General features: G+C 41.9%; 1 protein-coding gene and 2 long non-coding RNA genes across 3 annotated transcripts; 2 read left to right on the top strand and 1 right to left on the bottom strand.

Moving 5' to 3' along the window:
• The first annotated feature begins 24681 nt into the window (after positions 1–24681).
• Positions 24682–25306, top strand: LOC133490548 (uncharacterized). Its single transcript, XR_009792239.1, has 3 exons — positions 24682–24795; positions 25121–25174; positions 25252–25306. It is a non-coding gene; the product is annotated as an uncharacterized LOC133490548 (long non-coding RNA).
• Positions 25307–36279: 10973 nt separating this feature from the next.
• LOC133491122 (collagen alpha-1(II) chain-like) lies at positions 36280–65877 on the top strand. Its single transcript, XM_061802022.1, has 22 exons — positions 36280–36444; positions 37063–37116; positions 37862–37969; positions 49034–49087; positions 49186–49293; positions 53661–53714; positions 53833–53886; positions 57944–57997; positions 58082–58135; positions 58303–58410; positions 58561–58614; positions 58729–58782; positions 58871–58924; positions 60066–60119; positions 60390–60443; positions 60532–60585; positions 60761–60814; positions 63150–63203; positions 63280–63333; positions 65078–65131; positions 65592–65645; positions 65788–65877. The coding sequence occupies exons 1-22, from the start codon at positions 36280–36282 to the stop codon at positions 65875–65877; spliced, it is 1497 nt and encodes a 498-aa protein (XP_061658006.1).
• A 3124-nt stretch (positions 65878–69001) lies between these two features.
• LOC133490441 (uncharacterized) lies at positions 69002–70598 on the bottom strand. The gene is made up of 2 exons (XR_009792212.1): positions 69973–70598; positions 69002–69655 (listed from the first exon to the last, which is right to left on the bottom strand). It is a non-coding gene; the product is annotated as an uncharacterized LOC133490441 (long non-coding RNA).
• Positions 70599–72089: the final 1491 nt, after the last annotated feature.

Raw genomic sequence — 72089 nt, 5'->3', positions numbered from 1 at the left:
TAAGTGTTCACTACAGCCATCTCCATCCTTTTTGCAAAGTCCACCACTATCTGTCCCTCAAAGTTCCTTTCCTGGATGCCGTACTTACCCATCACTTCTTCATCGCCCCTGTTTCCTTTACCAATATGCCCGTTACAATATGCACCAATCACAACTCTCTCGCTGTCTGTGATGCTCAGAGCTACTTCTTCTAGTTCCTTCCAGAATTTCCCTTTCAACTCTAGGTCACATCCTACCCTCAATTTCAAATTTTAGTCTCATCACTCGATCTGATACTCTTTTCTCCTCTAAGACATTCTTAGTCAGCTCTTCCTTTAAAATAACCCCTACTCCATTTCTCTTCCCATCTACTCCGTGGTAGACTAATTTAAACCCTGCTCCTAAACTTCTAGCCTTACTCCCCTTCCACCTGCTTTCTTGGATGCACAGTACATAAACCTTTCTCCTAATCACCATGTCAACCAACTCCTGGGCTTTTCCTGTCATAGTCCCAACATTCAAAGTGCCTACACTCAGTTGTAGGATCTGTGCATTCCTCTTTTTCTTCTGACGACGGATCCCGTTTCCTCCTGAATTTCCACCGACGCCCTGCAGGTTATATTTGTTTGGCACAATTTTTACGCTAGATGCCCTTCCTGACGCAACCCTCTGCATTTATCTGGGCTTGGGACCGGCCTACAGATTGCACTGGTTTGTGCCCCCATCGGGCTGCATTACTGTTTTGTGTGACCAATATCATTAAATGATTAGAAGTCTGCAAAAAATAATTAGTGCCTCCGGATCTGTTGGCCCTGCTTTAAAATTATTGAGCTTGGCTTCTTTTTCTCTTCAAGATGCCAGAATAGCAGTGGTTTATACCAGATGAGACGGGTGACTGGGTTTAAGGCCAAACCGTAATGTAATGAAGATAGTTATGATTGGGAGTATTTATTAAGACTTTTGATATATTTGCCATCAATTTCTGAGGAGGTTATACTGCTGAAGTTTAATTCCAGCTTTCTCAGGGGAAGATCAGATAACCTTTGGCTGTTCCAACGAGTTGTGGAACAGATGTGATTTAATCTGTTTGATCAATGTAAAACAAATGAGTATTGTTTTTCTCTCCAAACTGATGTATGATTTTGAAATTGCAGCACAGTAAAGCAACTGTTTAGAGTGTAGCCTCACAGTTCTGAATAACGGAATTCGAATTGCTGCCCGGCCCATGTGGAGTTTGCATGTTTTCCCCGTGCCTGTGTGGGTTTTCTGCAGGCACTCCGGTTTCCTCCCACTTCCCAAAAACATGTATTAATCAGATAGGCTCCAGCACTCTCACAACCCTTGTGAGGATAAGCAGCTAAGAAAATGGATGGATGGATGGATGGATGGATAATCTTTACACTGCTTGTTTCCAGGGTGAATATGGATGGGACGGCCCTCTGGGTCTTCCAGGTCTGACGGTAAACTGAAAATAGTCTTAAATAATTAAAATAAAGATTACCATATCAAATACTTGTGTTTATTTGTGTTTTTGTGTGCTTGTCATTGACAGGGTGCACCAGGCATGACAGGACAAGTTGGTGCTCAAGGAGTTAATGGCTCAAGGGTAAAATGGAACCACTGATGATATAGTCGTGACAACTTTTATTTAGTTGTGCAATTTAAACTTCTTCTTTTCCTTTCGGCTTGTCCCGTTAGGGGTCGCCACAGCGTGTCATCTTTTGCCATCTTAGCCTATCTTCTGCATCTTGCTCTCTAACCCCAACTGCCCTCATGTCTTCCTTCACCACATCCATAAACCTTCTCTTTGGTCTTCCTCTCGCTCTTTTGCCTGGCAGCTCCATCCTCAGCATCCTTCTGCCAATATACTCACTCTCTCGCCTCTGAACATGTCCAAACCATCGAAGTCTGCTCTCCCAAATCTTGTCTCCAAAACATCCAACTTTGGCTGTCCGTCTAATGAGCTCATTTCTAATCCTATCCAACCTGCTCACTCCGAGCGAGAACCTCAACATCTTCATTTCTGCCACATCCAGTTCTGCTTCCTGTTGTTTCTTCAGTGCCACGGTCTCTAATCCGTACATCATGGCCGCCCTCACCACTGTTTTGTAAACTTTGCCCTTCATCCTAGCAGAGACTCTTCTGTCACATAACACACCAGACACCTTTCGCCAGCTGTTCCAACCTGCATGGACCCATTTCTTCACTTCCTTACCACACTCACCATTGCTCTGGATTGTTGACCCTAAATATTTGAAGTCGTCCACCCTCGCTATCTCTTCTCCCTGTAGCCTCACTCTTCCCCCTCCACTTTTCTCATTCACGCACATATATTCTGTTTTACTTCGGCTAATCTTCATTCCTCTCCTTTCCAGTGCATGTCTCCATCTTTCTAATTGTTCCTCTGCATGCTCCCTGCTTTCACTGGATATCACAATATCATCTGCAAACATCATGGTCCAAGGGGATTCCAGTCTAACTTCATCTGTCAGCCTATCCATTACCACTGCAAACAGGAAGGGGCTCAGAGCTGATCCCTGATGCAGTCCCACCTCCACCTTAAATTCCTCTGTCACACCTAAGGCACACCTCACCATTGTTCTGCTGCCATCATACATGTCCTGTACTATTTTAACATACTTCTCTGCCACACCAGACTTACGTATGCAGTACCACAGTTCCTCTCTTGGTACTCTGTCATAGGCCTTCTCTAGATCCACAAAGACACAATGTAGCTCCTTCTGACCTTCTCTGTACTTTTCCACTAGCATCCTCAAGGCAAATAATGCATCTGTGGTACTCTTTCTAGGCATGAAACCATACTGTTGCTTGCAGATACTTACTTCTGTCTGCAATTTAAACTAATTTGTAAAGTTGTGCAAACTCTGATATTGAACCTCTATCAACTATGATATCATGCGACATGTTATGTTGTTATACCTCAGGTTTAAAATGACCAACTGTATGAACAACACAGGTTATGCATAACATTTCTTAGAAATGACACCTCCATTTACGTACTATTTTTGAATTGTGATCAGTAAGAGTATTCTAATACATTACAGTTTCTAGATAAGTAGTAAGATTACAGTTCTGTTTTCAAGACAATTTGCAATACTGTTGCGGTGATGATGGGTTGCAGAATGTAAACGGAGGCTCTGTTTGTTTGCCTAAAAAGCTTTAATGGACAACTGCCACTTGCACAGTTAGCAAACTGCCTTAAATTACAGGGAACATGAACAAGAAGATATTGTTTATCATACAAACCACAGTCACAATTTCATTAAATGAAAAAATCCTGGGTATTGCATGGCCTCATGGTCACAACACTACAGTTTTTTTACATACACTATGTAAAAACATTTCATTTTTTGGTCTCATTGTCAGAAGTCAAATCTGACTAAACCTTTGCTGTTTCAGGTCAGTCAGATAACCAAAATCATTTAATTTATTTAATACCACAACAATGTGAGAATTTCCTATTGAATTTTAATTTATCTTCTTCAAGGTCAAAAGTTTACGTACATGTCCTTGGTATCAAGTAGCATTTTCTTTGAACTCCATGATTTGGGTCAAACGTTTTGGGTAACCCTCCACAAGCTTCTGACAGTACTCCGCTAGAATCCTGGCCCATCACTCCTGAGAGAACTTGTGTAACTGAGTCAGGTTTGTCGGTTGCCTTGCTTACACACACCATTTCAGATCGATGACATTTAGATAAGGTCTTTGTCATGGCCTCTCAAAGACATTGTTTTTATCCTCAAGCCAGAGTTTAACCAATTTGTCAGTATGCTTAAGATCGTTGTCCATTTGGAAGACCCATTTGCACCCAAGTTTTAGCTGGATGTATGGTCCCCCACGCACCGATACACACAGCTGTGTAGTGATCATTTCATTTCAGGTAGGAATTATTCTTCCATCCATCCCTCCATCCATTAATTTTCTGCACCACTTAGCCTGACGAGTGTCGTGGGAGTGCTGGAACCTCTCCCAGCTGTCAACGGGCAGGACGCAGGGTACACCCTGAACTGGTTGCGAACCAATCACAGAGCACATGGAGACAGACAACAATCACACTCACAAGCACACCTAGGGGCAATTTAGAGTATCTAATTAATGTTGCATGTTTTTGGGATGTGGGAGGAAACCAGAGTGCCCGGAGAAAACCCACGCAGAGAACATACAAATTCAACACAGGGTTAGGGTTAGGGATTGAAGAATTATTCTTCTCAATCTCAAATTGTCAAGAAGTATTTATAACACCTAGTTCACTCATTTGAGAACAATGCGTAGTTAAAAAAAAAAAAAAACGTCTGTCACACAGAGGCTTACGGAGGTTAATATGTGGCAGCAATATGCTTCCATGTAGTTAATGAATGCATGTTTGTGTAAAACCAGGGATCATTTATTTAAATATTGGTATTTGCATTGAAAAATCTTAGTGGGTCCATCTTTCAACTTTCAAACTCTTCTGTGTAAATCTCGACGACTTACTCACCAGATACATGTGTATATCCAGTTGTCCAAGACAAGCGGAAGCGAATTAACAGTTCAGTTTCTTATCAGTGAAAACATTGACTTCAGCATTGAATATGGATCCTCTATGCTGAGTGTCTCTAATTTTTCCACGTACCTTCATTTATTATCACTTTCTAAATGTTTAACGGTATCGGATAAAACTCTGGGTGTTGTGCTATAAGAAATTTTTTGTTTCGTCTCAACGGAATTAACTTTCAACAATGCTTTGTTTGACAGCCATTATGGTGACGTAAACAAAAATCACGTGATTTTATGACATAGGTGCAGGAAAAATGGCAGCATGTTGCAGTTGAATTGTATGTTAGCTGTTCAACAATTTAATTTCAAGAGGGAAGAAAGTGTTGGAATGCCTGTTGGTTTCCATTATTTGGAAGCGCCCACCTAAGGGAGGGGAGCTGGAAGAGCTGGTGGCCAGGATGTGTAGGGGCCTATTGGATCTTCCTTGCTTGTCCTAGTTCAGGTGACATGTAAGTCCTCAAGGGTGGTTAGGATGGTGCCAACAATCTGTTCAGCAATTTTGATTGTCCTTTGCAATCGGAGTTTGTCCCTTTTTGTGGCAGCCCCAAACCAGACTGTGATTCTCAGGGCACTCCAGTTTCCTCCCACAGCCCAAAAACATGCATTAATTGGAAACTCTAAATTGCCCCTAGCTGTGAGTGTAAGTGTGACTGTTGTCTGTCTCTATGTGCCCTGTGATTGGCTGGCAACAAGTTCAGGGTGTACCCCGCCTCCTGCCTGAAGATAGCTCGGATAGGCCCCAGTACTTCTGTAACCCTTGTGAAGATAAGTGGCTCAGAAAATGGATGGATGGATCAATGGGTGGATGGATGGCTATTTTCCATCCATACGTGTCCACCTTCTGCAGTGTCCTTTAAGGGCATCAAAAACTCGCACCTTCGTCCTCTACACACACTAGAGGTAACTTTGTTTTCTTCTACGTGCAATTTAGTTAGATTCTTCTTCTACACACAATTTAGACTGATGAATGAACAAATGTCATTTGTTGTAATCACACGAAATTGTATCTAACCATTGACTGTAGTCGTAATGGAGCGACCCCAAACATTCCCTGTGTGCTTTTTACATACTTGGCAAATAAAAACGCTTCTGATTTCAAATAATAATCTTTCTGTGCTGGCTAATTATCTATCCCATCCATTAGCTATTATCTGAGCTGCTTATCCTCCCAGGGGTCACGGGAGTGCTTGAGCCTATCCCAGCTATCTTTGGTACAGCCTAAACTGGTTGCCAGCCAATCGCACGGCACATGGAAACAAACAACAGTCGCACTCACAATCACGCCCAGGGGCAATTTAGATCTGCAATTTAATTCATCTTTCTGGGATGTGGGAGGAAACCGGAGTACTAGAAAACCCACACAAGCACAGGGCAAACATGCAAACTCCACTCCAATTGAACCCCAGTCCTCATAACTGTGAGGCAGACGCTCGAACCACTCTCTCACCGTGCCGCCCGCTGATTAATTACTTTTGTATAATTATTGTATAATTAATTTTTTTCCCTTTCAGGGGGACATTGGCCCTGCAGGGAATGTTGGCCGCAATGGTCCACAGGTATCAATTTTGCATGATTATATTTAGGCTTCAATGTTTGAGCTTCCATACACGGTTTATCAACAGTGTTTTGTATTTATTTCATGTCCCTAATTTTCTTTCGACCAGGGGTCCCCAGGTTCAGAGGGACAGATGGGGTCTCCTGGTCCCAGAGGGCCCCAAGTAAGTCGAGCTAAAGAAACACTGTGTCCTCATTATACGTGTTACAGGAACACCCGCTCAAAATGCCCTAATCTAATGCAAAAAATTAAATTAACATTGATGACAATGGATATATTTGAATAAGTATGTTTAATGTATTTAGAAACAAGGATAAGCTACAGGAAAATGTGGACTGTGTAGCATCAATAGAACTGCACAGACGTTTTTCTGCTGTGACTTTATGTCATACTGTAACTATTGTATAATATGGTGTGTTTACATTTGTTTGCAGGGAATCCCAGGAATCAGTGGTGGACCAGGGCCTAAAGGAGATCCTGTAAGTACAGTATGTTGTGCGTTTTGTATTTTGCTTTTTTTCTCATGTCTGTTTCCCCAAATATGTCATTTTAAAAAGAAAAAAAAAGATCGCAGCAGTAAATCTGCAAGGACTTGAGCCTTGCGGGTTTCATCCAAGCTGCGGACACAAGAAATTGTAATTAGATGTTGGAAATTAATCCTAGTCTGCATCAATGACAGCTCTAAGGGTGTCCTTGAGAAGTGCATTGAACACCCCACACTCGACTCAGGAGTCGTGTTTTCACACCTTGTTGTTCTATATTATGCTTACATGTGTGTGGCCTGGTTTCCATTCTGTAACTAAAATATACAAGCGTGTAAATTAGATTTCCACTTGAGAGATTGAAATTCATAACCATCCATCCATTTTCCAGATCACTTATCTTCACTAGAGTCACATGGGTTCAGATACCTATCTTAACTCATGTCAGAGGCGAGGTACAGCCTGAATTCGTCTTTAGGGCACATTTAGACAAATAATCTTTCGCACTCACATTCACTGAAAATGTAAAAAATGCATCCAAGCATAGGGGAGAATATTCAAAGTCCATACAGACAAAGCTAAATTTGAACCCCGGTCATCAGACCTGTGAGGTGGATATGCTAACCAGTTGTCTACCATGCTGATTTAAATTCATATAATAAATAAAAGGAATAGTTTAAATCTCTATCTATCCTCATTCTGCAAGGAAGTGATTTGTCCTTTTAGTTTCTACTAGTTTTTTTTCTCCATTCTGCTTTTTTTTTGCCCTTAAAAGTTGATTTACAATTCCGCTTCCAAATACATTTATAGACTATGGTTGTATGGACTGAAAAAGGAAGCACAAGCCTGACCGTATTCTGACAAATTATTGTACACAACACCATACGCAGTATTATGTTTTTCCTATTGTATTATTGTATTGTGCATTGTTTTGTATTTGTTTTTACCCTAGGGGCCTGTAGGCACCATTGGTATGCGGGGTGAACCCGGCTTTGAAGGACCAGTGGTAAGTTGGAGTCAGAGACATTCCTTTGGGTATTGCATTTGTACATTTTGAATATGTACAGAAGTGTAACCACAGGATGTGTGTGTATTTCTGCATCTTTAAACCTGTTAAAAAAATTGCAAAGGTATTTTTAAGTTCATCCCTCTTTGAACCGGTGCTTTATTGTGGTAGAGGGTTTGGGTCACATAAGAAGAATAGTCCCAGAGTGAGGGAACAGACAAAAGTTTAAATGACTTCTTATTGCCTTGTACAACATTGGACCAACAGAACATTTCCCTTGTCAACACTGAACACTGACATTTTTAATTGTCCGTTGAGAAATGTTGTTCCTAAACTGTTGGACTATTTTCTCACGCAGTTGTTCACAAAGTAGTGAACTCTCCCCTACCCTTGCTTGTGAACAACTCAGTATTTTGGGGATGTTAATTTTTTACCCAGCTGTGGTACTCATCTGTCTCCAAATAACTGATTAACCTGTGAAATGCTCCAAACACGTGTTTTTTTTTCTTACATTCTCAACTTCCCCACTTTGTAGCGCCCCTGTGCCAGCTTTTGTGGCAGATGTTACAGGCATCAAATTCAAGCTGAGAAAATATTTTCAAAACAGCATTAACATTCATCACTTTGAAAATAAAATGTCTTGTCTTTGTAATATTTTTAGTTTAATGTAGGTTGAGGATTTTCAAATCATTATATTCTATTTTCTATATTTTACAGAAGATCCCAAATCCATTCAGATTTGTATGATCGACTTTTGTTATATAAAATGTAAAACATTATTGAACATGGAGGTTTGTATTTCTTTTTGGGTTCAACATTTTACGCAGAGACCTCGGGACAATTTCAGTTAATCGAAAAATTCGATATTCATTTTTTAAGTAAATATGCTGTATTTGAGTTCTTAAAAAGGTACATACAGTATGAACATAATTTCTACTTTGGACAGTTCATACTCCGTGGCATTATAATTGATTCTGTGTAAGAGTTATCTTTTGTATTATATATTCCTATTTTGTTATCAGATTCCCTCTTTCTTTCAGCTTTTACTTTATTTCATTATTTCATATTCATTGCATAAAGGATTACCTTTCTGACATTTGTTAAGGGTCCACCTGGAGAGGCTGGTCCACCAGGTTTCCCTGGCACTATGGTAAGCGCTGATAAGAAAATAATTATTGTAATGTCGTAATTTTCACTTTATTCAGCTAAATATACCATCATTTCTGATGTACAAAACACACTCGAGTATAATGCACATCAACAATATTCACTCCCCAAATCAGGAAAACCCTTCTTCCTTTGTATAATGCGCACACATGACTTTTATTCAGTAATATATTTTTATTATATTTACTGTATATTTCTATGCAATAAATGTTAGTGGTGAGCCTCTCTTAATTTTTCATAATCAACTCTGATCACTTATATTAATAATATGGAGATTTACATATTCTTTAATAATGCATTTAATATTGTGATGCACTCGTGTTTAGTTTTGACAGTGATTTTAAAACACATTTTTGTCTGTTCTCAAACAAATATCGACTGATATACCTCATTTTACTATAAAATAATTGTAGAACTTTTACTATACCTATTTAGAATTTATAATTTTGAAGATATTGGTGCAGGAGTGAAATGGAGATTATACAAGAAAAATAATACTGCCTATAATGAATAATACTGAAAACTGCTTTTTAATGTACAGGGCATTCGGGGACCTGATGGGGACAAGGGGATTCCAGGTCCTAAAGGAGATAAAGTAAGAAATTGCTTGACATCTACCTAAATATATTGCAATGAAAGGTGGTTCTGTATGGCGCAGCAAGCCTTCCCTTAATGTCAGACTACCAAATAATCACCAGGAAGAGGGTTTTAAACACACAAAAAAACACTATTACAATAACATCCATGGTCTGAAATTAACTCTCATCAGTTGCAAAATGTCGGGGTGCTAAGGCGGGACTGGCACTCTGCCCTGGGTCCCTCAGCGTGGGTAGTGTCCCATCCACCGGCCTGCTCTTGGGTGGACCCCTCAGTCAGATCCTGCCCCTCAATTGACCCCTCCATACAGGGCACTTAACCACGCCTCCTGAAGTTACGTCACCCCACGTGTGCTAACCTCAGACAAACAATTAGCAAAAATGGCGGCGCAGGAAGAAAAGACTACAGTGAAACTGTCCGATTTACCAGCTGATTTCTCACTCGCATTCTTAGCTAACAGTGAAATATCGTTGAAAAGCATACAGCAAGGCTTCAAGTATTTCAGCGAGGGGTATTTCAATGGTATTTACATCCATATCGACGGAGAAACCATTGATATTAGCGCAAGATCTTTCCGGAGTCAGAGGAAGACCGAGAAGCCACATAATATAATATATTATAACCGAAAGATGAATTCGTCATTGACAGTTTCCTATTTTCATGTTACCTATCACACTTCTGTGCAGAATCTGTATGTGTATCTATATAGCCGTTTGTGAACCGCCATATGAAGGAAAAGAAGGCGAGGCTTGATTTACGAGTTGTTTCTCTCGTTTTCTTTGTGTAACGTCACGCGCTCCCCTCAATAATTATTCTTGAATTAGTGCCGAACCTACGTAAGTCCCGACCGAGTACGAAAATCACTACTTTATTGTCCTCAAACATCCTTCCTTCAGTCTTGGTGTCTCGGTGCACGTCGAAGGCTTTTAGGACTGCTAGTCCGGTTTAGCTTAGCTCACCGCCAACAAAGAGACACGTTTGTGCAGTCAGATCATCGCAAAGTATCGCTCAACACAGATCAAGTGTGTCAATCATTCACACGTAGCTATGTTATGCAAGCGAAGAACTGCTAATTCATTTATATGAGACATGTATTGAAAATCAAATATAGGCCATACCTTCGTGCAAATATAGTCCGGTTTACCGTAGCTCTGTAGCCGCCGAACAGAGACACGTCTGTGCAGTCAGATCATCGCAAAATATTGCTCAACACAGATCAAGTGTGTCAATCATTCACACGTAGCTATATTATGCAAGCGAAGAACTGCTAATTCATTTATATGAGACATATATTGAAAAGCAAATATAGGGCTTACCTTCGTGCAAACATATCTGTTCCGGTTGATGGATTCAGTTGATCATGCGGTCTTCCACAAAGTTTGATCCATCGAAGACATTTTTCATACTCGGTCTTCTGTTCCGGTTGATATTAGATGGATTCAGTTGATGATGCGGTCTTCCACAAAGTTTAATCCATCAAAGACATTTCTCGTACTGGGTCTTCAGTTTTGGAAAGGGTACGAATTGAACTCCACCAACTAGCCTTTCAGGATACCTGTCGTCACTATTATAAAGTCCGTGACTACACCTATTAACCATATCTATTGTTAAAGAACCCAAATACGCGATAAAACGTTAACAAAAGCTATACTAGACCATGCAACGTTGTCTGAGGGAACTGCGGGTGCAAAAAGGGGCGTGGTTTATGCAGATCTCTGGCCTCTGATTGGTCAGCGACGCAGATGATGCAATGTCTACGGAGGGGTCAATTGTTTGTTTGGTGTCCTCAGCCTTTGCGGTGCAGTTTCAGTAATTGCATGGCACTTCTGTCAGTCTTTGTGCATGCTAAACAGTATAAATTCACTTGCATGTGCCCCCAGACACACACCCATTCCCTTGGTGCGGGGCCCCACACTTACTGCGACAAATGACTTGGGAATAAGTGAAGTACTTGTGTATCCCATCACTCACACTCCGGTCCTACAGTCACGCAACTGTAGATCATTGGCCTCACAGTTCTGAGGACAAGGGTTCAAAACCTGGTCCCGCCTGTGTGGAGTTTGCATATTCTCCCCGTACCTGTGTGTGTTTTCTCCAGGTACTCCAGTTTCTTCCCGGATCCTGAAAAACAAGCATTAATTGGGGGGGTTGATGCTGTCATTGTCAACAACGTTGACAAGCTGCATAAGTTTTTTGCTTCATAGGTCCTTGGCGTCTTGCTGGGGATGTCACATTATACCCTATTAATGCTGCTTGCCGCTACAGAAGTGTACTAATTTATTGTGGCGTTTTTTTTTTTTTCCCTTCATTGGTCCATTTCGTCGCGCCGGGGATGGCGCATTAATACGTAGTGATCGTTTTATTTTTTTTTTTTTTGGAGGGGGGGGTTGGTGGGGGGGGGGCAGAAATCTGTGATGCACTGAATCCGCGATAGGTGCTCCGCGAAGTAGAGAGGGATTGCCATCGGCACAATTAGCAGCCAGTCACCACTCACTCATTGAATCACATTGTAAAATGGCACAAACTGAATACTGGTATGTTGAACTTTCAATTCAGGTTGGATTTCAATATTTTTGTTTGCAATGCAGAATGTCTGTTCATGGACACCACATCAGCAATGCGGAAAGAACTGTTTTTGTTGTTTTTACACATTTTAATGCTACTGCAGAGAAAAAATTAGGCATGGGGTGGGGGGCAGGCATGGAAAAAGTTAATGTCCCATAAGGGAGCACACCCAGAAAAGCTTGAACACCATTGCACTAAAGATACATATGAAACATATAAATTTGTATCACTTAAGTAACGCCCAAGGTCTAGCTAGCAATGAAAGCGCAACCTGCTAGGTTTGTCGAAAAACGTAATAACCTGGCTCAGAAAAAGCTCTTGTATTGTGTTGATTTAATTGTTTTGGATGTTTGTCTTAGGGTTTTCAAGGGGCAACTGGTATTAGAGGTTCTCAGGGGGAGAGGGGCCCTGCTGGATTTCCAGGTTACCTTGGAGTCACAGGTCAACCTGGCCCCACAGGCATTGAGGTACAACACTTTTGCTGAGTTTCAGCCTCATTCATTGTCAGTGTTCTTCTGTGGAATATAAAGGTAATGAAATACTAGAGCTCAAAAACTTTACAATTATATTATGAATACTGAATGTTCCTTAGAAATTCAAGGTTTGCAGAAATATAAAGTCAATTGAAAAATGATTTGAATCTGAATTAGTGAATTAAAATGGGGTATAAAATGCTTGCTGTTATTGAACAAACAGAGTGAGAGAGAGGGAGAGAGTGAGGGAGAGAGAGAGAGAGAGAGAGAGAAAGAGTAAGAGGACACATTCATTCATTCATTCATTCATCTTCGACTGCTTATCCAAGGTTGGGTCGTGGGGGCAGTAGCTTTAACAGCTCTTCCAGGGGGATTCCAAGGCATTCCAAGGCCAGCCAAGGGACTAGTCTCTCCAGCCTGTATTGGGTCGTCCCTGGTGTCTCCTTCCACTGGGATGTACCTGGAATACCTCACCAGGGAGATGTCCGGGAGGTATCTGAGACAGATGCCCCAGCCACCTCATCTGGCTCCTCTCAATGTGGAGGAGCAGCGGCTCAACCCTGAGCCCTGCCTGGATGACCAAGGTTGTCACCCTATTGCTAAGGGAGAACCCAGACACCCTGCAGAGGAAACTCAATCCAGCGGCTAGCATCTTATTCTTTTGGTCATGACCCACAGATCGTGACTATTGGTGACGGTAGGAAAGTACTTCAACCGGTAAATTGAGAGCTTTCTTTTTCGTCTTAGCTCCTTTTTTTACCACAATAGACTGAAACAAAGTCATCACTTCAGCGGCTGCACCGATCTGCCTGTGAATATCCTGCTCCATTTTTCCCTCACTCATGGACAAGACCCACAGATACTTGAACTCCTCCACTTGGGGCAGGATATCATCCTTGACCTTTTCTGACTGAGGAGTATCGTCTCAGATTTGGAGGTGGTGATTCTCATCCCAGTTGCTTCATACTCAGCTGCGAAACGTTAAACGTTATGAAATAAATCAGTGAGAAAGGTCAGCCTTCACGAAGTCCCACTGTCACTGGAAACGATTCCAACTTACTGTCAGCATTGCAGACCAAACTCTGATGCCAGTTGTACAGGGGTCAAATAGCCTGTATTAGGGCTTCTGGACCCTATACTCCTGGGGGACACAGCCGTATGCCTCGGCCAAGGCCACAAAACACATGTAGACTGGTTGGGTGAACTCCCATGCACCAGTGAGGACAGTTCCGAGGCTGTAGAGCTGGTCCACTGTTCCACAGCCAGGCTGAAAACCACATTGCTCCCCCTGAATCTGATTCCTGAACCCTGATTCAACTTCCCGATGGACCCTGCACCCCAACTCCCCTGAATATACATCCCAGAAACCTGAAGAGTGTTCCCTGTTGTTGGAACACACCCTCCTGTCCCCCTTCTTAAAAAGGGGAATCACTACCCTAGTCTGCCAGTCCAGAGGCACTGTCCTTGATGTCCACATGATGTTGCAGAGGTGTTTCAACCAGGACAGCCCCACAACATCACGAGCCTTTGGGAACTCAGGGCAAATCTCATCCATCAATGGCCATCTGTTTTTAACCAGCTATGTGACCTCAACTGCAGAAGTTGGAGAGCCTGCCTCAGAAAACCGAGACTCTGCGTCCTCATGGGAAGGCGTGTCAGTGGAATTGAGGAGGTCTTTGAAGTATTTTCCCCACCAACTCACAACATCCCAAGTCAAGGTCAGCAGCGCTCCATCTTCACTATACATAGTGTTTATGGTGCCCTGCTTCCCCCTCCTGAGACACCGGATGGTGGACCAGAATTTCCTCGAAGACATCTAGAAGTCCATTTCCATTGCAGAAGTTGGTCATTTTGGACTCGATGCCCCCCCACCCCCCACCCTGCCTCAGAACATGAGCAAAGTTCTTTCAGAGGTGGCAGTTTAAACTCCTTCTGACTCTGATTCAATCTTCGAACTTTGACCTAGGCTTGCCTGATGCCAAATGGCCATGTGGACACCCTTATGATTGATAGTGTTATGGACAATCTGTGCTGGGCACACAAGTCCAATAGCAGAATACCGCTTGGGTTCTGATCAGGGGAGCCATTCACCCCAATCACGCCCTTCCAGGTCTCACTGTCATTGCCCATCTGAGCATTGAAGTCCCGCAACTTAACAATGGAGTCCCCAGAGAGACCACTCACAATATTTCTCTCCGGACTCCAAAAAGGGTGGGTACTCTGAACTGTTGTCCGGTGCAAACAACAGTCAGGACCGTCCCCGGACTCGAAGGAAGAGGGAGGCTACCCTCTTGTCCACCAAGGTGAACCCCAACATACAGGTGCTGAGCCAAGGGGCAATAGATATACCCACACCTGCTTGGGGCCTCTCTACGTGGACAACTCCAGAGTTGAAGAGAGTCCAACCCCTCTCAAGAGGATTGGTACCAGAGCCCTATATGCCCTCCCACACGTGGTGATCCCATGGGTAGGGGGACACACTTTACCCTTTCTCGTTCTGCTTGACCTAGCCCCATGGGTGCAGCCACCCATGGGACCTTCGAGCCCCACCTCCAGGGCTGTGTCCAGAGAGAGGCCCAGGTGACCCACATCTGGGCGAGGGAAACCTCAATCCATTAGAAGTACTCATCTCAGGGGTTTATGGAGCTGTATTTTGTCTGGTTCCTCACCGAGAACGTTTTTACCATGGGTGACCCTACCAGTGGTGTTTATCCCCAGACAAGAGCTCCGAGGATCATCGGGACACACAAACCCCTCCACCAAAATAAAAATGTGAGGCAATGCACCAATGGAATGAAATAAAAAAATCTAATACAGGGATGTGATGAAATTGTAATGTTGGCCATTGACATAAAATCCTAAAATTAAGTCATTACCAGGAGGAAGATACATCCATCCATCTATTTTCTTAGCCACTTATCCACACATTGATCACGGGGGTGCTGGAGCTTATCTGAGCTATCAATGGGAAGAAGGCAGGGTATACCCTGAACTGGTTGCCAGCCAATCACATGGCACATTGAGACATATAATCACTCGTACCCACAATCACACCAAGGGGCAATTTAGAGTCTCCAATTAATGTTGCATGTTTTTGGGAGGTGGGAGGAAACCGGAGTGTCCGGAGAAAACCCACACAGACACAGTGACAGCATTCAGACTCCACAAAGGTGGGCACAGGATTTGAACCCCGGTCCTCAGAACTGTGAGGCAGATCCTCTAACCAGTCATCAAATGTGCCGCCTAAAACGAATATCAAACCTTAATTTATAATTATATCAAGCCGTTTAGAGGATCTAGGGCAATTTACTACCTGATTGAAATATTTTGTTCATATTTTATTTATATTTGATTTCCTTTATTTGTTGGATTTTGGAAAGAAAACGTTCTTATTCAAAGATATACGAACCTGCTTTTGTTCTGACAAGGTAATTTGCACAAATTTAAACTCACCATTGACCTTTTAAAGCACAATGATAAATGATTGTTTCTGTTGTCTTGACTGGTTTATCTTTCCTCCTTTAGGGCGGTAATGGAGAAATGGGTCGTCAAGGAAAACAGGGCAGTAATGGATTAAAGGTCAGTGGGCACTTGTTTGCCTGATCATCACAATGACTTTCTATGTTCATATTTATCTTAACATTATGTCACAACTGTTAACGTTCTCTACTTGTTGCTAAAGCAGCCACCCTGTTACAACAGAATGTCAAGTAGCCGGTACCTGTGATTTCTTGTAATGATGAATTAATATGATTTTACACAAATTTGAAAGCCACAGGCTCTGCCGGGCACAGCCCAAAACTGTAATGTGGTTCCTCTTTCCCATGGGCTCACCACTTGTGGGAGGATCCATTGGGGATGATTGCAGTGTGAGCTGGGTGGAGGCAGAAGGAAAAGACCTTGCCGTTCCGATCCCAGGATAAAGAAGCTGGGTTTAGGAATGTGGAATGTCACCAGGGTAGCCTCCTTCCACCTTCTTGGCTCATGTTACGGGGTTGTGGGTGACATTGAGTCAGAGTGGACCGTGTTCCGTGCCTCCATTGCTGAGGTAGTAGACCAGAGCGGTGGCTGTCAGGTGCTTGGTGCCTGTCGCATCTCAGGATGGAGAAGCAGTGCACCGTCAACACTGCGTATGGTGAGGATGAGGCGCTGCTGACCTTGACCTGGGCAGTTGTGAGTCGGCGGGAAGAATATTTTCACCTGGAAATCCACCTGGAGTTCCTAAAGGCTTTGGATGCTTTGGGTTGACACGCCTTGCTACATCGCAAGGACATCTGGGAGATTGCTTCTGTTTTGGCAGACTGGGATGGTGGTCACCCTTTTGAAGAAGGGGGACAGAAGGGTGTGTTCCAACTACAGGGGGATCAGACTCCTCAGCCTCCCTGCTAAGGTTTATACAGAGGAGCTGGAGAGGAGGGTCAGTCAGGAAGTTGAATCTCAGATTCAGGAGGAGCAATGTGGTTTTCATCCTGACCATGGAACAGTGGTTCAGATCTAAACCCTTGGCAAGGTCCTTGAGGGTGCATGGGAGTTCACCCAATCAGACTACATGTGTTTTGTGAACTTGGAGAAGGCATTTGACCGTGTCCCTCCAGGAGTCCTTGGAGATGTGATTTGGGAGTATACTGGAACCCCAGTTACGGGCTGTTTGGTTCCTAAATGACTGGGGTCAGAGTATGGTCAGCAGTTTTGTCCTAAAAGTAAGTCCGCCTCGTTTCTGGTGAGAGTTGGACTGCGCCAAGTATGTGCTTTGTCACTGATTCTGTTCATAATCTTTATGAACAGAATTTCTGGTGTAGATGTAGATGGGGTCCGGTTTTATGGCCTCAGGATTGCATCTCTGTTTTTTGCAGAAGACGCTGTTCTGTTGGCTTCATCAAGTCATGATCTCCAACTCTCATTCGAGTGGATTGGAGCCAAGCATGAAGTGCCTTGGATGAGAATCACCACCTGCAGATATGAGACCATTCTCCTCAGTCAGAAAAGGCTACCCTCTCCAGGTTAGGGATAAGATCCTGTCCCAGGTAGAGGAGTTCAAGTACAGTGCCTTGTGAAAATATTCGGCCCCCTTGAACTTTTCAACCTTTCGCCACATTTCAGGCTTCAAACATACAGATATATATATATATATATTGGTCAAGAATCAAAAACAAGTGGGACACAATCGTGAATTGGAACGAAATTTATTGGATATTTTATACTTTTTTTAAGTGGGGCATGCAATATTATTCGGCCCCTTTACTTTCAGTACAGCAAACCCACTCCGGAGGTTCAGTGAGGATCTCTGAATGATCCAATGTTGACTGATGCTGATAAATAGAATCCACCTGTGTGTAATCAACTCTCCGTATAAATGCACCTGCTTTGTGATTGTCTCAGGGTTCTGTTTAAAGTACAGAGAGCATCATGAAGACCAAGGAACACACCAGGCATGTCTGAGATACTGTTGTGGAGAAGTTTAAATCTGGATTTGGAAACGAAAAGATTTCCCAAGCTTTAAACATCTCAAGGAGCACTGTTCAAGCAATCATATAGAAATGGAAGGAGTATCAGGCCACTGCAAATCTACCAAGACCTGGCCGTCCCTCTAACCTTTCACCTCGAACAAGATAGATCAGAGATGCAGCCAAGAGGCCCATGATCACTCAGGATGAAATGCAGAGAGGTGGAGAGTCTTCCCATAGGACAAGAATCAATCGTACACTGCACAAATCTGGCCTTCATGGAAGAGTGGCAAGAAGAAATCCATTTCTCAAAGATAACCATAAAAGTCTTGTTTAAAGTTTGCCACAAGCCACCTGGGAGACACACCAAACATGTGGAAGAAGGTGCTGCGGTCAGATGAAACCAAAATCGAACTTTTTGGCCACAATGCAAAATGATGTTTGGCATAAAAGCAACACAGCTCATCACCCTGAACGCACCATCGCCACTGTCAAACATGGTGGTGGCACCCTCATCGTTTTGGCCTGCTTTTCTTTAGCAGGGACAGGGAAAATGGTTCAAATTGATGGGAAGGTGAATGGACCCAAATACAGAACCATTGTTGAAGAAAACCTTTTGGAGTCTGCAAAAGGCGTGATAGTAGGATGGAGATTTTTCTTCTAACAGGACAATGCTTCAAAACATAAAGCCAAATCTACAATGGAATGGTTCACAAATAAACGTATCCAGGTGTTAGAATGGCCAAGTCAAAGTCCAGACCTGAATCCAATCGAGAATCTGTGGGTAGAGCTGAAGACTGCTGTTCACAAACGCTCTCCATCCAACCTCATCGAGAACAAACTAATAGAGACATACCCCAAGCGACTTGCAGCTGTAATTCCAGTAAAAGGTGGTGCTACAAAGTATTAATGTAAGGTGGCCGAATAATAAAAAAACACCCGAGTTTTCAGGTTTTTATTTGTTAATTTGTTAAAAAAAGAAGTTTAAAATAGCCAGTAGATTTCATTCCACTTCGAGATTGTGTCCCACTTGCTGTTGAGTCTTGACAAAAAAAAAATATTTTATATCTTTATGTTTGAATGTGGCAAAAGGTTGAAAAGTTCAAGGGGGCCGAATATATTCACAAGACACTGTATCTTTAGGTCTTGTTCACACATGGATCGGTGCAACCCCTGCTGTGATGTGGACTTACTTTACCAGTTCCTACCCTCACAAGCTGTGGGTCATGACCGAAAGAACAAGATCCCAGATACAAATGGGCGGAGTGGGTTTCCTCCACAGGGTGTCCGGGCTGTCCCTTAGAGATAGGGTGAGAAGCTCAGTCACCTGGGAAGGGCTCAGAGTCCAGCTGCTCCTCCTCCGTATAAAGAGAAGCCAGATGAGGAGGCTGGGGCATCTGATTCGGATGGATCCCAGATCCCTTTTGTGACGTGTTCCAGGCACATCTCATCGGAACGAGTCCCGGGATGACCCAGAACACGCTGGAGAGATTACGTCTCTTGGCTGTCCTGGGAATGCCTCAGGATCCTCCCGGTGGAACTGGATGAAGTGACTGGGGGAGAGTGAAGTCTGGGCATCTCTGCTAATGCATCTTCCTCTGCGACCTGACCTCGGATAAGTGGTGGATGGAAGGATGGATGGATGGATGGATGGATGGATGGATGAAAGCCCCAAATCACCTCGTCACCATCAATGAAGCCTTTATTGTATTGTACTGACACATCTGTATTTGACTAAATATTGCACATTTGGTAATACCTCTAGACAACTGCTATATTTGAACAGATTTTCAAATTGCTTGTGCTATCACAAAAATAATGTCTTCATATCGAACAAGAGCAGCCAAATATTCATCCATCCATCTATCCATCCATCCATCCTTCCATCCACCACTTTTCCTCACAAAGGACGATAAGTGGAAGTGGAAGTGCTGTAGTTCATGCCAGCTATCATCAGGCGGGAGGTAGAGTACACCCTGGACTGGTTGCCAGCCAGTCGCAGGGCGCATAGAGACAGATAACAGTTGCACTCACAACCATACCTAGGGGTCAATTCAGAGTCTCCAATTAATGCATGTTTTGGGGATGTGGGAGTGAACTGGAGTGCCCAGAGAAAACCCACGCAGGCACGGGGAGAACATGCAAACTCCACATTGGCGGGGCCAGGATTTGAGCCCCGGTCCTCAGAATTGTGAGGCCAATACTTTTACCAGTTTCACCACTGCAGGTAGACAACAACCATTTATTTACTGTATATGGTTAATGTTATACAAATTAATTGCTTTATTTGAAAATATAACACCCCCATGCTCTTCCGAAACACATACACACAAACACCCCCACACACATCCTTAACATGACATGTAAATGAACACTATAACAATTAAAGAACCATAGTTACATTGATTAATAGGCTATCTTCCTTGAAGGGTAACAGAGGACCAGATGGACGAAATGGAAAAATAGGACCCAGAGGAAACAGGGTACATCTTTTTTTTCTTGAATTCATCATGTAGCCATTACATGAAATGAATATTTTACTAAAAATACCACCTCATGACACATTTGCACAGTCCTTTGCTCGTCACCCTCTCTTATTTATTTACTCATTACTTTATTTATTTATTTCCCCCAGGGTCAATCAGGACAAAGGGGAGCCAGCGGCCAGCCTGGTCTATCGGTAATGTCTGTCAGAAATATGTCTACAATCAGACTGTTATTTGCTTAAAAGGTCAGGCTATGTATAAATGTAAGAGATCACATGGAGAGGTCATTGTCATGTTTTCCTATTTTCATCCTTTATATCATGCTTGATAACGTGATTAGAATTACTATGGATTTTGATGGTCATCAATTTCAATATGTTCTCTTCCAAATAGCACGCCCACTTTGAACACAAATCGTTCAATTGTGTAAACATTTACCAATATCTGTTTGTGTATTTCATTGACACATTTTAGGGTTTGGCGGGTCACCCTGGACCAGAGGGACCAGAAGGAAAGCCTGGTACACAGGTTCCCATTCTCTGTCATATTTTAATCTCCTGGAAATTGTTTGTACATGCCCATGCGTACTGACATAGGTGTGTTTGTGCGCGTGTGTATGTTTTTGCGTGTTTTTGTGGGTGTACATGTGTTGGATAGTTCTATCCCCTCTGCTTTTCTGTCTTTTTTTAAATATAAGGTACATGCAGCAATTGATTTTATAATATATTTTATAGATTAATTGTAATGTCGTCTGAGCCAATGATTTTGAATAATATCATAACACATGGTATTTCAGGGTTCAATTTTTTGGATGATCTTCAATTGTTAATTCATTATTATTATTTTACTAAAGTACAAAATATTATTTGAACAGTTTGATACTATCAATGATCCTCGATTTGTCAGATGAAGGGAATTCATTGTGATGGAGTGCAGGCAAAAACCAGGTGGACCAAAGGGGACGTAAGTGAGACAAAGTACCTGTCCAGGAGCAATCTAAAAAAATGTATTATTTAAAAACAACCCAAAAAGCAGGATAAAAATGACTGCAAAAGGTTGAGGAGTGGTTTGGTCAGCAGGGTGATGGCCATGAATCATCTTCTATTCATCTATTTACTGGTAAATTGCGTTTAAAGTGGATATTTTGTGTCAATTATTTCTCAAGTCATTGTTTTATTATTTGCTAGTTGTGCTATGCTGTGGTGTGATAATTTGAGTTTCAATATGACACTGTGAGTGTGAACTACATGTTGAGTAATGACTTGTCTACATTAGGGGAATGTAAACTTCTTCTGCTTACGTATGTAAAAAAATTGCAATTGTTCTTCACTGTCTCATGAGGCCCACCATGTGGTAGCATACATACATCCTTGCTAACGTGTTAATTTGTAGGCTATTTATGTAATCATCATGTTTGGTTGTACTTTATTGAAGTCGTCACCCAAAAGGCATTTACAGTTTTTGGAACTCGGTACACACATAAGGTGTGCTGTACATTAAGGAGAAAATGTAAGACTTTCATGTGCTTGTGGTCATGAAAATACGGTACATATTATCATGAGCGTTTTAATAATGCCATGTGAATTATTCGCGGAACATAACACCCCGCAAATAATGTCACCGTAAACTGAGTCTCTTTAACTGGTCATCAAGACCTTGGACTTTCAATTAGCTATGGTCAAATATACGATTAATTATTATTTAATATCTAACATTTAGTATCTCAAAAACACTTATCTTTTGGTGGCACGTTGGATAAGCTGGTAAAGCATCGGCCTCACAGTTTTGAGGACCTGGGTTCGATCCCGACCCTGCCTGTGTGAAATTTGCATGTTCTCCCCGTGCCTGCGTGGGTTTTCTCCGGGCACTCCACTTTCCTCCCACATCCCAAAAACATGCAACATTAATTGGACACTCTAAATTGCCCCTAGGTGTGATTGCGAGTGCGGCTGTTTGTCTCGATGTGCCCTGCGACTGCCAACCAATTCAGGGTGTACCCCGCCTCCTTTCTGTTGAGACCTGGGATAGGCTCCAGCACTCCTCTCGACCCTCATGAGAAAAAACGGCAAAGAAAATGGATGGATGGACATTTACGTTATGTTAAGATTATACTTTTTTTTTTTTTACTATGCTGTAAAGTTTGTCTTTTGGGGAGTTTGGGGCTTATAAGATTGTGATGAACAGAAAAAAATGATGAAGATATGAAACGTCTTCTGTTGACATAATGTCACACTTAAATTCATATAGCAGAATTGGTTGTTTAATCTTATTAAAACTGGTAAAAATAAAGAAAGAACAAATGTAAGGAAGAAACAGAGACTGCAACAAGATGCATGTTTTAGTGCAATGGGGGCGGGGGTTGCTCACTCAGCTAATAAAGTTACCAAAAAAAATGTATAAATCTCAAACTTTTGGGATTTGATGATCCGTGTGTTTTCGACTGCTTGTTGGATATAAACAGTCCTGAAATACATTAATTCTTTGCACTTTGTTCATCCTATTCTGCTGGTAAAAACGTGTTTTTTTTTCTTCTTTTTATCAGGGTGCCATGGGGGCAATTGGCCCTGAGGGTGGTCAAGGGCTTATGGTAAGAGGGTCGTTTCTTCACTCATCTGTGTTTACTTGATGACATTGCAGTTACCTGGCTCTTGAGCAGATCTTTTGTCTAATTGAATTGTGTATGATGGCTGAGTGCTTGGCACATCTGCGTCACAGTTCTGAGAGCCAGGCTTCAATTCCCAGCCTTACCTGTGTTTGCATTTTCTCCCCATGCCTGCATGAGTTTTCTCCGGGCAGTCCAGTTAGCTCCCACATCCCAAAAACATGCAACATTAATTGGGTACTCTAAATTGCCCCTACGTGTGAATGTGAATGTGACTGTTGTCTGTCTCTATGTGCCCTGCGATTGGCTGGCAACCAATTCAGGGTGTATCGCGCCTCCTGCCCATTGACAGCTGGGATAGGCTCCACCACTCCTGCGACCCTTGGATGGATGAATATTCTCTTTTTGTCTCACATCCAAAAAACATGGTAGGTTGATTGAAGACTCTAAATTGCCTGTAGATGTGAATGTAAGTGTGAATCGTTTATATTGTACGTGCCTTGTGATTGGCTGGAAACCGTTTTAAACAAGCTGGAAGTACCGTCATCAAACTCTAGCATACTTGAGGCAAGCAAGTTTTGCCAAGAACCGATTTAAACTAAGTAAGTGTAAACTGGGACTTTACATGGAGGGAAAAAAGTCACATAGAGTGCACTAATGATGTTGTTTGACAGATATGTGAGTATGAATTTGTCATTAATTTTGTTTTGTAATTTTCATCAAATTGAATAAAAATATATCTTTATATAGGGCAGCATGGTTTGAGTGTTGCCCTCACAGTTCAGAGAACCGGGGATAAAATTTTGGCCCCGCCTGTATGGAGTTTGCATGTTCACCTCGTGCCTGCGTGGTTTATTGGTTGGAGACTAAATTGCCCGTAGGTGTGAATGTGAGTGCGACTGTTGTCTATCTCTCTGTGCAATGCAATTGGCTGGCAACCAGTTCAGGTTGCCTCTTGCCCGAAGCACTGCCAGGACCCTTGTGAGGAGAAGCGGCTCAGATAATGGATGAATAAATGAAAAAAATGAATGGACGGATGGATTGATTGACATCTTTATATAATTGGCAAGCGGGATGTTTTGCAACACTAATCCATTACCTGTTATTACATTTCCAATGAAAATCCTTATAAAACTCCACACATTACTTATAGTGATTTGAGAGCTGCATGGATAGTGTAAATAGAATGACTATTGTTTTCTTTTTCTTTACATTTTGCATAACCTTGAGTTACTTTCTCATTTTTCTTTGTGTTTAAGCCTGTGTAATGCACTGTAATGTAATAGTAGATTTTCATATTTCTGTCTGGGGCATGGCCAAGCCACTGCCCTGGGCGGAGCTGCCTCTGGCAGCAGACCCACACCTGCGCCGCATGGAAGCTCATTAGACGAGGCATTTAAGCCTTGAGTTTGTCTCTTGCAGTGGCTAATTCATTATGTTTGTGTGTGCGTGAGTACGCAAGCATATTGTAGTATTTCCCCTCATCACATCATTCCTGTGCCACTATAGTCATGTCACGTTTTTCTTCATGTTTTCAAGTTTTGCCTCGTAGTCATCGGACATGTTTTTGGACCTAGCCTGTAGCCTCGCATTTTTGTGCCTCTGCCTTCCAAGCTTTACCTCGTACTTTGGACCTTATTTCAGCATTATTGGACTTTGACTTTTTGCCATGCGTTTTGTAGTTCCACCATTTCGGAAGCTTAGCTGTGTATGACCTCTCCCTGAAATAATACCACCCTCAACATCATGTCCTTGCCTCTGAGTCCTGCTTTTGGGTCCCGTCCCTTGCCGCGTGCTCATGACAGTTTCCTCTGGAAATTCTTTTTAGGGTCTTCAAGGAATTTCTGGAGAAAGAGGACCTGATGGACCACTGGGTTCCATGGTATGCCTCACTGTACTATATACGTACTGGTGTAATAAAGAAATTTATGAAAATTAATAGTGGGGATTTATTTCACAAACCAATTGTTTGAAATTCACTTGGATAGTCAGAGACTAATTGGCTGAAAGTGTATGGATGGGTTTCCAATTACGCCATCCTGTGTGTCATAGAGGTCAGAGAACACAGGTGATAGGTGAAGTGTGAAGTTTTTTTCCATTGTTAATTTATCCAATTGGTCTAAGGGAATCCTGGGACTATGGTGACATCATTGGAAACCTATCCATTGATCTAATTAGGGTGATGTATGGTGCTTTTGTTTTTAAAGGGCCCTCCAGGGTCTCCAGGACCTCAGGGGATCACTGGTGCCCCAGGCGAAAAGGTGTGTTCACAGTAAAAAAAAATCATGATTCAATGTGTATGTTCATACAGCATATGATGGAATGTTTTTTGTCTCAGGGTTTTACAGGGAAATCTGGTACGGAGGGACCGCAGGGCCCAGTTGGCATGTATGTAAGTGATTCTCAAAACAGCATATTAATTGAAACTCAATATTAGTGTGAATTCCAATCACAAAGCTTTTATAAAATTTGTGAATACTCAACAGTATTTCAACCTTGGATAAGAATGTAATTCCAAGAAATAAAGTGAATGCTCTGAGTTTAAACGCAAGCTATTATGGGATGTTGGTTGAGCTCCAATTTATCAAGTCATTTTCCCGTAAGACGCAAAAAAAATGAAACAAAAACAATTTCATGGTCAAACCGTCATTACCGTAAATCATTTTTAACTGTGCAGACATGTTTTAAGTATTTTTTATCATTCTGAATTGTTATAAAAGTGTAAAAAAATCTTTGATGATTGTATAATACAAATGTTTGCTTGCACTTGTGATGTGCTGATGATGCATTAGGGATGTAAATCTGTTATGGAATTGTAGGAAAGTGAGGGTTGCTGAGGGATGTTGACTTCAGAATTTTACACTTTCACATTATTTAGTATCAGACAAGTGTAATAAGAATATAACCACTATTTATCAAACTATCAAGCAGGCCTCGAAAAATCTAATTTAATCGAATCTTGTATATTTGAAATTTTGCAGCAATACCCTTGTAAGTGTAATTGTGGTCGTGTTAAAAAAAAACTTTAAGCAGTATTAATTGCCATGTATGCAATTACAAAGAATTAAAGTTAAACAAGTATAGGATACCAGATACCGATAGTGGTTTTCTGACATCCAGTCCCACAATAAAGCAAAACTTCACATTTCAGAGTGCCCTTTTATTGTGGCCAGCTTGGGATGCACGTGTACAATAATCATAATAAGCATCTTGATATGCCACTCCCGTGAGGTTGGATGGATTGTCTCGACCAAGGAGAAATGCTCACTCACAGATTTTCACAGATTTGAGGGAAATGGCAATTTGTGTGTGTAATAAAGGTTGAGCTGTTGAGTCCAGCTCACGAGAAATGGGAACAAAAACAAAAGTGTTCTGTTTATATTTTTTTGTCCAGTACACATATTATTCAGTATATGTATGTAAAATCAATTATCTTGACATTCTTCTGTACATTTTTAATTTGACCATCAGGGTATTCACGGCACTATGGGCATGCGTGGGCATCCAGGAGGAACTGGAGAGAGGGTAACTTAATGTATTCCTCCATCTTCTTTAGAAATGTCTTACATCATTGTACAGTCAAAAAATATTGGGTATTGACATGGACATGTTTGTTATAATAGGAATGTCAACTTACAATTTGGCATGATGAATAGACTTAACCCAGTTAAACAAGTATGGTAGATTATTAATATCGAAAGAAAATATTACTAAACAAAAATCTTTGTCTTTTGCATCAGGGTGAGACAGGTTTGCGAGGTTTTCCCGGGCCTGCTGGAAAGCCAGGACGCCCAGTAAGTATATACCAGTAGTTACTGTACTTATGTCAGTGACTGCTTTTCTTATGTACATCCTCTACAACTTTATTAGTTGAGATACATACTGTAGAGTGCCTTGTGAATGTATTCGGCCCCTTTGAACTTTTCAACCTTTCGCCACATTTCAGGCTTCAAACATACAGATATATATTTGTAGCACCACCTTTTACTGGAATTAGAGCTGCAAGTCACTTGGGGTATGTCTCTATCAGTTTGCACATTGAGAGACTAAAATTCTTGCCCATTCTTCCTTGCAAAACAGTTTGAGCTCGGTGAGGTTGGATGGAGAGAGCGTTTGTGTATACGTCTTCAGCTGTGCCCACAGATTCTCGATTGGATTCAGGTCTGGACTTTTACTTCACCATTCTAACACCTGGATACATTTATTTGTGACCCATTCCATTGTAGATTTGGCTTTATGTTTTGAAGCATTTTCCTGTGGGAAGAAAAATCTCCATCCCAGTCTCAGGCCTTTTGCAGACTCCAAAAGGTTTTCTTCAAGAATGGTTCTGTATTTGGCTTCATTCATCTTCCCATCAATTTGAACCTTTTTCCCTGTCCCTGCTAAAGAAAAGCAGGCCAAAGCCACGAGGCTACCACCACCATGTTTGACAGTGGGGATGGTGCATTCAGGGTGATGAGCTGTGTTGCTTTTATGCCAAATATATCGTTTTGCATTGTGGCCAAAAAGTTCAATTTTGGTTTCATCTGACCGAAGCACCTTCTTCCACACGTTTGGTGTGTCTCCCAGGTGGCTTGTGGCAAACTTTAAATGAGACTTTTTATGGATATCTTTGAGAAATTGATTTCTTCTTTCCACTCTTCCATAAAGGCCAGATTTGTGCAGTGTACGACAGATTGTTGTCCTATGGACTGACTCTCCCACCTCAGCTGTAGATCTCTGTATTTCATCCTGAGTGATCATGGGCCTCTTGGACGCATCTCTGATCAGTCTTCTCCTTGTTCGAAGTGAACGTTTAGAGGAACGGCTGGGTCTTGGGTGATTTGCAGTGGTCTGATACTCCTTCCATTTCAATATGATTGCTTGAACAGTGCTCCAAGAGATGTGTAAAGCTTGGAAAATATTTTTGTATCCAAATCTAGCTTTAAACTTCTCCACAACAGTATCTCAGACCTGCCTGGTGTGTTCCTTGGTCTTCATGATGCTCTCTGCACTTTAAATAGAACCCTGAGATTATCACAGAGCAGGTGCATTTATACAGTGACTTGAATACACACAGGCGAATTCTATTTCTCATCATCAGTCAACATTGGATCATTCAGAGATCCTTACTGAACGTCTGGAGTGAGCTTGCTGTACTGAAAGTAAAGGGGCCGAATAACATTGCACACCCCAATTTTCAGTTTTTTATTTGTTAAAAAAGTATAAAATATCCAATAAATTTGTTTCCACTTCACAAATGTGTCCCACTTGTTTTTGATTCTTGACACAAAAAAATGTGTCTTTATGTTTGAAGCCTTAAATGTGGCAAAAGGTTGAAAAGTTTAAGGGGGCCAAATACTTTCACAAGACACTGTATCTAAAAGCACTGTAAAAATAGGCATAAAACAAGTCACTTAAAAACTACTTCAAGATATGACATTGAGACATACCTTAAAAGTCTCAGGAATGTTTTTTGGCAATGTTAATTTTGTTTGATGTGCTACTGTCTACATGACAGAGGAGTTTTATCTGTGATTTATGGACTCCCAGCTGGTTTTCCCTTATCAAATTCCTTCTCTGGTCCGCCACTCTCCTCACTAATTGTTCTGCAGTACTGGTCCGCCACTCTCCTCACTAATTGTTCTGCAGTAATAATAAAAAATGTTTGCGGCAGCTTGTGTAAATTGAAGATGGAATAAACATGTTTCACATTGACTGTTTTACTTTTGTTTTTAGGGTCTGTCAGGTTCCCCTGGGGAGAAGGGTCCCCAGGGACCCCAGGTGCGGATTTTTTGCTATTCCCAAAAACATATTAGTACATATATTACAAATGTAATTAGTGGCTGTGACCTACGAGTAGGCCTTGACCTAGAGGTTAAAGAAAATCTAGATGGAGCTAGATGAAGTAGGTCTGAGCATCCAAAACAGAGAAAATAATGATTGATGCAGATTGTAATGGAAATGTTTCTGAAGGAACCGGGGATGATGAAAAATTTATGGGTAAGTTCGGCAGAACATATGGAGACCTACCTTCCAAAGATAGAAGCGTGCAGATGGATTACATCCTGTGGAGAGGATGTAATGTGAAGGAGGTTACTGACTGTAAAGAAGTGGTGTTTAAGATGCTTCCGGTGGTGGGTAGGAAAATTGGCAAGACAAGGCAGAGCAGAGAACCAGAAAAAGAAATTGTTGTCCGGCTTTTTGAGAAGAGGTGACACAGGCTCTCAGTGAACAGGATGAGTTTCCAAAAGACTGAACCACTACAGCCAAAATGATTAGATAGACAGGCAGGAGAGTACTTCCTGTGTCTTGTAGGGAAAGGGAGAAGCAGACTTGGTGGTGGAATCCTAAAGTACAGGAAAACATACAAGAAAAGAGGTGACCTCGGGCAAAGATCTAACAAGAAGCATATTATGAAATGTATGCCAAGTTTGACCCTAAATAAGAAGAATATACACGTTGGACAGACCGAGGAATTGTGACGCGAATGATGTGCAGCAGGTTAAGGATGATTAAGGATCAAGATGGAAATGTGTTGACAGGTGCTAGCAGTGTCCTGGATAGATGGAAAAAATACTTTGAGGAGTTCATGAAGGAATAAAATAAGAGCGAAGGAAGAGTAAAAGACAAGTGTAGTGGGGCAGGAAGTTTCAAAGATGAGTCAGGGGGAAGTTAGAAAGGGATTAATGAGGATGAAAAAATGGAAGAAAAATGGAAAGGCAGTTGGTTCTAATGATATACCTTTGGAGGTATGCAATCATCTCAAATTGGCTGTGGAGTTCTTTTTTTACAAGGTTTTTAACAGATTTTTCATGGCTGAGAAGATGCCTGAGGAATGGAGGAAAAGTGTACTAGTACCCATTTTTTAAGAACAACGATGATTTGAAGATCTGTGGGAACTATGGGGGAACAAGGCTGATGTGGCACACAATGAATTTAGGGGAAAGAGTAGTAGAGGCTCAGGACAGAAGTTAGTATGTCTGGCTAACAGTATAGTTTCATGCCTAGAAAGAGTCACAGTGATACATTTGCCTTGAGGATGTTGATGGAGAAGTAGAGAGAATGTCAGAAGGAGCTACATTGTATCTTTGTAGATCTAGAAAAAGGCTATACCCAGAGAGGAAGTGAGGTTCTGCATGTGAAATTCTGGAGTGATACATAAGTATGGTACAGGACATGTATGAATGCAGCACAACAGTGGTGAGATGTGCTGTAGGTGTGACAGGGGTAAGGTAGAGGTTGCACTCCAGGGAGCAGCCCTGAACCCCTTCCTGTTTGCAGTGGTGATAGATAGGCTGACAGAAGAGGTTAGACTGAAATCCCCATGCACCATGACGTCCGCAGATGACATTGTGATCTGCACTGCAAGCAGGGAGCTGGTGGAACAAAAATTAGAAAGGTAGAGGAATGAAGATGGATTTAGCTCCCAGGCAAGAGAACTAGGGGAACACCAAAGAGAATAATAATAGATGTAGTGAGGGAAGACAAGAGGGCAATTTGTGTTAGAGAGGATTCAGGAGATGGGCTTTCATAGAAAAGTCGTGGCGACTGCTACCAAAAGGAAAAGAAAAGACTACATGAACTTTGAACATTCAATTTTTTCTCCTGTAGGGTCGCCCTGGAGATGACGGACCCAAAGGGATTCAAGGTCCACCAGTAAGTAAAGGCTCTCAAATGGAGGCTGATCAAGGATCTGAATTTATAGTTCCAGATTGGATAACAATTCATACTGTTATTGGCCTTTTAAAATGTTACATGACCTGTTTTTTTTGTGGGGATAGTCATACAAAATCTCAGCTTGGTTCACAACTTTCAATAACTTCTGGATTTTCTCCAAACCAAGCAATATACAATGGATTTCCATGTTTTTAGAAGGATTATCACTTGTTTCAGGAGTCTGTTTTTGTTTGATTTCAGCAGAAGCCTAAAGGTTTTGCGCTTACACTGGCTAATTGGAACTGCTCATAATTCCCTTTATTTTGATTTAGGCTCCAGCTCAAGATGAAGAAGAGAAATCACCTCAAAACCTTTTGTGGCATGCCGTGGCAAAATTACAAATATAACCTTAAGAAATGTAATCTTGTTCTTCTTTCCTTTCATCTTGTCCCCCTCGGGGTTGTGACAGCATGACATGTTTTTCCATGCTAGCCTATCCCCTGCATCTTCTTCTCGAACACCAACCGCCCTCATGTCTTCCCTCACAACATCAATCAAACCTGTCTTTCGGCTTTCTCTCGCTCTTTTTCCCGGCACCTCCATCCTCAGCATCATTTTACCACTATGTTCACTCTCTCGCCTCTGTACGTCCAAACCATCGAAGTCTGGTCTCTCGAACCTTGTCTCCAAAACATATATCATATTTCCGCAACCACAAGATGCACCATATTAAAAAGTGCAGTCTCTTCTCTTCTCTTCTCTTCTCTTCTCTTCTCTTCTCTTCTCTTATCTTATCTTATGGCTGCTATTCCTGTATTACTGTACATACAGCATTGTTCAAAATAATCGCAGTTCAATGTGACCAACCAGATTAATCCACATTTTGAGTATGTTTTATTGGTACAAGTCACACAAGTTACTAGTAGGTGCAGGTGATTCTCATAAAACCAACAAGACCCAGGATTCACGATTTACATACTCTTAAGGCTATAGGCAATCTGCCATTGACTTAACAAACTCAGAACTACTTTGTGTAAACATTTTTCTTTCTAAGATTTACCAATCCTTTGAATCACTAAACTAATATTTAGTTGTATGACCACATTTTTTTTTAACTGCTATACATCTATGTGCAATGGAGTCAAAGAATTTGTGGCACCTTTCAGCTGTTATTCCACTCCAAGATTCCTTTTAGGACATTCTCAAATTCATTTACATTTCTTGGAGTTGCTTTAGAAACAGCATTTTTCTGTCAACCCACAGGTTCTCGATTGGATTAAAGTCCAGGATTGGGCTGGCCACTCCATGACATTAACTTCGTTGGTTTGAAACCAAGACTTTGCGTGTTTACTAGTGTGTTTGGGGTAATTGTCTTTTTGAAACACCCATTGCACAGGCATGCCCTCTTCAGCATCAGGCAACATGAACTCTTCAAGTATTTTGGCATATGCAAACCAATTCATGATCCCTGGTATGCGATAAATATGCCCACCATCATAGTAGGAGAAACATGCCCACATCACGATGTTTGCACCACCATACTTCAACGTCTTCTCTCTGTACTGTAGCTTGAATTCAAAGTTTGGGGTCATCTCACAATGTCAATAATGATGGGTCTTGTTGGTTTTCTGAGAATCTACTGCACCTACTGGTAACTTGTTTGACATGGAGTAGTAAAAATATTTATTGAAAACGTGGATTAATCTGGTTATTCACATTGGACTGCTATTGTTTTTAACACTCTCGTAAGGTGCACCGTATTATTGGGCGCAGGCATGGTAAAAATTATGCGAACTTAAAACATACTCTTGGACTCAAGAGGCAGTGAGGAACAATTGCAGTTTAACTCTTGTAAGCAGAAGAACAAGCTTACCCTTCTCTCACACAATGACAGGTGTAGGCAAGTCCCCAGTCAACACGGTATGCACAATCACAGTGTCACACCAAACCAAAATCATCACACCACAGCAAACAGAAAACCAGCAGACAACAAATCTCCTAAGCCTTATCCAACAGATTTCAAGTATGTTTAAAAGCCAGGTCCATGACAAGAAAACCAACAAGTAAATCCATCAATACATTTTTGTTCCGCTTGTTACCACTAGGGGGCCCCGGTCCTCAGAACTTTGAGGCAGATGTGATAACCAGTCGTTACACCATGCCGCCTTCAAGTGAACTAAATAATGAAACACAAACGCCATCGATTTTGCTGAGAAGAGTGGGGAAAATATCCAGCCAGAATTTTGACACTTGTGATAAATACAAAAAAAAAAGCTTCTTATGTAGAGGGTAAACTTGTGGCTTTTAACCCAAACTTGAGTAAAGTCATTCCACCCTGGAAAATGCATCAGTTAAATCATTAAAATGCCCCAAAATGAAAGGAAATTTTTGCCCATGTCTATGTAAATTTTCCAAGGCATCTATATAATTAATGGGAAAGTTTTGCCCCTCACTGGATGTAATGTTCTGCATATATTCTTTTGTTTTTTTTTTTTGTATTAACTGTAACTTCAGTTCTTGATCCCCATGTTAAGAGCTATCTTCACCTTTGTGTATCTTTTGTGTTTCTAGGGTCCTCCAGGTATTCAAGGTGATGCTGGAGTAACTGGGAAACCAGGGCCCCGGGGAAGTAATGGGTCTCCTGGACCTCAGGGGCCACAAGGGGCAACAGGAATTTTAGTGAGTGGGCATTTATTATCAACTGCCATTTTAATGTGCAACATACCATACACATTTTTCCCATTAATCTAGAAATGGTAAAAAACTGTTAATGAATTGGAATTTGTATGTGATCATGTTGGTTTGCTCACCACAGGGCCTCCAAGGTTCGGTTGGATTAATAGGTGTAGCAGGAGAAAGAGGTGAAAAGGTAATCCAGTTATAAAGACTCATTTAACAACAGGAAAACCACATTCACATCTGTTTACGTTAAATAATCTTTGTGGTAATAAACCCCCCAATTTCCTAGGTGCAACAAAAAAAATTCTAAATATTCAAATCCAATAGAAAAAAATTATATAAAGCAATTTTTATGCAGTGAAGAAAATAAGTATTTTAAAACCATGCTATATTGCAAGTTCTCCCACTTAGAAATCTTGGAGGGATCTGAAATTTTCATTGTAGGTGCATCTCCACCGTGAGAGAGATAACCTAAAAAGAAAAATCCAGAAAACACAATGTATGATTTTTTTTAACGATTTATTTCTGTGATACAGCTGCAAATAAGTATTTGAACACCAGATAAAACCAATGTTAATATTTGGTACAGTAGCCTTTTTTTTTTCAATTACAGAGGTCAAATGTTTCCTGTAGTTGTTCACCAGATTTGCACACACCGCAGGAGGGATTTTGGCCCACACCTCCACATAATCTTCTCGAGGTGAGATAGGTTTCTGGGCTTTCACTGAGAAACACGGAGTTTCAGCGCCCTCCAAAGATAGGTTTAGGTCTAGAGACACCCCTTTGTTTTCTTGGCTGCGTGCCTTGGGTCATTGTCATGTTGAAAGACCCAGTCACGACCCATCTTCAATGCTCTGATTGAGGGAAACAGTTTGTTCCCCAAAATCTTACAATACATGGCCGCAGTCATCCTCTCCTTGATACAGTGCAACCTGAACACCCCCAAAGCATGATGGTACCACCCCATGCTTCACAGTAGGGATGGTGTTCTTGTTCTTTGGATGAACCTCATCATTCGTCTTCCTCCAAACATGGTTAGTGGAATTATAACCAAAAAGTTCCATTTTGGTCTCATCTCACCACAAAACTTTCTCCCATGACTCCTCTGTATCATCCAAATGGTCATTGGTAAAGTTAAGATGGGCCTTGACCTTTGCTGGTTTCAGCAGGGGAACCTTCAAACCAAGACATCTTAGTGTATTACCAACAGTCACCTTAGAAACGGTGGTCCCAGGTCTTTTCAGGTTATTGACCAAGTCCTGTCGTGTGGTCCTGGGCTGATTCCTCACTTTTCTAAGGATCATTGAGACCCCACGAGGTGATATCTTTCATGGAGATCCTCACCGATTGAGATTCACCGTCATGTTCAGCTTCTTCCATTTTCTAATGATTGCTCCAATAGTGGACCTTTTTTCACCAAGCTGCTTGGCAATTTCTCCGTACCCCTTTCCAGCCATGTGGAGTTGTACAATTTTGTCTCTGGTGTCTTTGGATAGCTCTTGGATAGCTCTCTTCTCGTCTTGGCCATGTTACTAGTTTGAGTCTTACTAATTGTATGGAGTGGACAGGGGTCTTTATGTAGCTAACAATCTCACACAAGTGCATCTGATTCAGGATATTACATGGAGTGGAGGTGGACTTTTAAATGCAGACTAACAACTCTTTGAGGGTCAGAATTCTCGCTGATAGGTGTTCAAATACTTATTTGGAGTTGTATCACACAAATAAATCATTAAAAAAAATCATACATTGTGATTTCTGGATTTTTCTTTTTAGATTTATCCCTCTCGCATTGGACATGCACCTACGATGAAAATTTCAGACCCCTCCATGATTTCTAAGTGGGAAAACTTACAATACAGCATGGTGTTCAAATACTTATTTTCTTCAATATAATGCACTTGGCATTTTTATTTACCTCCATACAATTTCACTCATTATTGATAATTCTGTGTTTTTGCTCACCAATCTTTACTTATTGCTCTTGTTCTTTTTGCTATGTTATGTGCATGCCCATCCTGGTAGTTTAGGGCCATACCATTTTGTCCAAGGGGCGAGGTACTGTGTAAGAGCAGCTGTCATGATCCTGCCGCTCCAGCCCGGGCTGTGCGGGTGCTCGCGCGGTTGCGCTAATTGGGAGGCCAACTCATGTGGGCTGATTGGTTCATGCCCTGTTCCAGCAACCCCGTATCTCTGATCGTATTCCTGTGTGTACCGACCCCCGCCTGTTCTCCGACAGACCCCATAAGCATGACTCCTTTGACACTTCTGCCTTCCTTGATCGATCTCACGTGTACCGACTCCTGCCTGCCCGCTCTCTACGCCCGACGTCCTGATTACCTCTGCTATACTTGACTGCCTGCCCAATACCCGACCTTGGTTTAATAAACGTTTTATTACATCTGCATCTCCTGTGTACTCCTGCATTTGGGTCCTACCTCCGTTCCGATGGGTCGTGACAGAACGATCTGGCCAAAACAGGACCTAGCGGGAGAGACCCGGCATCGCCGGGACCGATGCAAGGTAGACCTACTGCCGGAGGACCAAGCCTGTCCGATCTGGGTAGGCTCCATGATGTCCTCCGCTTCCGTGTCACACGCTCCGCTGGCGAGCTATGAATACGTCCCGACAACGACCCGTCCAGCACTGCATATTCTTCTGGACTCTGATTTTTCGGACTATGAGGAGGACCTTGATTTGTATGACCGGATGCCTGAGTATAACTCAGATTATTTCGATTATGAATCTCTACGCCCGATCGTCACTCCCAGCCAGTTTGTTTCACCTCCCCGCATCTCCAGCTCCCTAGTGTCTTCGGCCGGTAGGTCCGAGTTCCCCAATCCGTTTGTGGGAACCTGCTTGCTGTCCAAGAGGTGGCGATGGTTCCCTGGCTGCCTCATGTTCTGTTCCTGTCCAGGAGTACCGGCGGCGACTGGTCCACGGCCGCCCCACGCCCCTGTCTCGACAGCAACAGGAGCTGGGGAGTTTTGATGAGCCACCCCGGAGCTGGAGGGTCCTTGGGATAGTTGTGGCTGTGATGGTGGCGGTCATGGGTTTGGTCCTTCTCTTCGCTCCTGATCGCTCACAGCCACCTCATGACCTGGCCTCGTTGGTGACCAGTCCACAGCTGCCTCCTGGCCAAGCCTCTGGGCCGACCAATCCCTGGTTGTCTCGCAACCACAGCGTGGGAGGTCCTCGTCTGGAGCAGTTGCCTGTTTCTCACCGAGGTCGTCCACCCGAATCGCCCTGTGGCGATCCTGGTGCTTGGCGTCCGGGTCGTCCTTCTGACCTGTCCACCCGGACGCCTCGCGTTTGGTGGCCTGGATGGCCACCAGACTAGGTTTGGGGGGGGCGTCTCCCGTGTACTCCTGCATTTGGGTCCTACCTCCGTTCTGATGGGTCGTGACAGCACCAGTTTGTTTCTCCCTCAGTCTTAAATATCGTATGTGCATGAACTGGTGAACATTGCTAAAACAACATGTGAAAGGTGTTGTAAGACAAGCAGAGCAGTCCAAGTCTGATCACTTAATTTCCTTGGGAATAAAATAACCTGGATGAATCAGAGTATTCACAAGCATACACAAAAATGTGGTATCTGTGAGAGCCAACCCTAACAATGCTGTATCTATAGGAAGTCCACAAAATTTTGAAATCTAGCATTTCAAATTGTGGATTCTAAATATATAAAATAGAAGAAGTTTTATTCACACACAAAAAAATCTTTGAAAAAAAAAATTCTCATAACATAACAGGAGGGTTAAATATTTGTTATTTGCATGTAAATTAGAAATCAAATGCTCAACTATCAAAAGTTTTTTTCTCTTACATCTAGGGTTTACCTGGGTTTTGTGGTGATGCTGGCCGTCCTGGACTTGATGGGCAACAGGTTTGTTTCACATGAACTACAAAAAAATCCTAAATATTTAAAATATTGGATATTAACCTTGCTTTTAAAGGAATTAAGCTGTTGTCATCTTGGATTTTGAACTGATATTTACTCTAAATAAATTAAGTAACTCAACCATAGGTACACCTGTACAATCTGACTAAAATTACTACAAGAGCTGTATCACAAAGCCGTCTGTTAATAAGATAATATTTTCACTGCCGGTATGTTTGGCATCGTGTGTGTTTTAGTGTTCACTAGTGTAGATCTGCACTGCATCAATGTTCATCATTGTTGTAGCCATCACTGGTGTGTGTATAAACAAATAATTTACATGCAATTTTAAACCCAAGTCATTGCTTCACTTATCAGGGTGTACCGGGCCACACAGGAGATGAAGGGCCATCTGGATGGAAAGGAGACCCGGTCAGTCAACATTGAAGATTATTTCCACAGCCTTTTTCATTATCTGTTTAAAAAAAGCTTGTAAAGAAGAACTTAAAGATTTAAATGAACTTACTTTTAATTCTTTATTTATAACAATCATCGTTGCTGCATCCAATGAAAAGACGGTCTTAAAGACATCCGTACAATCTTGCCTCTGATGGTGGCCTATTCCATAGAATACCTTGCTAAGCAATACTGCTGGCCCTGTAATGTTTAAAAAACAAACAAACAAATAAATAAATAAATAAATAAAGCATAGAATCAATGTAATGGTTCGTTTGTCACTTCTATCTGACAGGGAGATGCAGGTCCTCCAGGGAAATCTAGTCCTCCCGGACTACCAGGAGAGAGAGGAGTTGAGGGCCCAAAAGGATTACAGGGTCCACCTGGACCCATTGGTAAAGAGGTTGGTTAATTGACCTGCTGTTTGTATGAAGATGATCCTCATAATAAATTACATTTTGAAGACTCACAAAAATGCCTAAAGAATAATAAATTTTAAAAAAGTAGCCTATCCCAGCTATCTTCAGGCAAGAGCAGGGTACACCCTGAAGTTGTTGCCAGCCATTCGCAGGGCACAGGGATACGAGCAGCAGTCGCACTAACAATCACATCGAGGGGCAATTTAGGATGTGCAAGGAAACCAGAATGCCAAGAAAAAAACCCAGAGAAGCATGGGAAAACATGCAAACTCCACTGCACGCACACACACACGCATACATTTATTTGCTACTTTGTGCGGACTATGACTCTCTGAGTTCATTGTGAGGACCACCACTTCCACTTTAGCTAGAATGATGCAACTCACATAGCCATCACTAGAGGGGTTTAGAGAGCCAGAATATCACTTGAGATTGCAAAACACTCCAACTAAAAACTAAACTAAAAGCCAACCTTATTTTTATGTAGTTGTGTGCACCGGCCCCTTGTTGCTAGGCAGATTTGATGACACACACGTTTGATTTAAAAATTTCTCTCTCAATATTATTCAAACAAAAGACACTGTATTGCTCATATTTTGGAGACTTATTTCAGCAACATATAGTGCAACTAAATTAAACGCCATGTGTTTTTTTTAATTCACCATTGTAAGGTTCCCCTATTTTAAAATGAAAGTGAGATGTAAGACTTGATAGCAGAATACCTTTTTTAGCACAACTGTAGTATTTAGTATCCATTGTTGTTTAAAAAATATATATATGTCTACTTTACCCTTTTTTGTGACATAATTGAATTGTGAATTTGATTTTGAATATCCCTCCAATCATGATTGCAGAGAACTGGTTCTGCATCTACAGTGCCGCGAAAAACTATTTGCCCCCTCAAGATTTCAGTTTTTTGGGTTTTGTTTTTTTTTTGGGGGGGGGGAATAAATCTCAAACACAAAGGTTTAAAATCATGAAACCAATTTTAATACAACTCAGAGACAACCCAAAGAAATACAAAATGTATTTGTCAAATGACATCTTAATTTATTATAACTCTATGCTCCTAGTTGTCACAATACTGCTCCATTTGCTTCATAACTACAAGGCTTCTAATGACATTTCTTTCTGGGAAAAAATATGTGATCCGGACCTGAAACAGAAATCAGAAATGAAGAAAAGTACTGGCATCCTCACTGAAAATTGTTTTGTGTTATATAAAAAGTAAAAGTATGACAATTTTGCTGTGCTATATACATAGCAAAAACAATCTTATAAAGTGAATTTATCCTAATTCAAGTGAAAATATTTTACTCCACTTACTTTTAATCATTTTGGCATTTTACACCCAAGTTTTCTGAAAAAAAAAGATCTTAGTCTTTCTCTTCTGTTTTATGTAGAGAAGTTAAACCTTGCTTAAAATAAGTACAGTAACTATTTTTCCAACAAGAAATATTGAGAAACAATTCATTGAGTAAGATTTTGTGTTTTTTCAGTGACTTGAACTCATGGTTTTTGACAAATTATTATCAGGGAGGTTCTAAGGAGACATGGTAACAGAACTATAGACACACTCCTGTGATATCCTCTTGACAGTAGTACAGAACTGCCAACATCAAAGTTCAATACAAATCACAAAATCACTGGGAAAAAAAACATTTAAATGTCCAGATTTTTAAAATCATGGCAAGCTATATTACAACAAAAATAAGTCTAAATACTCTTCAATTGCACCAAACTATTACAGTAAACCCTCTTTACTTTGAGCATCACCTATAGCGAAAAAAAAAAAAAAAATAGCCGGATCGCTGCGTACCAATGCGCTATGACATGAACCAATGAAGCCAAAAATAAATAAATGAAACAGCTTGCATACATTAGTTCAATACTGTAGCGAGAAGCCGTATTGATAGGGTATAATGCGGCATCCCCATTGAAACAACAAGGACCAATGAATCAAATAAATAAATAAACCCATTTTCCCCTACTTGCCGGTTTTTTACTTTTCACGGGCGGGTCTCTAACCACGAAAAACGAGGGATTACTGTACTGTAAAATCAGTCGTTCAGCTATGCCTTTATCCTTTTAGGCCTCCTTCTCAAATTACTCTTTTTAAGCCTAGTCATCCCATGTTAATGTTTAAGAAAATGTAAATATCGGGAAAATGTAACACAAGTGGATGTTAAAATGCTGTTGGTCCAAATTCTGTACTTGAAATTTATACTTCTATTGCAGAGACTGTAATATCTACTAAAGATGACAGCTTGGAATAATCCCACCTTTTGCATGATTCCTTACGCACATAAGAATTGTTGACCACATATCATTGGTATTTTCCAAGATATTGTTGTCAAAGACTCTAAAAGAGGAGCTTTTAGGGGGAGGTCTTACAAATTCAGGCATCTATAGATTAAGTTGAATTTACTATGCAGCCCCAAACATCACATTATACGCATAATTATTTTCAGCCAAATACATCCAGGAGTTCCTGATACACAGTATACCATCACGAGTGAAATTTTGCAATTGTGTTACAAAATGTCTGTTAACATGGCAACCAACCTGATGTTTTCAAGTTTTTAATTTTTTAAAGAACATAATGGGTTCATATGAGGCCTCGTAGCTCAGTGGTTAGACCACTGGTTTGGTAAACCATGGGTTGTGGGTTCTATCCCACTGGGGCCTCCACTCCCTGAGAAGGGTTGCGTCAGGAAGGGCATCCGGCGTAAAAATTGTACCAAACATATATGTGCGTTCATCTGAGATGACACGCTGTGGCGACCCCGAAAGGGACAAGCCGAAAGAAACACACAATTATGGGTTCATATATAATGTAAAAATTTAAATGTTACCTTTATTATGTCCCGGTTGAAATCTACCTGCTACTCTGGTCTCATCTTCTTTTTCTTCATCTGTAGAGTAGAGTAATATAAAAAGGACGAATTTCAAACTGCTGAGAATAATGGGCCATTCCGGAGGCCAAAAAAAATGGTTGCCCATTCGTACTTGAGGGTTCGAGACTTTGGGTGACTCCAGAGGTGGATAGGCGTGGTGTAGGTACATAGATCCATCACGAATGAGCACCATAAACCAATACATCAAGTCTCCTGGAGACACCCCACCTCCTAGCACTATCACCAACTTGATCGTGTTCTCACACGTTCCGGGCTCCCATGAGTTGAGCTCACCCGTGTAGTTTCGAGAGAATAACAACTACATTACCCGGCATGCTCAGTAGCTGAATATATAGTATATAGAAGATACGGAAGTCGCCTGGTTAATGGCACATGGTTGACAACTTGTGAGTAAAGATTGAATCCTTGAAATACGTCGTCTATTTGTTATACAAGATAGCAAGACAACACAACACGCAGCTACCAAAGCGCTGACTGCAATACGGACCACTTGTTAGTGTGCAGCAAGGTTGAACTACAGACCAGAAGAACCTCTCACTCAAAGAGAGCTGACTGAGTACACATTCTCACCAGGAATACGCAAAACCCAACAAAGGCAGCAGAGTTTGCCACAGCTCTGGAAAAGTGTCTACCAGGCTGGCAGAGCAAGAAAGCCCAGGAAAGATGGGAATCCTTGACATTGTGTACACCTCAGCAATGTTGGCGTTTGGAAAGCAAACCAAAAAGTCAACACACTGGTTTAAAACTTAAACTGTGGATATAAGACCTGCAGTTGAAGCTAAGAAGGCTGGGACTGCCTTCTGTCTGAAACTGTCATGGTGCTGCCGGTCCAGCCTTGGTTGTGTGGGTCCCTGCGCGGCCGCGCTGACCGGGAGGCACACACTTGCGCCTCATGCTGGCTGATTGGCCCCGGTGTATATAGGACCCTGGGGACGACTGGTCCTTCCCCAGATCGTTGCAACTCATGCCCCGTTCCTGCACTCCCGTATATCTGATCGTGAACCCGTGTGTACCGACCTCCGCCTGTTCTCCGACCAACCCCGTAAGCCAGACTCCTTTGACACTTCTGCCTTTTTTAATTAATCTCCCGTGTACCGACTCCTGTCTGCCCGCGGACCTGCTCTTTACGCCCGACGTCCTGACTACCGCTGCTGCACCTTACTGTCTGCCTGATCCGCGACCTTGGAACAAAAAACTTTTTTCCCGAATTACCTCTGTGTCTCCCAAGTCCTGCATTTGGGTCCTCCCTCCGTATCGATGGGTTGTGACAGAAACTGTCTATAAATTTAGCCACAGCAAACAGAACCTGCTGACCCGATGGGAAGCCCGCAGAAAAGTCTCACAGATTGGCCGGAGGTGTGCCAATGTCAATTGCCTCCAGCTCTGCTTGAATGTCCAGACTCCAGCTGACACTGGCAACATCAAAGAGATGGATGATAGAGTCAAGCAGCTATTTTTACCAATACAAATGAAAACAGCATCTCTAAAATCCTCTTCCAGTGACAACCTCAAATACTGACCAAAACAAATGGAACATTGGGTTGAGCATTATTATCACCTCTGCACTAGGGAGGCCATTGTTTCAGAAGATGCCCTCAATGCTGTTGATCGTCTGCCTATGCTAGAGGAGTTGGACAGCGAACCAATCCTCGAAGAACTGCAAGACAACACAGACTCCCTCACCACTGGTAAAGCCCCAGGGTAAGACACTATCCTAGCCAAGCTCCTAATGTGCTACAAAATGCCCTGGCTGCAGAGCTGCACCATCTCCTCTGCCTGTGCTTGGAGGGTGGGGGAAGTACCACAAGACATGAGGGATGCCAACATCATCACCTAAGACAAAAACAAAGATGACATGTATGACTGGAACAACTACCGTGGCAGCTCCCTCTTGACCATTGTTGGGAAGCTGTTTGTTACAGTTGCTCTCTTGAGGTACTTGCAGAGAAAATCTACCCCGAATCTCAGTATGGTTTGCGTCCCAACAGATTCACCATCGATGTGGTCTTCTCCCTCAGACAGCTCCAGGAGAAATGCAGAGAGCAAACACTGGCACTCTTTGTACCTTCATAAACCTAATAAAGGGCTAACAGTCAGCAGGGATGGTATCTTCAAGATCCTGCCAAAGATATGGTCCCCACCTGGGCTGCTATTAATCATTAAATTCTTCCACAATGACATGAATGAATGACTATAGTTGTCTTCGATAGCTCCATCTCGGAGTTTTAAGATCAAGAGCTGTGTGAAATAGGGCTGTGTCCTCGTTCCAACGCTGTTCAGAATATTTTTTCGGTGTCCTGTTAAAGCACACCTTTGGATAAGCCACTGAGGGCATCTATATTTGAACTAGATCAGACAGGAAACTCTATAACCTCTCTCGGCTCAAGGCCAAATCCAAGGTCCAGGAGAAATGTCTCCGTGATCATCTTTTCATGGACAACGCAGCAATCACGACCCACACGGTGGAAGAGCTTCAATTGCTCATGGACTGCCTCATCTCCACACACGAGGCTTTTGGGTTGACAATCAGCCGTAAGAAAACGCAAGTCATGGAGCAGGATATAGGCTTTCCGCCCGAAATTAGACTCTCTAACCAAGCAATGTTGTTCACGACTTTGAATACCCGGGTCCTACCATCTCTGACTCTCTCTCTAGAACCAGGGCTAGAGAGATGCATCTGCAAAGCTGTTACTACAATGGTTAGACTCAACAAGAGAGCTTGGAGAAACACCAAGTTGACAGAGCAGACTCAAGTCCAAGCCTGTGTCGTGAGCACTCTCCTCTATGGAAGTGAGGCAGATAATGACAACCAAACAGGAGCACAAGCTTAGCGCCTTCCACATGTCCTGTCTCCAAAGACATCCTGCGCATCATCTGCCAAGACAAGGTGACAAACACCAGTGTACTGGATGGAGCCATGGTTCCCAGCATGTACAATCTGCCTAAGCGGAAGCGCATGGAGGATAGAGGAATTCTAAAGGACCTACTCAATAGAGAACTGGCACAATAACCCGCCCCTCAGCCAGACCCAAACTCTGCTTCAAGGATGTCTACAAGAGAGACCTGAACCCCTTGAAATTCATTTAGACACCTGGGAGTCCACTGCCACTGAATTTTAGACTTAGGAAGGACACACACAATCAAAATTCAGAACACTAACCAAGCATAATGTGTTGATGAACATTTTCACATTTAAACCCTCTTTCGAAATACGTTAATGAGATATTGGAAATTAAGTCTCAAAATGGGGCCTTACGTGGGTGACCTTTTACACGCAGGAAGGTCATACATCTTTGAAATTTGGAACCCTCACTGCGCGTAACATGTCGATGCACAGCATAAAATTTCAGTCCCTTGCTCATTGCGTTCATGAGCTATTGGAAATTACCCATCAAAATTGGGCCCCGTTGAGATGACCTTTTATACTTGGGAAGGTCACAGGCATTTGAAATCCAAACCTCTGGCCACGCATGATATGTAGATGCACAGTCTCAGATTACAACCCTCTAACTCAATGTGTTCATGAGATTTTGGGAATTAAGTATAAAAATAGGGGCTAGTGGCTAGTTAGCGGCGATCTTTTAGGAGGTCTCAGACATTCAAAGCTCGCCACACCCAGCATCCCAGTTGTTTCAATGGAAAGTCTCTGATTTCAACCCTCAAACTCAATGTCTTTGTGAGGTATGAGAAGTTAAGCATGAAAAGGTGGTCTGGTGCTTATTGGGGGTACCTTTCAAACTCAGGAATGTTGTATGAGTTTGCACTTGCTGTGCATGGTGTGTGGATGTGCAGTCTCAAATTCCAGCCATCTTGCTCAATCCGTTCATGAGCAACTGGGAATTACATGTCAACATACAGCATAGTGTCAGTGACCTTTCATACTCACACGCGTTCGCAATTTGGAACATTGATCGTGCATGATGTGTCGATGCACAATCTCCATTTTCAGGCCTCTCGCTCAATGCGTTCATAAGATATTGAGAATTACGCTTAAAAAACAGGCCTGGTGACGTTGACCTTCATACTTAGGAAGGTCACATGCATTTGCAATTCTGAACACCCATTGCGCATGATGTGTTGATGCACAATCTCAATTTTTAGGCCTCTATCTCAATATGTTTTTGAGATTTTGAGAATTACGCTTAAAAAAGGCCTTAGTGGCGGTGACCTTTCATAGTGGTGACCTTTCATACTTGGCAAGGGCACACATGTTTGCAATTCAGAACACTCATCGCGCATGATGTGTCGATGCACAATCTCAATTTTCTGGCCTCTAGCTCAATGCGTTCATGAGATATTGAGAATTACGCTTAAAAAACAGGCCTAGTGACGTTACCGTTCATACTTAGGAAGGTCACACACGTTTGTAATTCAGAACACCCATCGCACATGATGTGTCGATGCACAATCTCAATTTTTAGGCCTCTATCTCATATGTTTTTGATATTGAGAATTACACTTAAAAAAGGCCTTAGTGGTGACCTTCATAGTGGTGACCTTTCATACTTGGCAAGGGCACACATGTTTGCAATTCAGAACACTCATCGCGCATGATGTGTCGATGCACAATCTCAATTTTCTGGCCTCTAGCTCAATGCGTTCATGAGATATTGAGAATTACGCTTAAAAAACAGGCCTAGTGACGTTACCGTTCATACTTAGGAAGGTCACACACGTTTGTAATTCAGAACACCCATCGCACATGATGTGTCGATGCACAATCTCAATTTTTAGGCCTCTATCTCAATATGTTTTTGATATTGAGAATTACACTTAAAAAAGGCCTTAGTGGCGGTGACCTTTCATAGTGGTGACCTTTCATACTTGGCAAGGGCACACATGTTTGCAATTCAGAACACTCATCGCGCATGATGTGTCGATGCACAATCTCAATTTTCTGGCCTCTAGCTCAATGCGTTCATGAGATATTGAGAATTACGCTTAAAAAACAGGCCTAGTGACGTTACCGTTCATACTTAGGAAGGTCACACACGTTTGTAATTCAGAACACCCATCGCACATGATGTGTCGATGCACAATCTCAATTTTTAGGCCTCTATCTCAATATGTTTTTGATATTGAGAATTACACTTAAAAAATAGGCTTAGTGATGTAGACCTTCATACTTGGCAAGGTCACACACATTTGCAATTTGGAACACTCATTGCGGCTGATGTGTCGATGCACAATCTCAATTTTCTGGCCTCTAGCTCAATGCGTTCATGAGATATTGAGAATTACGCTTAAAAAACAGGCCTAGTGACGTTGACCTTCATACTTGGGAAGGTCACACGCGTTTGCAATTCAGAACACCCACCGCGCATGATGTGTTGATGCACCATATCCATTTTCAGCCCTCTTTGAAACTTTTACAGAACATTTATTAGGACTAAAGTAAGTAAGTTTCTTTTGGCTTGTCCCTTTCAGGGTCGCCACAGCGTGTCATCTCAGATGAACGCACATATATGTTTGGTACAATTTTTACGCTGGATGCCCTTCCTGATGCAACCCTTCTCAGGGAGTGGAGGCCCCAGTGGGATAGAACCCACAACCCATGGTTTACCAAACCAGTGCTCTAACCACTGAGCTACGGGGCCTCCGAACATTTATCAGGACTAATGGAGCTAATTTAAGTATTATCTTTGTGAGGACCATCCAAAATGTCCTCACAACAAAGGTGTTTTGCCAAGGGTTGGTCCACACAAGGATAGCAATACAAGTGCGCACCCACACACACGCACACACACACACAACTAACTAGACCGTCTGCCTCACAGTTCTGTGGACAGGGGTTCAAATCCCAGCCTTGCCTGTTGTGGATTTTGCATGTTCTGTCTCTGATTATCAATGAATTTACTGTATGTTGTTGATTTCGGGTTGTTTTCCGCTGGAAATTTTTTTAACTCATATATTCTATGATGAGATTGAGCCCTTGATTAATGTTAATGACTTGTTTGTTTGTCCATTTTAATTGTATTGTTTTCTCAGCAATAGTTAACGTGATGAGTACTGATTGTATATATTTATGAGGAAGGTCGATTATGGGATTATGAGGGGTGGCCAACAGGTCAGAGACCAAGAGCCACATTTTTACTGTGACTGCAAACAGCCACATCATACACATGTAAATCATTCTCACCTTTGCTCAGCCAGATTTATTGTAAATGTCACATATCAACATGATAACAAAAATCAACTCCTAGAGCGTACCAAGACCACGGGCCAGTAATATAAAATAAAAAAGAACATTCTACACTCTTTCTCACACAGGCAAACTACTAGTTCAACCAGGTCCAATCACAAAAATAAGATAAAGACAAATACTATTTTACTTTTATTCTGACTTTAATTAGTGGATTTTTTGACATTCCTTCCCTTGAATTTTCTACAAATCTGGCTTGTATACTGCTGTTGCCACTTGAAGCAGTTCTCCCACATGGGTGTCAGTCAGATCAATGCTTTGATTTCACGTATTTCAGCGTAGAAAATACAGACTCAGAGATGAATGTTGACCCAAACCACTATCTTCAGCGCAGCACATTTAATATTGGGGTATTTTTCCATCGGAAGGTTTTTCCGGAACTGAATGGTCGCTTCCGTTAATGCAGGTCATCCTTGCAAAGATCAATGATCTCTAACCCAGTCACAGCCTTATTTGTGACTAGAGGGGCTTTCAAACAGCATGCCTCAACATTAAATGGGTTGACAAGGAATGTAATCTGTGCCTTTTTCTGATGTAGATCACGGAATTTATCCACAAAGCTTTCTTGCAGGTTTTCAACAAGTGTTACATATGGCTCTTCACCTATTTCAAGCAGTGCTACTAATTTGTTCACTGACTCTAACCAGAGTGGGAACACATGTTAAATCTTCCTTTTGAATATATGTCTTGAACAGCTTCAGTTTCTTCATAAACAAAAACACAATTTGCACCAGGTCAGGCAACATTTGTAACTTATTCTGCAAGATAAGATTCAGTTTTTCAAGTGACACAGACAAAAAAAGACAGGTCCAAAATGTATCATTGTCTGAGGGCTCGGAATAATATAGTATAGTATTTCTCTTTCATAAACAGTTTAATGATATTTAAAACTAAAAGAAGTGGGAGCGCACCAGGTCTTTTGAAAGCCACCTCAGTGCAGTAAAGCGACAGGTAAACTGGAAGACTGGTCGAGCTCAGCGATGAGATTGCTAAATTGCTGTTGGATAAGTGCATGTGTGTAAGTGTCGTGGACGATTTCCATTACAGGCTTCATGACATTATCCAAATTGAATGATTTAGACACGAGTTGATCCGTGTGGATGTTCAAGCGGAAATTCCAAAACTCTGGAAATTTGTTGTCACCTTTGCAACAGCACCACAATCGCGTTTACAGATCCCATCATGGCTGGGACACCATCCATGGCTATTCCAGTTTGTTTTAACAGGAGCAGATTTGCCTTAGAAAATGAAACCATCATTGTTTCTTTCCGATCGATTCGACAAATACTGTCTTTAAATCACACAATATCAAAAAGTTCTTTTTTCTGTTCAACGGTGTAGCAGGAGGGTTGAAGGTCTGATACCATTCGTTTAAGTTTGTTGTTTTCAGGACACAAGATTTCAAAGACATCACCGACATTTTGTAGTAATTCTGTTAATTTTGTAATTCCGGGTTGATGTTAACGTGGATTGAGCTGAAGTGTCGCTGAAGATTTCAAGTTCTGAAATGCGATAAAGATGTCTGACACAAAAGCCAGAGTATCTTGCCGTTGCTCTCAACAAAAAAAAAAAAAAATATGAGCTCTCCTCCTCTGGTAAAAACATTCTGTGTTCATCCATATATTTTTGTTGAAATGTGCATTTTGAGAGCAAATTTGACAAATGTTCTCAAAAGATTGCGATCTGACATCAAGCTATTTTCATTCAATGCACATGCCAATTTTGTGAAAATACTGTAATAAACTCAAGTAAAGTGTGCACGCAAATACCATAATGAACTAAAGCAAAGCGTGAGCACATTAAATAAAAGAAAAAAGGAAACTTCGATATGCTTTCATGCCTTCATGAGATGAAATGAATGAAATGCACCCTAATTCGATTAAGTGGTGATACTGTACAGTCTTTTGGTGTTTACTCCTCCTCTGCAGGGGGATGTTGGCCTACCTGGTGAAGCAGGAGATCCTGGAATTAAAGGAGAGAAGGTCAGCTTTTCTAATAGTCTTGATATACAGATAGACCATGAAATTAAATGGGACTCTACTGTCTGTTTCCAACTAATTTAACTGATTCTTGATGGCAGGGTGAGATGGGCCCCCGAGGCTTCTCTGGTCCTGATGGAGTTTGGGGAGAACTTGGAGAAAATGGGGAAAGGGGCCCAAAGGGGGAGAAAGGCCATATTGGATTAAGGGTGAGACAAATTTTTCTTTTTATTTTTAGTATGCATTTTTCCAGAATTGAAGTAATTTTCATCCACTGCAACACAAAAGGCAATTTTACATGGATTCTTTTTTTTGTAGTAAAAGCTGAACACTGGCTAAATATATACTGTATACATTCTTATGAACTTATGACTTACAACGTCTCTACTAAAGAAAAATCCAGGTTTCAAAAAGCCTACCTGAAAAAATTGTCGCTAGTTACGAAGGAAATTCAAGATAAAAAAATGAAAGAAAATGGCGCTGGATTCCACCGAACGTAAATATCCTGTCCTGTATCTTGGTTTGAAAGTGGCGTGATAGAGCTGCTCTCCCATTGGCTACTGTCGGAAAATCTTCCTGGCATCACATTAGCTAGGACGGATGTCAGTCTTTACCCATGATGAACTTCCTGTATCTTGGTTTGTGTGGCGCGATACAGCTGTTCTACCATTGGCAATCATGTAGCAGCTTTCTGGCATTACATCCCTCCGTTGGCTAGGAGAGACGTCAATCTTTACCTGTGATGAACTTCCTGTATCTTCGTCACTGAATCCATTGTCATACACTAGCGCACACTTGTACTGTACAACATCTTTGCAGATTTATTCATCTTTTTTTCACCATGGGCACCAAGATATCCCAAGTGAATTATAGACCAGCACATTACAGTTGAAGACCATCTCCAAGCATCTTGATTTATCTGTGACTACAGTTACACACCCCTCCTCGAGCCGTCACCTTATTGCGGTGGAGGGATTTGTGTGTCCCGATGATCCTCGGAGCTAAGTTGTCTGGGGCTTCATGCCCCAGGTAGGGTCACCCATGGCAAACAGGTCCTAGGTGAGGGACCAGACAAAGTAGGAATCCAAAACCCCTATGATAACTACAAAAATTGGATCTTGGCTTCCCTTGCCTGGACCCGGGTCACCGGGGTCCCCCTCTGGAGCCAGGCCAGGAGGTGGGGCTCGAAGGCGAGCGCCTGGTGGCCGGGCCTGCACCCATGGGGCTCGGCGGGCACAGCCTGAAAGGGTAACATGGGTCCCCCTTCCCCTCCTCTCCACCTGTGAAATGGGCCATAGTGGCTGGATGCAATGTGAACTGGGCGGTGGCCCAAGGCAGGGACCTTGGCGATGCGATTCCCGGCTACAGCAACTAGCTCAAGTGACATGGAATGTCACCTCTTTGGCAGGGAAGGAGCCCGAGTTGGTGCGTGAGGTCGAGAAGTTACGATTAGATCGCCTGTACGCACTGCTTAGGCTCTGCCACCACTCCTCTTGAGAGGGGTTGGACTCTGTTCTACTCTGGAGTTTCCCATGGGGAGAGATACCGAGCAGGTGTGGGTATACTTATTGCCCCACGGCTTGGGCCCTGTACGTTGGGGTTTACACCGGTGGATGAGAGGGTGGCCTCCCTCCGCCTGCAGGTAGGGGAACGGGTCCTGACTGTTGTTTGTGTTTATGCACCAAACAGCTGTGCAGAGTACCCACCCTTTTTGGAGTCCTTAGAGGGCGTGCTGAAGAGTCCCCCTCTGGCAAGTCCATCATTCTGCTGGGGGACTTCAATGTCCACATGGGCAATGACAGTGAGACCTGGAAGGGTGTGAGTGGGAAGAACGGACCTCATAATCAGAACTCGAGTGGTGTTCAGTTACTGGACTTCTGTGGTCATCATGGATTGTCCATAACACAATGTTCAGGCATAAGGGTGTTCACATATCCACCTGGCACCAGGACACCCTAAGTCACAGTTCGATGATCGACTATATAGTCATGTCATCGGAATTGCAACCGCATGTCTTGGACACTCGGGTGAAGAGAGGAGGGGAGCTGTCAACTGATCACCACCTGGTGTTGAGTTGGCTCCGATGGTGGGGGAGGATGCCAGTCCGACGTGGCAGGCCCAAACGTATTGTGCGGGTCTGCTGGGAATGGCTGACTGATTCCCCTGTCAGAAGGAATTCCAACTCCCACCTCCGAAAGAACTTTTCTCACGCCCCAGAGGAGGCGTAGGACATTGAGTCCGAGTGGACAATGTTCCGCGCCTCCATTGATAGGCGGCCGACTGGAGCTGTGGCCGTAAGGTGGTCGGTGCCTGTCGTAGCGGCAACCCACGAACACGTTGGTGGACACCAACAGTGAGCGATGCTGTCAAGCTGAAGAACGAGTCCTATCAGGTATTACTGGCCTGTGGGACTCTCAAGGCAGCTGATAGGTACCGGCTGGCCAAGCGGAATGCAGCTTCGGTGGTTGAACTAGTAGTAGGGGAAGTATTGCACCGTCAACACTATGTATAGTGGAGACGGGGCGCTGCTGACCTCAACTCGGAATCTTGTGAGTCGGTGGGGAGAATACTTCGAAGACCTCTTCAATTCCACCAACACGCCTTCCCATGAGGAAGCTGTGTCTGGGTGCTCTGTGGCGGGCTTTTCTATCTCTGGGGTTGAGGTCACCGAGGTGTTTTAAAGGTTCGTTGGTGGCAGGGCCCTGGGGTTGGATGAGATTTGCCCAGAGTTCCTAAAAGCTCTGGATGTTGTGGTGCTGTCCTGGTCGACATGCCTCTACAACATGGTGTGGACATCGGGGATAGTGCCTCTGGATTGGCAGACTGGTGTGGTCCCCCTTTGCAACAAGGGTGACCGGAGGGTGTGTTCCAACTATAGAGGGATCACAATCCTCATTCTCCCTCATAAGGTCAACTCAGGGGTACTGGAGAGGAGGGCCTATCGGGAAGTTGAGTCTCGGATTCAGGAGGAGCAATGTGGTTTTCGTCGTGACTGTGGAACAGTGGACCAGCTCTACACCCTCGGGAGGATCCTCGAGGGTGCATGGGAGTGTTCCCAACCAGTCTACATGTGTTTTGTGGACTTGGAGAGGGCATTCAACCGTGTTCCTCAGGTATTCCTGTGGGGAGATCTTCGGGAGTATGGGGTACCGAACCCCGTGATACAAGCTGTTCGATCCCTGTACAACCGCTGTCAGTATTTGGTCCGCATTGCCGGCAATATGTTGGACTCCTTTCCGGTGAGAGTTGGAATGGCTGCCCTTTGTCACCGATTTTGTTCAAAGCTTTTATGGACAGAATTTCTAGGCACAGCCGAGGCGTAGAGGGTGTCCGGTTTGGTGGCCTCAGTATCGCATGTCTGCTCTTTGCAGATGATGTGGTTCTGTTGGCTTCATCAATCCGTGATCTGCAGGTCTCACTGGGGCGAGCTGCAGCCGAGTGTGTAGCGGCTGGCATGAGAATCAGCACCTCCAAATCCGAGACTATGGTCCTCAGTCGGAAAAGGGTGGTGTGCCCTCTCCACGTCGGGGATGAGATCCTTCCCCAAGTGGAGGAGTTCAAGTATCTTGGGGACTTGTTCACAAGTGAGGGAAGAATGGAGCAGGAGATCGACAGACGGACTGGTAAAGCATCTGCAGTGATGCGGACTTTCTATCGGTCCGTTGTAGTAAAGAAGGAGCTAAGTCAAAAGGCAAAGTTCTCTATTTATCAGTCAATCTATGTTCTTACCCTCACCTTTGGGCATGAGCTGTGGGTCATGACCGAAAGTACAAGATCCCGAATACAAGTCTACAGTCAGACATGTCTGTTTTTAGTTGATTAATTTTGATGAGATTTTAATTACTATTTTTGTCCTAAGTTTTTTTTCCTTGACCACTGTGGGTTTTTCTTTAACAGAGGCATACTAGCATTTTTGTCCACGTGTGTACATTTACAATATCATGAACAAGAGATGATGCAAGGCGGGATACATTATGGTGTTTACAACCAAGCATATCTGTTTTGATTAATATTAAAACTTTAATAGTACTCACTGAATTTAAAAGCACACTTAACAAATAGTTTGCACCATGCAGAATACTTGCATCTCCAAAACCAATGCTTTTCAGGAAACAAAAATAAAGTTTAATTGTTACGTAATTAATATTCTATTGTCCAGGAGATTAAGCCATTTTTGACACTTTAGATTGGTCCAAACAAAATGCAAAATTAACAGACCCAGATGAAGACTCACAAATTGTATAGATTTATGGGGAAAAAAAATATGAAAATGACCAGTGTTGGACACGGGAAGTTTCCGCCCAACACTGATGATATATGACATCTATTTACAGCAACAATTAGTACTGTGGAAATGTCCCAATGAGCATATTTGACCGTGACTAGCGAGATTCATGTTGATGTTGTTAGACAGTCAGTCGGTAAAATATAACCCATATTGCTTACTTGATGTGTTGAAAACATAAAATGGGAAGGGCTCGTACTGTAACTGCTGCTGTCATTCCGAAAACTACGTGTGCTGAAGACTGATACAGACAAATGCTTGTTTTGATGTCTCTTTCCATCTCATGACTAGGGTGAACCAGGTCTGGTTGGGGAAGTGGGCCCTGCAGGTTCTTTGGGGTTAAAGGTGAGTCGGTGTCAGTGACATGTTGCTCACCATGAATGAATCACAGATTAAAATATATTAAAACAATTGATTAAATTTTTACATTACTTGTTCTTTGTTGTGTTTGTTTCACACCAAGGGAAGTGAAGGAACCTCTGGACCCACAGGGTCAAACGGACTTAAAGGACAAAAGGTAATATTTTAGACAGTATGTGGGGCATTTCTCACATCAAATATCAATCCATGTTCTGAGCGGTTTATCCTCATAATCCCAACTATCATCGCGCAGGAAGCGGGTTGCACCCTGAACTGGTTTCCAGCCAATCTCACATGAACACATGAACATTCACACACCGATGGGCAATTTAGAAATCAATGCATGTTTTTGGGATGTGCGAGGAAACCAGAGTGCCTGGAGAAAACCGATGCAGGCACAGGGATACCATGCAAACACCACATTTGAATGCCAGTCCTCAGAACTGTGAAGGAGACACTCTAACCAGTTGTGCACCAGGCCACCTTCACCTTATATATAAATATATATATATATATATATATATATATATATATATTTCTTCTTCTTTTCCTTTCAGCTTGTCCCGTTAGGGGTCGCCACAGCGTGTCATCTTTTTCCATCTGAGCCCATCTCCTGCATCTTCCTCTCTAACCCCAACTCCCCTCATCTCTTCCCTCACCACATCCATAAACCTTTTCTTTGGTCTTCCTCTCGCCCTTTTGCCTGGCAGCTCCATCCTCAGCACCCTACCACCAATATACTCACTCTCTCGCCTCTGAACATGTCCAAACCATCGAAGTCTGCTCTCTGGAACCTTGTCAGCAAAACATCCAACTTTGGCTGTCCCTCGAATGAGCTCATTTCTAATCCTATCCAACCTGCTCACTCCGAGCGAGAACCTCAACATCTTCATTTCTGCTACCTCCAGTTCTGCTTCCTGTTGTTTCTTCAGTGCCACCATCTCTCATCCGTACATCATGGCCGGCCTCACCCCTGTTTTGTAAACTTTGCCCTTCATCCTAGCAGAGACTCCTCTGTCACATAACACACCAGACACCATCCGCCAGCTGTTCCAACCTGCTTGGACCCATTTCTTCACTTCCTTACCACACTCACCATTACTCTGGATTTTTGACCCTAAATATTTGAAGTCCTCCACCCTCGCTATCTCTTCTCCCTGTACCCTCACTGTTCCCCCTCCACCTTTCTCATTCATACACATATATTCTGTTTTACTTCAGATAATCTTCATTACTCTCTTTTCCAGTGCATGTCTCCATCTTTCTAATTGTTCCTCCGCATGCTCCCTGCTTTCACCGCATTACACAATATCATCTGCGAACATCATGGTCCAAGGGGATTCCAGTCTAACCTCATCTGTCAGCCTATCCATTACCACTCCAAACAGGAAGGGGCTCAGAGCTGATCCCTGATGCGGTCCCACCTCCACCTTAAATTCTTCTGTCACACCATTGTTCTGCTGCCGTCATAAATGTCCTGTACTATTTTAACATACTTCTCTGCCACACCAGACTTACGCATGCAGTACCACAGTTCCTCCCTTGGCACGCTGTCATAGGCTTTCTCTAGCTCGACAAAGACACAATGTAGCTCCTTCTGACCTTCTCTGTACTTTTCTACAAGCATCCTCAAGGCAAATAATGCATCTGTGATACTCTTTCTAGGCATGAAACCATATTGTTGCTCGCAGATACTTACTTCTGTCCTGAGTCTAGCCTCCACTACTCTTTCCCATAACTTCATTTTGTGGCTCATCAACTTTATTCCTCTATAATTCCCACTGCTCTGAACATTGCCTTTGTTCTTAAAAATGGGAATTTGAACACTTTTCCTCCATTCTTCAGCCATCTTTTCGCTAGTATTCTGTTGAATAAGTTAGTCAAAAACTCCACAGCCATCTCTCCAAATTGCTTCCATACCTCAACCGGTATGTCATCAGGACCAACTGCCTTTCCATTTTTCATCCTTTGTAGTGACTTTCTGACTTCCCCCTTACTAATCATTGCCACTTCCTGGTCCTTCACACTTGCCTCTTCAACTCTTCCTGCTGTCTCATTTTCTTCATTCATCAACTTCTCAAAGTATTCTTTCCATCTATTTAGCACACTACTGGCACCAGTCAACACATTTCCATCTCTATCCTTAATCACCCTTACCTGCTGCACATCCTTCCCATCTTTATCCCGCTGTCTGGCCAACCTGTAGAGATCCTTTTCTCCTTCTTTCGTGTCCAAGCTGGTGTACATGTCTTCATATGCCTCTTGTTTAGCCTTTCCCACCTCTACCTTTGACCTACGTCGCATCTCGATGTACTCCTTTCGCCTCTCATCAGTCCTCTCAGTGTCCCACTTCTTCTTCGCTAATCTCTTTCCTTGTATGACTTCCGGTATTTTGGGTTCCACCACCAAGTCTCCTTGTCCCCTTTCCTACCAGAAGACACACCAAGTACTCTCCTGCCCGTCTCTCTGATTAGCTTGGCTGACGTAGTCCAGTCTTCCGGGAGCTTCTGCTGTTCATCGAGAGCCTGTCTCACCTCTTTCCGAAAGGCTGCACAACATTCTTCCTTTCTCAGCTCCCACCACATGGTTCTCTGCTCTACCTTTGTCTTCTTAATCTTCCTACCCACCACCAGAGTCATCCTACACACCACCATCCTATGCTGTCGAGCTACACTCTTCCCTACCACTACTTTACAGTCAGTAATCTCCTTCAGATTACATCGTCTGTTTAAAATATAATCCACTTGCGTGCTTCTACCTCCGCTCTTGTAGGTCACTATATGTTTTTCCCTCTTCTGGAAATAAGTGTTCACTACAGCCATCTCCATCATTTTTGCAAAGTCCACCACTATCTGTCTCTCAAAGTTCTTTTCCTGGATGCCGTACTTACCCATCACTTCTTCATCGCCCCTGTTTCCTTTACCAATATGCCCGTTACAATATGCACCAATCACAACTCTCTCGCTGTCTGGGCTGCTCAGAACTACTTCATCTAGTTCTTTCCAGAATTTCTCTTTCAACTCGAGGTCACATACTACACGTGGGACATAGCCACTAACCACATTATACATAACACCCTCAATTTCAAATTTTAGTCTCATCAATTGATCTGATACTCTTTTCACCTCCAAGACATTCTTAGCCAGCTCTTCCTTTAAAACCCCTACTCCATTTCTCTTCCCATCTACTCTGTGGTAGAATAATTTAAACCCTGCTCCTAAACTTCTTGCCTTACTACCTTTCCACCTGCTCTCTTGCTCTCTTGGATGCACAGTATTTCAACTTTTCTCCTAATCATCATGTCAACCAACTCCTGAGCATTTCCTGTCATTTTCCTGTCATAGTCCCAACATTCAAAGTCCCTACACTCAGTTGTAGGCTCTGTGCATTCCTCTTTTTCTTCTGACGACGGATCCGGTTTCCTCCTCTTCTTTGTCTTCGACCCATATATATATATATATATATATATATATATATATATATATATATAAATTTTTTTTAAACATTTCACATAACTGCTGAACATACAATCCTTTTTTTTTTTGTTGTAGTAGCTGTAGTAATTGTTCCATAAATTTAATTACGAAATAGTTCTTCAACTGCTAGACTTTTTTCTGTTACTCTACCCCCGTTATCACCAACTTTCATACCAAATATAAAAGCTCAAATAGATTTAACTGCAATATAAATGACAATTAAAATCTCATAAGAATTGTAATGTTGATCATTGCCCTTTGCAAATCAAATTATATGACTGTTTATCAGCTGTTTTTCTTGAAAGAAAAAAATTATCAAACAAATGGTCAATTTTTCCAACACGGTGGCGCAGCAGTAGAGTGTTGTCCTCATCATTCTGAGAACCGGGATTAAAATCCTGTTCCCATCTGTGTGGAGTTTGTATGTTCTCCCTGTGCCTGCATGAGTTTTGTCCGGACGTTCCAGTTTCCTCCTGGATCCCCCAAAAACATGCATTAATTGGACACTCTAAATTGTCTGTCTCCAAGTACCCTGCGATTGGCAGGCAACCAGTTCAGGGTGTACCCTGCCACCTTCCTGATGACAGCTGGGATTGGCGTGAGGATAAGCGGCTCAGAAAATGGATGAATGGATGACTATTTTTAAAAAATCACAGTGTGTTGTCCACCAATTCTGGAGTGACTCAAATACACCCCACCAGTTCCATTCCTTTTGATTTATTCTACTTGCCTCCCTAGGGAGAGTCTGGGAATATTGGCATAGCTGGACCTAAAGGGTCAAGAGGCCCTGCGGTAAAGTCTTATTTATTTTTATTTTTTTTGTACAATGTGTGCAGGGAGACATCATTGTGAATGTGTGTTGTGTTCTTTTTAAAGGGTCTACCTGGAGTGCGGGGAGTCAGAGGAAACAGTGGAAAATTGGGACCATCCGTAAGTGACTGATATGAGAGATCACATGGGCTATTATTTTTATTACATTATAAAAAATCAGATTTGTTACTAAATGCTCCAACATCGATATACCTTTACATAATGTAATATTGTCTGACATTATTATTATACCACTAGTCCAATTGTGTCTTTTGTGATATATAAAGGGTCAACTTGGAAAGGGTGGCTTGAAAGGTGACCAAGGAGCTAAAGGGGAACCGGGGCAACAAGGAACAAAAGGAGAGCCCGGAGTCCCAGGCCCACCAGGGCAGCAGGTCATTACACAAATGATACCAACATTGGCAATATTTACGCCATCTGTGTGGATGGACCTTCAATATTCAGAATTATTCCTGAATCAAGTCAATACAAGACATTCTTGAACTGAATATATTTGGCAAAGTGGGTTTGAATTTACTTTGCAGGGAGAAGAAGGGTTAGCAGGAATCCAAGGTCCTTCAGCTCTTCCTGGCTTAGAGGTAAATGGAAATGTACCAAAAATGTGTTTTTTTACACCCAGAAGTTACTTCAATCTTTTGTTTCTTCCACAGCAACTTTAAACCCATCTGTTTTGTTTCTTCTGTGTCCTACAGGGGGCTCCAGGAGAGATGGGGCCCCAGGGCCCTCCCGGTCCCATCGGGAATACTGTAAGAGTGTCAATGTCGTTAACACACATTATGTTATCACATTTGCATCAGATAGCAGTTTTTGGCAGCAGTAAATATTACTTTACAGGGAGGGCAAGGCAGACCAGGACCTGAGGGGAAACATGGCACAAAAGGAGAAAAGGTAACACGAGAATGATATTCATGTTTTAGTCATATTTGCTTGCTTTGATGTTTTGTTTTGTTTATGTCAACATACAGATTGTTAATTAGTATCTTCATGTCAGTGTGTGGGCACTCAAACTAAAAAGAAATGTTGGCCTTTTCATGTCACCCACTGTTGTACATTTGTAGCGCACGCACACACATGCACACAAGTGCACACACACACAAAACTATCTTAGGTAAATTTAATTTTAATGTGTTTTAGTAAACAAGTACAGGCATTTTTTTTAACCTGAAACTAGGTCTACTGGACTACTTCTTCAACTCAATTTAGGAATTTATGCTTTATCCGCCTTACTGAACATTTTTAAACAGCGATGTGTTCAGTTTGTTTATTTCTCTTGCTTGTGGGGAATGTTCTCTTTGCAATCTTGATATTCATGTTTCTATTAAGATAATGCTTAGTGCTGCTCCCTCACAGGGAGCAGATCTGACTTCAAATCTCTGTTGGAAGATCTGTGTGGAATAAGGTTCCACTTACCATGACTTTGAGCAGTATAGAAAATAATTGTTCCCATTAAATATTGATGAGAAAACATACATTGACAATGTAGATAATATCCATTCATCCATTTTCTAACCCTTTCCTATGAGGGTCGCGGGTAGTGCTGAAGCCTATCCTATCTGTCAAAAGGGCAGGAGGCAGGGTACGCCCTGAACTGGTTGCCAGCCAATCGCAGGGCACATGGAGACAAACAGCCGCACTCACAATCACATCTCGGGGCAATTTAGAGTGTCCAATTAATTTTTCATGTTTTTGGGATGTGGGAGGAAACCGGGGTGCCCGGAGGAAGCCCACGCAGACACGGGGAGAACATGTGAACTCCAGATTCTCTTTCTAATTTCACCCGGTCAACTGTAACATACAATTTAACTTGTGTCATTCACTTGTTTCTATTAATTGTCTTATCCCCCAAAGTTAGCTGAGATTGGCTTCGGCACTTCCATGACCGTTGTGAGGATAGACAGCTTGGAAAATGGATGGCTGGGTGGATGAATGGATAGTTTTGTTTTACGTAGATTATTTATAAAAATGTGAAATATTTAACTCAAATATTTAACTGAATTTTTAACTAACAAACATTATTTTACCCTCACAGGGAGATGATGGCAAGAGTGGTTCACGAGGAAAGAGAGGTCATATTGGGCGAAAGGTAAAACCTTGTCTTTATTGTTGTGTATTGGCTGCAGTGCAGTGTGACTTCAAGGATGCATTTCCATAGAAGATGCAGTATTTACAAACCATGAAAGACTAACTTTAGCAGTCATTTTCTTGTTAAAATATAGATGAAAATGTTCAAAAGTTGTTTTTAATAGATCCAATCTCTGCAAAAGGCAGACTGGATCCCATTTCGCCAGTAGGTTTTCAGCTCTGTATTTTCTTTGTTTTGCTTAATTTAAAAACATTGCAATCATGACCACAGGGGAAACGAGGGAAAGCAGGAATCCGAGGAGCCAGAGGAATCAGAGGGCCAAAAGTAGGTTATCTGAAGACAGCACCCGATGTTGTTTGCAAATTTAAGTCTTTAATTACAAGCTCACGGTAAGTTGTCTGTTATGGTTCAGGGTGAAAAAGGAGAAACAGGTCTCGCGGGCCACCTTGGCTGGCCTGGGACCATTGTGAGTGGCTTTTGTTTATTTCTGCTGTTTTTGTGTTTGTGGTGGGGTCTTCAGGACTCAACACTTAATGATTGTGTTAATTGTGCTTAGTAAGATTCAAGACAAATTGCTCAGGTAGTGCACTAATTATAAAAAATGTAATGGTCACCAAATGGATGTTCTTTATATGTTCAAGGGTAAACCTGGTTTACGTGGCGAGATGGGAGATCGAGGTGTAAAGGGAAAAGAGGTAAACTGCATCTGAGTTTTATATTGTGAGTCAAATCTATGTTGTTGTTAAGTTACTTGCTCATTGGAGAGTTGATCAACTTTGAGGAAGACACTGATCGTGTAATGCTAGTGTACGGTAGGCTCAATTCCCACTCAGTGACAAATCTGATGTCGTCGATGATTGTCGGTCTCCTGTCTGTGTGTCCTGTGATTATCTGGTGGTCTGCTGAAGGTGTTGTCTGCCTCTCATTCAAAAGTCAGCTCATACAGACTTCATCTTTCTGCCATATTCAACAGGATAAGTACTAGAAATTTTATGGATGGATGAACCAATGGTTATACTGTATAGTCGGTGCCTACAAAAGTGGTACACCTGCACAATTGAATAAAATGTAAAATTAGAGAATTTCTGAGGACTATCTGTTTCACCAAACATTTTCTGGCTTTTGTCATGCAATTCAATACACTGGTGAATGGAAAAAAACAATTACATTGTATGAATAGTTGCTGTATCCCGTTGGGAAAAATAGTTCATTCCCTTTGAGCACAACAAGGGAAAAAAATAACTTGTTTACTGCACACACAAAATGGTGGTGAATGTATGTGACAACCAACAATAAATGTCATTCATACAAATAATCTAATCTTCCATCTATGGATTTGTTTTATTAAAAATTTTGTAAAATGAATTATTTTCTTCGACTCGTGGAGAATTACTGTGAAATTCAGTTAAATTTGTTGCTTCTGTGGAGTTGAAATAATAAAAGTAAGAAACTCTTTTCACACTAGTGGTTGATAAAGTGCATATACAGTACAGTATTCCACATGCAGTAGTGCTTCCCCCTGTTGGGTGGCAGTTGTGTGACACAGGTAGAGTTGACCGACTGTTAAAAAATAGACAATCAATAAACTTATTCCCACAGTTCCAATTGTTTCCACACAGCAAACAATATATGCTTTTGACTAATCTTAGATGTTTTATGAGTATGTGTTTCTTTGGGTTTGCACTTCTGAACATGGTGAAGCAGCATTCAGCTATTACGTTGCACTCATATGGAATAAGTTGCCAACAGAGGTGATGTCAGCCCCAAGTGTGAATGGTTTTAAATCCAGGTTGGAAACAACTTTTTTTCTCATGCTTTTTAGATATCTTTCCCACAATATATAAATATATTAAAAAATTAAATAAAAGCATAATGAAAAACAGTGCAGGAAATATTAAAAGTGGAAATACTCTAAAAAGCATGAGAAAAAAGGAGTTTTAAATATGGATTTACAAACATTCACACTTAGAGCTGACGTCACCTCTGTTGGCAACTTATTCCATTCGTGTGCAGCATAATAGCTGAATGCTGCTTCGCCATGTTTGCTTAGGGCTGTGCGCTGCACTATTTGACCTGGTCTGAGGTCTGTCGATCTCAGAGTCCTACTGAGTTTATATTCCATAAGCAGAGCAGAACTTTAAAATCTATTCTAAAGCTGACATGAAGGTAGAGTAAGGAATTTAGAATTGAAGTTATATGCTCTGACATCTTTTCTGTGGTCAGAACCCAAGCTGTTGCAGCATTCTGAATGAGCTGCAGCTGTTTAATGCTATTTTGGGGAGTCCAGTTAGAAGACCATTAGAGTATTCAAGTCTACTTGAGATAAAAGCATGGATGAGCTTTTCCTGGTCTCCTTGACACATACAAGCCTTCACTTTTGATATGTAGTAATAGTAAAAGGCAGTTTTTGTGAGTGATTTGGTATGACTGTTGAAAGTCAAGTCAGAATCTATCAGAACACCAATATCTCAGACTTGGTCTTTGGTTTTTAAAGATAGCGAGTTCAAGTATTCACTAACGGTAATTCTCTTTTCTTTATTGCCAAAAACAATGATTTCAGCTTTGTTCTGGTGTATTTGAGGAAAATGTTGTCATCCATGCAGTTATTTAACTGCTTTAGACAGTGGCATAACACCTCAACTGAACTTTAGAAGACACTGCTAAATATAACTGTCATCTGGATAGCTATGATGGTCGAAATTAAATTTTGAAAAATTTGACCCAAGGGTAGCATATACAGGGTGATCAAGTAAATCTGAAAATACATTAAGTCATGGAGCTGTTTAAACCACAAGGTGTAAAACTGAAAGGAAATAGAGTCTCGGTTCACAGTTCGAATTGTATAGTATTGTTGTGCAGCAGAATTTTCAAAATTAATCATAAAGCTTTTAAATTAATAAGTGATTAGATCTATACCATAATTTTACCACCATTTTCTGTTTTGTTCAAAGCAGATTCTTTGACTCAGTTGTATTGTGATTATGGTAGTGAAGGTGGCAGCTTGATGTTTTTGCCAATTTTCCCTCTCAGGGTGAAAAAGGTGACATGGGGCTCCCGGGACCACCTGGACTTGATGGGGCCAAGGTAGGCATTGGATACTTAGACGTTTTTGTGAGTGGCAAATGGCCCTCACTGTCAATATTTATGTTTTGTTCTTTAGGGTATCCGTGGACCTGTTGGGTTTCCAGGTGAAGTTGGTCTACAGGGAGAACAGGTACAGCTAGGGATATTGAAGGAAACTTAGATGTCATTATAGAAACTGACAAAATTTTGTCAGTTTTCAAGTTCACTTACATGAATTTGTGTGCTTGTTTACAGTTTAAGTTAATGAAAATTCAAATTTATTTTATAAGTTATTTTTAGTGCATTCTAAGATTAAAAAAAATGATGGCTCTGATCTGTAATAATCTGTTTGCAATATCAGATAAACTACAGTTTACACCAGGGGTGCTCAATGCGTCGTCGGTCGATCACGGGACGGCATGCCAAAAAAAAAAAAAAAAAAAAAAAAAAAAAAAACATCAGCCAGTGTTCTCTCTAAACTCCGCATGTGCACAATTGTGCACCGCTGATGCAGTCTTTTCGCAGATGTTCTGCGTTGTGTGCAAAAAAAAAAATAATCCAATGAACTATAACATACAGCTATTCAGTTTGTGGTATTTTGCAATGTGCTTCAATGATTGAGGGATGACTGGTTGTTACATCCAATGGCACAATTCACATACATACTGTAAAAAATGAAAAGAAGCCACTGGTTTCTTTTTGCAGCACACGGAACTTTCTCTAACTGTGACCGCTGCACTGCCACATTCTCTTTTTCCTAGTTTACCTTGCACCTCCTCCCCACGCTAAAAGACGTACACTCGTAATTACAAATGTTACAGTACTTATGCAGGCCATCAATGTGTTTTATAATGACAGTGTCCACCACCACTGCTTTAGTTAGCAACACAGTCCGGGCAACGTAGAGCAAAGATGAGCTAGACATGCTGCTTATGTTTATTTTTGCTATTAATGGAGAAAGTTAAAAAAGAAATGCTGTTGTTTTAAGATGCAATGACTCTCGGAGTATGTGAATAATCGAAGGAAAAGTGGTTAAACTGGATAAAATTTTCTGTTTTCCGAGTGGGAAAGGTCTGGTCTGAAGCCAAAGTAGAAAGTTCAGGGTGAGATGATGATGCACAGCCTGATCCAGGATGAAAGCACACACAATACGGTGCACAAAAAGCAAATTCTGTCACGGACGAGACTCGGGGGTGGACCCAAATGCACGACTCAGGTGAGAGGTAAGCAGTGCAGAATACGCCTTTATTCGTTCCAATGTCGGTTACCAGGGAGTCAGTCCAAACAAGCAGCAAGATCAGTAACGGCAGGCTTACGGGGTAGGTCGGGAGACAGGCGTTGGTCGGTACACGGGAGGTAGACGTCAGGAGTATGGTAGTGCGGGAACGAGGCATGAGAGGCAACGATCTAGCAGAGTAACAGTCGTCCCCCGGGTCCTATATGTACTGGGTCTTAATCAAAGGTCATGAGGCGCAGGTGTGCACCTTCAGATTAGCTGGCCACGCCCAGCCCTGGCTGGAATCCAGGAGCATGACAAATTCAGTATTTTAAATATAGGAGGCAACATAACATTAACCTTAAAATGGTTTGGGAGCATTCATTTGTAGCTCGTGAGAGGCTGGCTGCTTGAAAAGTAGATCTTGGGGTAAAAAACTTGGGGCACCCCTGGTTTACACTTTAAACTGTTTTAAATGGTATTTTTGTTGCTAACGAGTTTGTGTTAAGATTTGTTTTCCTAAAATGATTTGATATGCAAAATAAATGACGTAATAACGTATTGTCTCTTCGATGGCTTATTCTATTTATCCATTAAAAACGCAGCTGGTTTGATAAGACAAGATGTGTCTTCCCAAACATAAATTCATGTGAATGTCTCTCCGCTCTGATTTCGATAGGGAAATATTGGTCCACAAGGCCCGAGAGGAACATCAGGCATGCCTGGATTGCCTGTAAGTGCATTCATGTCTCTAGAATAAATTTTTGTTCCATTTTGTCCCATATAGACATTTCATGTAACATAATCTGAATTTATTTACATGACTTGGATTTTGTATTTTTTGCAATTGACCATTTCTTACTTAAAAATATGTTTTGAATTTTAGGCAGATCAGAGAACAAAAAATAGACACAAAGATGATTTCATACATGTTTATTCTTTATTTTACAGGGCACATTTGGATTAAAGGTGGGAGTAATACACATTTCGAAACTGCAGAGGGATATTGTTTTACGTTTTTGTTTTCACTAAACTTATGTTGATGGAAATGTAGCACTGTGTTTGATTGCAACTGTGTGTAACTTCTTTCAAGAATTTTTTCTCAATTCTAGTAGGAATATGTGAATTAGACAGAGTTTGATATCAGTGTCTCATATGCATGTTGTCGTCCTGATGTTTTCTTTACCTTTAAGGGCATGAAAGGCTACCAAGGTTTGCCTGGTCTGGCTGGCAGAAGAGGCCTCCCAGTAAGTTCATAATATACAGCATCTCATCCTAGTTGGACACATGGCACCTATAGTAATTGAGTGACCTCAAATGGACCAGAAGGAGTCATGAATTGATTTTATTGATTATCATGGCATTTGTTTTGATCGTCCTTATGTTTAGGGTCCACCTGGTCTTCCTGGTGCTCCAGGACTATCTATAAACATGACTTTGACAGAACTCAAGGTTAGTAATGAATCCCTTTATAGTTGATCTTGTGCCACCAAACACAATACATTCGAAGCCACAGGTCAACGTTGTGACAAACTTAACACAATAGAGTAAAACAGCAAGTTATATATCTTTGAATGTGATTGGAAACCACTGATGCGTGCGTTTTTTGTTTGTTTGTTTCTCTCTGTATGTCCAGGAGCTAATATACGTGTCTGATAAACCCAATTACTCTTTGATCCAAAGTCTTTTGGATTCTCTGGAGCAGGAGCTCCAAGTACTGATGGTTCCTCCTGATGGCACCAAAGAGCATCCAGCAACAACCTGTCTAGAACTTTGGCTATGCCACCCAGAATACACCAGTGGTCAGCAACAATTCCTATTATTGTAAAAAAAAAACAAAAAAACATTTTGAACTTTTGCTTGCTGTGTTGATTGCAAACTTTACAAAGGGGAGGCCTTATTTTAACCCTAATCCTCAGAACTGGGAGGCAGAAGTACTACCCTGAGCAAAAACATACATAAAGGCTCCGTCACACCATGACGTTCTGGTCAACGTCCTTTGAACATTTCAATCGTTCTATTTTTCAGCGTTCTCAAACGCAGATGGCACATCTGCCGTGTGATTAACATGTGTCTAACGCTTGAGTTAATGTGTGTTTAACGCACGAAAAGCGTGTCTAACGCACGAAAAGAGTGTAACAGCGACCAAATAAGATACCCCTAAAAGCCATTAGCATGTGCAAACATGTCATCGGGGCGCGACGAGCGATTTGTCAACGTAAGACGAGCGTGTTGAGCGTGTGACCAATGGGTGAATAACGACAGAAAGCGTTTTGCTGGTGTGTAATTTTACAGTGGAACCGGCACTAAAACGTTGGAAAGTTCATAGTCACTTCAGTTGTTTTTGTGAGTTAGAACAGTGAGCATCATGCCGCCGAGAAGAAAAAAAGTTAGGGCGTGGACTTCAGCAACTAGCGCTTCTAATAAGAAAGCTAAGCCTCCTTCATCACGAGCAATGTGTTTGGAGGAAAAACAACAGCAGGAGGAAGAGCACCATGTGACACCCCCTGGGGACTCTAAACACCTTGCAAACCCCAGTGAGGACGGTCCAACAAAGAGACAAAAGAAGCAGAGAAAGGACTGCAGGATCCTGGACCGGGCTGTTGAGGATAGTCTGGTGGAGTTTTTCCGCGAAAACGAACTGCTGCTTTCTGGATCTTCCATAGTAGGCGCTCTCTACTGTAGCTTAATATTAAATGGACCTTGCTTTTACAAACATTTATATACCCATATGCATGGAATTTCAGGAAACACTCGAATGACGCTCAATGGACACCAAATGATGTTCATTTCACTTTGGTTACATGCTGTGTGCGCTACGGGATTGTTCAGTGTGCGTTGACAGGTCGCCAGTGGGTCGTTCACTGCAAAGCAAACGATTAAGTAACAACCAAGTAAAGCTAGAGTTACGACTGACTAACGATAGCCAAACGCGTGCAACGCTCGGCGAACCTTAGTAAAACGTTCCACGGACGTTCTTGAACGTTCTGCAGCGTTTAAAATGAAACGTTGATGAACGCTGGTCTCGCTGGTAAGAACTTTTGTGCATGTTCAAAACTTTTTTTCCGGACCGGCGTTCTCCGCCGATTCCCAGCGATCATTGACGTTCATTAGCGTTCAACCAATGCTCTTCTTGAGCTATCCCGGCGACCATGGGCGACTACCAACGTTTCCTCAAACGCTATAGAACGCTGACCAGAACGTCATGGTGTGATGGGGCCATAACATAAAAATACACTCCATAACCTCTGGCAACAGCTAAACTTAATGCTTCCCCAAAATACAAAGATCAACAACTATCACTTCAATCTACTCGATCTTCCTTGACATGAGTTACAACTTTCTGTTTGTTAAATAATTTTTTTTAACCTGTCTTTTTTGGCTGTCTGGTCAAGCAATTTAGTGAATTTATTTGGCTTTTTATGCCAGAACTGTTTCCTGTGTGCCGGCACGGTGGATCAGTTGGAAAGAGTTGGCCTCACAGTTCTAAGGTCCCTGGTTGGATCCCGGACCTGCTTGTGTGGCGTTTGGATGTTCTCCCCGTGGATGCGTGGGTTTGTTTTCTGGGCACTCCGGTTTCCTCCCACATCCCAAAAACATGCAACATTAATTGGACACACTAAATTACCCCGAGGTGTGATTGTGAGTGCGGCTGATGGTCTCTATGTGCCCTGCGATTGGCTGGCAACCAGTTCAGGGTGTACCCTGCGACCTGCCCACAGCTGGGATAGGCTCCAGTACTCCTGCAAGGAGTGAGGATAAGTGGCAAAGAAGATAGATAGATAGATAGATAGATAGATAGATAGATAGATAGATAGATAGATAGATAGATAGATAGATAGATAGATAGATAGATAGATAGATAGATAGAGATAGATAGATAGATAGATAGATAGATAGATAGATAGATAGATAGATAGATAGATAGATAGATAGATACATAGATAGATAGGCGGCCGTTAGTACACTCCCTTTGTGGTTATTTGTATTTTGGTAGAGCCATTATTTTCTGTACCACTTATCCTCTTCAGTGTCACAGAGAACTGAAGCCCATCCCAGCTGACTTTGGGAACATTGTGGCCAGGTTTTTGTGTTTTAAAAAACATCTCTAAACTTTCCCCACCATTAATGTGACCTCTAACCGTAACGCAATTTAAAAAGTGAAAGTGGGGAAGTAAAAACAAATAATTGAGAGAATCTGGTTGTACAAGTGTGCACATTGTTTTCTAACAGGTTGTATGGCTTGGTTCAGTTCAAATGTGATTATTTCTGCTAAGTTCAAACCCAGACCCACCTGTTTGGACTTTGCATGTTATCCCTGTGCATGTGTAGCGCCTTTCTAGTATGAAATACTTCGACGAGGTCGCCACTTGAGTTCTTTCCTCACTCCAAATTAGGAAACTAATAAATTAACCCAATGGTAATTACTCTAAATGTCTGTTACAACTTTACTCTTTACTTGTGCATTTAATTCTCTATCAAAAAGTCTCTGAAATAATATTTACCCTTATGAGTTAATATTATCCTAATTTAAATAATCAAGCTACCAAATAAACTCACCACTATTTTAACTGTCTTGCAGATGGTCAAATAATAAATCTACTTATGGAACAAAAAGTGTGAACGTTTAATAACAAAATAAAGGATGGAAAATCAAACATGTGTACACAACAGTCAAATAAACAAAGTCAATATAACTGTTACACAATGCACACATGTGAAGCTAAGGGCCCAAAAAAATATGAATACAGCCGACAAGGAAATTCAAACCCCAATGTCACTGCGGTGCTTCCCAAGGGAGGAATGAAGAAAGGTGAAGGTGGTTTTCCTCTGTCCGGCGTCCTCATCGTCCTCGTCCTTTCTTTCTTCCTTGAAGTCCAAACATAGGCCTCGCGAGCCTCGTTACCTCGCCGCTAGCACCCTTGTCCTCTCCCTCATGGTCCAACAGACAGGCCTTGCTATAGCTAGCATTAGCTGGTTGCTAGCGCCCAAGCCAAGTCCCACGCATGCACTTAGCCCCTGTGGTAGCGGCTAACTCCACCACGTGACGGCGTGATTTGAGTAGTCCACTCAAATGACACACTATCCCAGTTGAACTTTCAACAGTTCTTGTCGAACACGTTGATCAACTTTTGATATATGTCCACGTTCACTTTCTTTGTCCTTTCGTTGTCCTCCAACCACCACTGTATTTGGGACTCCGTCTTTTTCCTCTCTCTCTCTTTTCTTGCGTCTCCTAAACACGTCACTTCCTGTCCTTCTTAAACAATGGTTACAACAATAAAATGACAAACAAAAGTATTTGTTTCTCACAAATGAATCAAACACGTTTAAATACAAATCCCTCCAAAAGAAAATAGTCAGCACACACAGTTTAACAGATATTCCACCACATTGCATAAAGAAAACCTATAACCTAATTGCTACTCTATTATACTGAACTTTTACCTGTACCAATTTTTTTAACCAGGTTACACCTGTAAAAACTGTGCCAAACATATATATGTGTTCATCTGAGATGATACGATGTGGCGACCCCGAAAGGGACAAGCCGAAAGAAACACACACACACACCTGCGTGGGTTTTCTCTGGGCACTCTGGTTTCCTCCGATGTCCCAAAAACAAGCAACATTAATTGGACACTCTAAATGGCCCCTAGGTGTGATTGTGAGTGCGGCTGTGTGTCTCGATGTGTCCTGCGATTGGCTGGCAACCAGTTTAGGGTGTACCCTGCCTCCTGCCCGTTGACAGCTGGGATTGGCTCCAGCACTCCCCACGACCCTCATGAGGATAAGCGACATAGAAAATGGATGGATGGATGGATTGATGGGTGGATGGAGGAGTGGGGGAGGCAAGAACAATGGGCAGGAAATTACGAACAGTTACAAATTCCAATCAGTGCTCAGCCTTCTGTTAGAAAGCAAAACTGTCAGGAAATGCTTACTAAAACAGCTGAACTTCATCTGGTATTAATTTGATGCATGTTAAATGGAGGCAAGTGTGCACTGACTCCCATTTAACAGAAGTTTGAATGTGATTACCTGGTAGACTTTTTATCTCCACTGTATCATATTCGGCATGCATTTTATGACACAAAATATCCTAAAAATTGCTTTCCGGATTTTAAGGAAGGAGCAGTGTGCAGGTTTTCAGCTACAAATGTGAAATTTTAACTGTTATATGTTCCCTTTAGGAACATATTACATCGACCCAAATCAAGGCAGCACCGCTGACGCTCTGCTGGCATATTGCAGTTTCTCCAGCACCTCAATACAGACATGCCTGCATCCTCAAGATTCACAGGTCCAGAACCTTACATGAACCTTATAAAGTCACCATTATGTCAATTATTTGTTATTTCTGTACTCCCAATAAAATAATAATGAATTCCCTTGCTGTATTTTGTGACCATAAGAGTCTTCACTTCATGTTTTATTCAATACCTTTTCTTTTTTTTTCCTCTCCCACCATATTTAATGGAGCATAATGCAGAATGGCTTCCAATTTACCCAAAGGGACATTTTTCGTAACTGTGATTTGCCGTTTTCTGTAATAAAACTTGCAACAGCTGAACATCACAACTAACCCACACAGAACTGCATATACAAATAGGTATTTGTGTGTTTGCCTGCAGTTGCCCATGAAAGCGTGGATGGAAGAATCATCTACAGATGGCTCTTTTCAGTGGCTTAGCAGGTTGGACGAAGGATTTCAGGTGTGAGAATTACCAAAACATTTGAGTGGAATATATCTGCTTGTTTCTACTGGTTTACAGTATAGAAGATATTGTACATACTGTACGTGCCCAAAAAATTGCAAAAATCACTCTGTAATTAGTTAATACTGCATCTGATTCCCAATTGTTTCTGTACTCCTCATCCCAAGGGTTTTATTTTGAACAATTCAGACAAAGTTTATATAAAATGGACTATTCCTCTGCCCCATGCTCTCCCATTCCATAAAGTTTGATATTTAGTAAAGTAGTGTTTCTTTGTTCCTCCTACCTAAGTACCTAAAAAATTCACTAATGACTACCTGACCAACAAAATAACCAAAACAGAACAAATGGCAATTCACACAGCATGGGGAACAGAGGCTTCACTAAGCAGGTAATAAAATCATTAATTTTTAATTTGTTTTGCCGAAATTAACCAGATTGCTTCTATAGTGCTCATGTGTCCTTCGACCAAGATGAGGGACCACACAATTTTGCAGTTTCTTCATCCTTGTTGAATAATAAGTAGCTAGGTCACAGAGTAATTTTCCCTTAGCCCATTTGACATATATGCTTCAAGTCAATATTCCATTCATACTTAACCAACAGACCAGTGCATTTTGGAATAGTTTTCCAGTTTTTATTTTCCTTGAAGTATTTGATTAAAAGACCATTAACTCACAGATGTTTATTACATTTGTATGTAATGTATATTACATTTTACATTTTAATTGTTTAAAATGGATTTGAATGGTGTTGTGCATTTTGGAATATTATAACATATAACGTGGCATTTTTTGAAATGGCACTTTATATTTGAGGATTTTATCATTACAATTTTGTCAATACAAATTATACACAAAGGAGCCTTCTTTCTACACAAAGGCGAAATCCTTCTGTCCGTTCTTCCTGAAAACTGGAGTACTCCTGTCTTTTTCTTTAAGCCATCTTTGTCAAAAGTGATTAATTTCTACT

The sequence above is a fragment of the Syngnathoides biaculeatus genome, chromosome 17, assembly GCF_019802595.1.
Source record: "Syngnathoides biaculeatus isolate LvHL_M chromosome 17, ASM1980259v1, whole genome shotgun sequence".
NCBI classification, from domain to species: domain Eukaryota; kingdom Metazoa; phylum Chordata; class Actinopteri; order Syngnathiformes; family Syngnathidae; genus Syngnathoides; species Syngnathoides biaculeatus.
The sequence above is the reverse complement of the archived record's forward strand: the minus strand, read 5'-3'. Positions and strand labels throughout refer to the sequence as shown.

What these genes read in the sequence shown, in the direction of transcription:
- LOC133491122 (XM_061802022.1), top strand. Translation starts at nt 36,280, where the DNA reads ATGGGTTTGGTCCTTCTCTTCGCTCCTGATCGCTCACAGCCACCTCAT. An exon ending in ACGGACTTAAAGGACAAAAG is followed by an intron (nt 53,887 to 57,943) that starts GTAATATTTTAG and finishes TTGCCTCCCTAG; the next exon opens with GGAGAGTCTGGGAATATTGG. An exon ending in CAGGCCCACCAGGGCAGCAG is followed by an intron (nt 58,411 to 58,560) that starts GTCATTACACAA and finishes TTTACTTTGCAG; the next exon opens with GGAGAAGAAGGGTTAGCAGG.